The sequence below is a fragment of the Lissotriton helveticus genome, chromosome 1_1, assembly GCF_964261635.1.
Source record: "Lissotriton helveticus chromosome 1_1, aLisHel1.1, whole genome shotgun sequence".
NCBI classification, from domain to species: Eukaryota; Metazoa; Chordata; class Amphibia; order Caudata; family Salamandridae; genus Lissotriton; species Lissotriton helveticus.
In genome coordinates this window covers 37,884,990-37,957,078 of record NC_136057.1, presented here as the reverse complement: position 1 = coordinate 37,957,078, position 72,089 = coordinate 37,884,990, and positions in this window count along the sequence as shown.

Genomic DNA, 72,089 nt, shown 5'->3' with positions numbered 1-72,089 from the left:
GTTTTCCTGGTTGCTTCTTGGTGGCCGGGACGGTGTTCCGCGAAGATTCCACTTGCTCTCCCTGACTGGTATGAGCCCGCTATGTCGTACTGTTTCTTGGCCATGCCGGGGTCTGGCAGTTCTGTTCTTCATAGAAGTGGACAGGGGTGATCGTGCCTGGGTGCCTGCGGGACTTTCGTTTTGTTAATGGCGTCTCCGGGCCTCATTATTTGGACAGTTCCTGTCTCCATCCTCTGTGTGGGCTTTTCTCAGTATCCTCTTTGACCTCGATTATTGAACCTTTGTTGCGGGTGGGGAGGTGTTGTGTATTTCGATCGCCGGCTCCTCTCCTCTTTCTCTTCTTTTTCCTCTCCCTCTCTCCTTTTCTCCTTCTTTCTCCGTTATTTCTCCCTTTCTCTTTTCTCCTATCTTTCGGGTGACTCTGGGGCGACAGACACGCTGTTTAGTGGGGTAGGCCATAGCCATTACAGTGATGTAGGGTGGGGGGGATGTTTGTTATTTTAGCTTGTTTTGTTCTATGGTCCCTTTTGCTTCCTTCCTAGGGGGTGGGCTATGTCCCTTTGTTCTTTCTCCTTCGTTTCGCAAGTGTCTGCACTTTCTCCTTTTTCGGGGCGGGTGGGCTGTCTATGTGGCGTCCTATTCAATTGTTTGCTATGATTTGTCCTTTATTTTTGACCCTTTGGTGGGCATAGGATGTCTTTGGGCCTTGACCCTACTATGGTTACCTGATTGCGTGGGGGGGCTATATCCCTCCCGTCCCCCCCCCTTTTTTCTGTATATGTTGCATGACGCCCTGGTAGATATGGCTGCTGCCTCCCCTATAAATCATAAAATGAAACCTTTATTATCCTGGCGCTTACTGTGTAGCAACTTTATTCCACGTCTATACTGTATTCGTTTTGTCGTACACATCGATGTTGCTCCTTGTTGGCTCTCCTGATTTTGCGGCCGGCCCCTGTGGTTGTAGGCCTGCGCTTGTACTGATACGAGTATTTCAATAAAGGTTTTAAAAAAAAAAAAAAATTCTATCTGATCTTGATTAATACTGGCTAACTAGATTAGACATTGCCCAAATATACAGTAGCTTTGCCTTCCAAATGAGGTGTTGTGAAAGCCAGTATGTGCATATTGTACACCTCTGCTTCACTGGCCGGTAGACAAAGCAAACGTGTCGCGTTCATGGCGAAGAAACCCTTCGATCAAACAGACAGAGTAAGTTCAGTTTCCTATAGCCACAGATAATACTGCTGTTAAAATTTAGAATTAAAAAGCAAATGTACTTTGGCCAAAAAATATCGAAGGATGTTCTGCCGATGAAATGGTCCCACATATTCGAGCGCCACACAAACAACCTGTTCTTGTATGAAAACTCTAAGGTTTAATCATTCAGAAGACACTCCAGGAGCAGCTTTACCCCTATGGTGTACACGACTCCCTTCATTGGTAAATAACTTTGACCGCACCAGATACCTTTGAACTGTCCAGCCTCACAGCAGAGGCAGTGTGGTGGCTGCACGTTGAGGCTCCTCAGCTTTGTAAATGTAAATGTGTTGTGAGCTGCATTTCAGGGCTCCTTGGGAACATCCTGGACATGTACAAATTTGAAAAATAAAACAAGTTCGGCCTCTCTTTGGAATCCTTCAGTTAAGCAATGGTATGAAGTACCTACGTTACTCGGGGGAGCATGAGAAGAAGGCTGACATTCCACCCATGAAGAATATCTTTGCTTCACATCTTTCATAATGTTTGTTGCATAATCAGATTTAGTTGGTGGGCATAACAGTGCACGTATTTTGCATTAGGGTACACATCTTTAATTTTTGTATTTGTTACACTCATTAGTGCAGCACCATTATAGCTTTCTGCAATCAGTTTCTGTTTGCTTTTGTTGCTACTCTGCAGAAATCAACTTTAATTCCTGTAGAATCACCCAAAAAATGCTTTCTGGACAAGAGTGTTTTAAATGGGTAATCTTTATTTTATGAGCCAATCGTCTAGGACACATATCTGTTGTCTTCCGAGATGTGCTGCTACTACTGGTATGGACTTTGTAAACACTTGTGGTGTTGTTTTGAAGCCCAAATAGATTGACTTTGAACTGATAGTCTTCACCATGTATGACAAGTCTTAGATAATTTCAGGGAGCAGGATGTATAGGAATGTCAAAATGGGAGTACTTGTTGTAGAATGATCAGATGAACATGCTCTGACTGTATGTAATAAGTGAGTGGCCTGAGTTCCAAAATTGATGTTAGTGGCCTAAAATGTTTAAGAATTAGGAAGTAACGGAAGTATTCTCCAGTTCCCCTAAAGGAAGTCCTGGAATATCGTCTTTTTGTTTGAGTGGATGAATTTCGAGTTGAAGCAGGTTTAAATGTACTATGTACATTATCCGCTACATGGGTGGTATGTTTGAGGGGGTTGCTGTGACTTCTTTACAGTGGCCGTGTTGGTTAATTAGGTTTAGCCACCTGTCTGTTGGGATTGATGTTCTTCAACATGCAGTTGGCTTGATGTCAGCAGATATTATCCTGTTCTGCTTCCATGTATTCACACTGGACACAATGACAACAATCGGGGGTCTCTTCTTGACCTCAGCGTGAGTCTTTGCGTTCAGTCGACTCTCCTTGTTGACCCCCGTGTGCCTGCAGTATTGCCACAAAAAACAAAAATTGAAGGCGGCACACACTTCATCTTCATGCCTTATCAACCAATCAAACACTGATTTACTCGTGACACAACTGGCTCAGATGGTCCAGATTCCCCTCTTCACCAGTAAGCACTATACCTAGCAGGGGTGGTAGACGTCTGGACACCATTGCCAACAACGTTTCAACCCTAGCACTAAGTACAGTTTTGCAACTTGAATCTTAATAGGTTCACTGTGCTGTGCATTATTACGGGGTCTAGTGGTTTGTTGCAGAATCGTAGCCTAATCAATGGTTGTTTTCCTCTCATCAGATGTGGGTGTCAACGTGACACCTTTTGGTGTCCTTGCAGTCACAACGGCGCTCTTCCTGGGGACGTGCCCACTTTGCTCATTTTGTTCTGTGTTCCCTATTCCTTTGCAATATTCAATGAAGTCTTTTACACGCTTAGTTAGTCAACGTGCCTTTTTTCAGTATTGCCCACGTATGTGCAACAGGTTGTACAGCCTCATCTTTATTGCGGAGGTGGGTGGGTTTGCTAATCAATCCAGCAAGATGTTCAAGTTGCAGAATGAAAATGACTTGGATTACAACAAGAGGGTGACAACAAACAGAATGCCGGTGAGTCCGTCACACCATCACTGCCCACCTGCGCAAAGCCTACTAGGCTGGAGCACAAGAAGAGCGACTGGGTGAAAAGGAAAACAGATTGCAGAATACGCTATTTAAAAACTCCAAAATGAAGGAGCGGTCAATAGCTTTTTACTCTGTATGTAGTATCTAAACTGTATGATGTTGAGTGTACATTGTTGTATGGTTATCTTGTTCCACTCGTGGAAGAAACGAGTTAACCTGCCTCCTACTGAAGTTACATGTTCTGCAATGCCGTCAAGGTGTGTCCCGTTCCGCCAGCTGGGAGTATTTTTGGTACTCTTTGGAGGGGGGGAGAAGGATTGTTGGCCGCTGGATTTTTGATCTTGGTGACTGTCTTATTGGCCAACTTCTTGGAGTCCAGCTCTTTTTTGTTTACCTTGAATGATCTAGAGGCCTGGTTACTCCCGGTTTGCTCCGAGTTTCTTGTGGTGTTGTCTAATGAGGCGCGCTCCCAATCCACTCATGCTATCTGGTTTTGTCGGATGTGGCTCTGACCCTGGGCCAGACTTTTCCAATCCACCTGCCTGCTTGCCTTTTCCATTATAATTAAAAAAAATATTCCATGTTTCCATGTCACCTTTTTGATAAAACTGTGTTATAGTCATTAATGTAATTTGATGATCCTTTGCTGACCTTCTTGGTCGCATCGTATTAATCACCGTTGACGGGAATCCCACTCCCAGTAAACAAAATCATTGAACACTTAACCCACACTCCTCACAAGTACTGACCTGTCCATAACCTAACATAATGATATTGTTTGTTTTGAGGTTAATTCAGATATCTAGGCTGATCGGTTGGTGATCCTTGTCAGACGACCTGTCAGATGTTCCCCTTCTGCTTGAAGGATCCGATAGGCAACAGTACACAATCTGTATGAAATTTTCTGCTGGATGTCGGCCAACCAACTTAAATTAAATGGGGAAAAAACGGAGGTCCTTCTCCTGGGGAACAGTAAAGATCTCTGGAGCGACTCCCATTGGCCGACCTCACTAGGCAAGCTCCCGACCCCAGTCTCCCAGGTCAGAAATCTCGGGGTCATCATTGATGACAACTTATCCATGGCGCAACAAGCAAATAAAGTGGCTGGCACTTGTTTTACTATTCTCAGATGGTTACGCAAGATTGTCTGGATGTTACCACCGACCACCCAGAAGACCGTAGTCAATGCCTTAGTGACATCTCGGCTTGACTACGGTAACATCTTGTACCTGGGTGCAAACAAAGCAGTAATAAGACGCTTACAACTGGTGCAAAATACTGCGGCCAGACTGCTTTGTAGAATCCCGAGATATGCCAGGATCACCAAACATCTTAGGGACCTGCACTGGCTCAGGGTCGAAAATCGGATTCGCTTTAAAACCCTGAGCTACCTTTTCAAAATCAAAGCAGGGACTGCTCCCAAGTACATTCAAGCTCTCGCCAAGCCTTACCTACCCAACCGCAATCTTCGCTCAGTTACATCAGCGAACTTTGCGGTACCAAGGATTAAACGGGCTAGAATGGGCGGAAGATCCTTTTCATTTCTGGGTCCAACTCTTTGGAACACACTGCCCACTGCAATACGCAAAGAAGAAAACTATAGGAGTTTTAGAAAAAGTGTGAAAACCTGGCTGTTTGACAAATAATTTGCTGTCGGACCTGTTTTTCTTTAGTTGTGCTCTGTGTCTATGCTGCTTCGGCGCCGGGAAACCCTTTGTGGGTAGCTGTGCGCCTTATAAATGCTATAAAATAAATAAATAAATAAATATGAAATGTATTTTTAAATGTGTTTTACTTGCACCTTCAGTGTTTATGGTTGTATGCAACAGTGGCTTGCTCTATATATACACAAGGACACTTATCGTACCACTTTACCTGGTAAATATTAAACTGTTTTGTTGTACTGTCTGTCTGTCAACATTTTATTTTATGATCCCTGTGAGATGTTCCGCTTCTTGGCGGCGGGGCCAGCTTTCTTGGCGGCGGGGCCAGCTTTCTTGGCCGCTGGATTCTTGGTCTTGGCAGCTGCCTTAATGCCTGCGTAAAAATACACTAGTATTAATGAACATGCCTGATGTATCAGGTGCGTCAAGCTTGTTCACCTTCACCCCAGCGTGAGCATTTTTGGGGCTTCTTGGCTTGTGGCCCTTGAATGTTCTTCCCATGCAGTGTTTGACAAAGACTTTGGAACTTTTGAATCATCATCTTTGAAGAATGACAACAGTACTACCCATCTATGTGTAGATGATGTCAAGAAATTATATATTTTTTGAAGAATTCCTGAAAAATTTACTGCGTGTAAACAAGAAGTCAACTGCTGCTCTTGCAACAAGATTCAGGGAATGACCAGCTCAGTAACATTTTCCAAACAGATGGCACAAGTGCCCTCTTCCTTGATGCTCATGAGCTGCCAACCATGCCGGTGGTTAAGTTTGCATGTCCTTTTGTGCTGGAGTGATTTCATCCTCGGCGTTAGTGTGTGGCTGAAAAAGTATAACGCTACATCATTGACCGTTTGTGTATCTTTTTGATTATAAACATAGTCGTTATGTTCAAGTATGTAAAAAAAACACACAGGCTCTAACTTTTCTTCAACATTTTAACATTCCTTATAATGGAACTTCGAAAAGCAACGTACATTTAACTCTATTAATGTTAACATATTTTAATCAGAGTTCCTACATAAAGCAAATTTAAATGTGATCTTTTGTAGAAAGCAAACCAAAAGTTACAATTCGATTTTTTTTTTATTTATTCCATTTTGGAGTTTATCATGTAACGAGTTACTGTCTCCTTGACGTCTATTTTTCTATACTTGATGGCGACCTCTTGTCATTTATACTTCTCAACGTCAATCTACTAGACGTCGAATGTCTTGTCCTTGACATCTATGTCAATCTCTTTTATGCTGATCTTGCCACTAACAACCTCCTAGTTCCTCCCTGTTTGTTCAGAGATTGTTGTGGTATTGTCTGATGCTACCTGCTCCATCATTTTAAGCGTACTCAAGAGAGTAGACCCATTGGAAGGCAGTTTCTTAATCTTCATTTGATAATCTTGTATTGTAAAAAAGGTTTCAGACCAGTGTGGCGCACCTGCCCAATCTCGGCGGGCAGACGGGTTGTTGACACCCTCTTTTGTTGTAATCCAAGTCATTTTCATTCTGCATCTTGAACATCTTGCTGGATTCACTAGCAAACCCACCCACCTCCGCAATAAAGATGAGGCTGGAGAAGATGTTGCACATACGTGGGCAATACTGAAAAAAGACACGTTGACGAACTAGAAGGCATATTATCAAGGGATTTATCTCCGCTTTTTTGGCTTTAAAAGCCAAGAAAGCAGAGATAAAACTCCCTCCCTATCAGTAACAGTGTGCTAACATGCAAATTCGCATGTTAGCACCCTTTTTCTCTACGCTTCACCTTGCATCTCTAATGATATGCAAAGAGGGCATTCCAGAGAAAAATAGGAGAAATGTTGATAAGCGACATTTCTCCTATTATCAAGGATTACCTTCTTTTGCCCTGCCCTGAGCTGTTCTTAGCCGTGTTATCCAATGGAAGGTGGATAACATAGCTCGGTAATGCATGAATATCGCTGATTTTTCAAATTTCTCTTAAGGTGCGTGTATAGTATAAAAGGAGGATCATGAAAACAAGAATCATTTCTTTAGAAATAAATAGGTACCCTTGAGTAGATTAACTTTCATGCTCGAGTCATAAGGCATTAACATGTTGAGAAAGCAAATTGAGAGAGATAGCTAACAGTATGAAACTGCATAACACATTAGAAACGCACATGGCTACCTCTGTAGACGCCATTTGGGATTGAAAGGGCACTTGATTTTTGTATTACGGCATGGCTCTTCGCTCCAGGGTCCGATTGTATTTCTACATGACTCATCTAACACTTTCGGCATCAGTGTTTTAGGGCTAGATGGGTGTTTTCAGAGAAAAGTTGACATACAGGACAAATTTATCAAATTCAATTCTATCAGGTTAGAAAACATGTTCAGTTTTTAAAAGTATTCAAAACATCAATCTAACTCAACTTTACACCCCAACATAAATGTAATGAATTATTAATGTAGAATATGGGTTGAAAGCAGTAACTGAGACAAGTCACATACAACATATGAATAGTTACTCAAAAAGCAGAAGAACAATAATTGCCCAGGAATCTAGAGGACAACACTTGCATATATTGCTTAACAGTAAAGTTCAAGGATTTATTTACACGCATTGATGATTAATTATGGCTACATATAAATGTAAGTGATGAAAATATACGTAACTTAAGTGTGCACATACATATTTTTTAAAAGTACGCTTCAGTGCCGTAGTAATTTATCAGTGTCATATATAATGTCATCTGTCACTATTATGTCAGGCCTGCACTGTATAGTTAGGGAAGAGGTGTGGCGCCACGGCTAGGGTGACTGACTCCGGAATTTGGGGATCACGGTTCGATCAGCTGCAGCAGATTAGCCCAGCACCATGTGACTGTGGGCAATAGCTTGCTTTATCTTCCCAACAGCCCCCAGCGCCCCTTACGGGTGATTTTGCTCTTTACAAATGTGGATTATTATTATTATAGTTAGCAAGTTTCCCTGTTGCGTTTACTAACATATACATAGAAGAATATTATAGTCTTGATAATTCCATTGTCACCGTCTTAATACATTGATGCTAACAAGAGAGTCGAGGCCCTGGCACAATATCATCAGAAGGAGACAGCATTACCACATGACTACATAGAGTTCTTCAAAACAATTTGAAGAAATCTAAAAACAAGACAGCAGGATTATGGCAACCATGTTAATGTACAGCCGAACATGCCAAAGAAATACTTACTGTGTAAGTGATTTTTAACATATGCAAGATGTCAGTAGTAAGCTCCCTTTTGACTTATGAGGGACACAATAATCACGGTGAGCAGAAATACTACCTGCTCACCAGTAACGCCAGCCGAACCCTAGCCAACGTACAATAAAAACCTAGAACAGGCCTGTATAAGCTCCCTTTTTAACTTAGGGGGTACAGAAAACCACGGTGAGCAGAAATACTAGCTGCTCCCCATGAACGCCAGCCAAACCCTAGTCCACGTAAAATAAAAACCAGGAACAGGCCTGTATAAGCTCCCCTTTGAATTAGGAGGGACACAATAACCACGGTGAGCAGAAATACTACCTGCTCACCAGTAACGCCAGCCGAACCCTAGCCAACGTACAATAAAAACCTAGAACAGGCCTGTATAACCTCCCTTTTTAACTTAGGGGGTACAGAAAACCACGGTGAGCAGAAATACTAGCTTCTCACAATGAACGCCAGCCAAACCCTAGTGAACACACAGTAAAAACCAGGAACAGGCCTGTATAAGCTCCCTTTTGACTTAGGAGGGACACAATAACCACGGTGAGCAGAAATACTAGCTACTGACAATGAACGCCAGCCGAACCCTATTGAACACACAGTAAAACTCAGGAACAGGCATGTACAAACTCCCTTTTGACTTAGGAGGGACACAATAACGACGGTGAGCAGAGATATTACCTGCTCACCAGTAACGCCAGCCAAACCCTAGCCAACGTACAATAAAAACCAGCTCCCTTTTTGACTTAGGGGTACAGAAAACCACAGTGAGCAGAAATACTAGCTGCTCCCCATAAACGCCAACCGAACGCTATTGAAAACACACTGAAAACCAGGAACAGGCCTGTATAAGCTCCTTTTTGACTTAGGAGGGACACAATAACCACGGTGAGCAGAAATACTACCTGCTCACCAGTAACGCCAGCCAAACCCTAGCCAACGTACAATAAAAACCTAGAACAGGCCTGTATAAGCTCCCTTTTTAACTTAGGGGGTACAGAAAACCACGGTGAGCAAAAATACTACCTGCTCCCCAAACAACGCCACCCGAACCCTAGTGAACACACACTAAAAACCATGAACAGGCCTGTATTAGCTCCCTTTTGACTTAGGGGGTACAAAAACCCACGGTGAGCAGAAATACTACCTGCTCCCCAATCAACGCCGGCCCAACCCCAGTCCACGCACACTAAAAACCTAGAACAGGCCTGTATAAGCTCCCTTTTGACTTGGGGGGGTACACAAAACCACGGTGACCAGAAATACTAGCTGCTGACAATGAACGCCAGCCGAACCCTAGTGAACACACACTAAAAACCAAGAACAGGCCTGTATAAGCTCCCTTTTGACTTGGGGGGGTACACAAAACCACGGTGACCAGAAATACTAGCTGCTGACAATGAACGCCAGCCGAACCCTAGTGAACACACACTAAAAACCAAGAACAGGCCTGTATAAACTCCCTTTTGACTTAGGGGGTACAGAAAACCACAGTGAGCAGAAATACTAGCTGCTCACAATTAACGCCAGCCAAACCCTAGCCAACGCACAATAAAAACATAGAACAGGACTGTTTAAGCTCCCTTTTCACCTAAGGGGTATGCAAAAGCACAGGGAGCACAAATACTACCTGCTCCCCATCAACGCCAGACAAAGCCTAGTAAACACACACAGGCAAACTACAATCGGCCTATATAAGCTCCCTTTTGACAAAAAATTAAAAATCATAAATATTATATTATAAATAATTAATTATTATTATTAATAATTATAATTACTTCTTCATAATTATTATATCATTAGATATAAAATTTATTATATATTGCATAAGAAATTAAAAGATAAATATCAAATTATAAGTTATATATTATAAAATCAATTTCGAAAAAAACATGTTTGTCAAACTTTACATAATTAAAAAGAACGATTAGAACAATATGTGAAAAATAACTTCCTTTCAAACATGCAAATAACATGTTACCAAAATTATTTCCATCAATTTCAAAGAATTGCTTGCGTAATTCCACTTTTAGAAACTAATGGCGGGCGTGGATAAGCACACCGACCGTCTCCCAGAAGCTACAACGTACTATGAACAACTCCTCCCCGTGACGTAGTTTGTCAAAATTTAGATAATTAAAATGAACGATTAAAACAATATGTGAAAAAAAAATCTTTACAAATATGCAAATAACATGTTACCAAAATTATTTCCATCAATTTGAAAGAATTGCTCGCGTAATTCCACTTTTAGAAACTAATGGCGGGCGTGGATAAGCACAGCAACCGTCTCCCAGAAGCTACAACGTACTATGAACAACTCCTCCCCGTGACGTAGTTTGTCAAAATTTAGATAATTAAAATGAACGATTAAAACAATATGTGAAAAAAAAATCTTTACAAATATGCAAATAACATGTTACCAAAATTATTTCCATCAATTTGAAAGAATTGCTCGCGTAATTCCACTTTTAGAAACTAATGGCGGGCGTGGATAAGCACAGCAACCGTCTTACAGAAGCTACAACGAACAATGAACAACTCCTCCCCATGACATAGGGGATACAAAGCTCGATGGGGGAACGATGGCCGATAGCTTGGTTCTGAGAATCGCTGCACCCCCGTGACGTAGGGGTACAGCGCTCCATGGGGTTACAACGCTCCTTAGAATACCGGCAGAGCAAGGGTTCAAAAACTACAGCTAGGCACTCTGACAAAAAAGGGTAATTTTTCACTGCGAAATTGAGGTGGGACCACATTGCGATTTGCACAGTTTCCTGTCGCAGGCACTAGGCTGACCCACACAAGTGGGGTACTGTTTTTCTCGAAAGACGTTGGGGAACGCGGGGTGCAAGGAAATTTGTGGATCCACGCAGATTCCAGAACTTTCCACCACAGAAATTTGGGGGAAATGTGTGTTTTTTGGTCAGTTTTTTAGGTTTGCAAGGTATTCTGGGTAACAGAACCTGGTGGGAGGCAGTCAAGTCACCCCATCCTGGATTCCCTTGGGTGTCTAGTTTTTAAAAATGTATAGGTTTGCTAGGTTTCCCTAGGTGCCGGCAGAGCTAGGGTTCAAAAACTACAGCTAGGCACTTTGCCAAAAAAGGGAACTTTTTCACTGCAAAACTGAGGTGTGACCATGTTGCAATTTGCGCCCTTTCCTGTCCCAGGCACTAGGCCGACCCACACAAGTGGGGTCCAGTTTTTCTCTGAAGACTTTGGGGGACGCGGAATGGGTGGACATTTGAGGATCCACGCACGTTCCAAAACTTTCCACCACAGAAATTTGGAGAAAATTTGTTCATTTTGACATTTTTTTAGGTTTGGAAGGGTTTCTGGGTAACAGAACCTGGTGGGAGGCAGTCAAGTCACCCCACCCTGATTCCCCTCGGTGTTTTGTTTTTTCAAAAATGTATAGGTTTGCCTAGGTGCCGGCAGAGCTAGGGTTTAAAAACTACAGCTAGGCACTTTGCCAAAAAAGGGTCATTTTTCACTGTGAAATTGAGGTGTGACCATGTTGCGTTTTGTGCAGTTTCCTGTTGCAGGCACTACGCCGACCCACACAAGTTAGGTACCATTTTTCTCAAGGGGAACGCGGGGTGCGTGGAAATTTGTGGATCCACGCAGATTACATAACTTTCCATCACAGACATGTGGGGAAAATGTGTATTATTTTGCCAGTGTTTTAGGTTTGCACGGGTTTCTGGGTAACAGAACCTGGTGGGAGGCAGTCAAGTCAGCCCACCCTGATTCCCCTGGGTGTTTTGTTTTTCCAAAAATGTATAGGTTTGCCTAGGTGCCGGCAGAGCTAGGGTTCAAAAACTACAGCTAGGCACTTTGCCAAAAAAGGATCATTTTTCACTGCGATATTGAGGTGTGACCACGTTGCGTTTTGCACCGTTTCCTGTTGCGGGCATTTGGCCGACCCACACAAGTGAGGTACCGTTTTTCTCGTAAGACTATGGGGAACGCAGTGTGGGTAGGAATGTGTGGATCCACGCAGATTCCCAAACTTTCCACCACAGACATGTGGGGAAAATGTGTTTATTGGACTATGTTTTAGGTTTGCAAGGGATTTTTGGATAACAGAACCTAGTGGCAGGTACTCAAATCACCCCATTCTGGATTCCCCTGGGTGTCTAGTTTTCAAAAATGTATGGGTTTGCTAGGTTAGGTACTGGCACAGCTAGGGTTAAAAAATGACAGCTACACACTTCGAAAAAAAAGGTAAATTTTCATTGTGGTGTGTTCACGTTGGGTTTTGAGCCCTTTCCGGTCATGGACACTATGCCTACCCACGCAAGTGAGGTACCATTTTTATCGGAAGACTTAGGGTAATTCAGATTAGTAAAGTAACTGTTATTATTTATTGAGTTTTGATGCATTCTGACTTCCAAATGAAAGACATTGTGTAAAATAAAATTCATTTTGAAAAATGACCAATAATTCCCATGCTACTATGGGTATTCCCAATTTTGAAAATAAGCAAATATATACTTTTTCTAAACTCTATAATTAATTTTTACTTTTTTCAGAAATACATGGGTGTCTTTCATACCGATTTTTCCGTGTATACATTTTCACACAATAATTGCTATAGACCCAGTACATTATAAAAAGCCTTTGCAAATTGCTACTCAGTTTTTTACTCTGGGTTTGTCTGGTTCTTGGTGAACCTACAAATCCTATGTATCTACACAACCAGGAAGGTGCAGCGGATGTAACGGTATATTGCTTTTAAAGAGCTATGAAAATTACAAGAAGTTACAGGTGAAAACGTTGACACAAAAGGCTGTTTTTTTCAACAAATGTTAAATTGTTCCAATATTTAACTGTTAGTTTCTATAAAGAAACCTTCATGGATTTAGACAAATGACCAATTTCTGAATTCATTCATTAATCTTTATTTCGTCTAATTATAACCATGAAAGATACATTTAAAATACAATTTGTACAGTATCAATTAATCCAAGAGATTAGGTACAAAAGGGAAAAGGACAATAATTGTTACACAATTTTTAAGATCGGGTCCAAATATGCCATAAAACCTACCTAATAATATCATAAATACATTCCTAAAAAATACCTTTAAAAGCTAGACATTCTATAACATGTACAAAATCTAAATAAATAAGTTTAGGGTATGATGGAAGTTTAATCACAATAAACAAACCAAATGTATAAAGTGCAAATGCAATAGTTCCTATGCTTAGGATTCGGCATGGTAATATGAGCTTGTGACTCTAGAATTTTAATCCAGCCTTCTTCCTTATTAAATATACATTAAATAGGAATCTGCTTACGCAGAAGACCACAATTTGTGAGGTATCAGTCTTCAATATACGTTCTGCTTCACTACAGACCCTAACACCCAAATTCCTGCACAGAGACCTGATCCATTGTTCCCTGGCTAATTTGTAAGCGGGGCAAAAGAAAAGTATATGTGCGTCGTTTTCTTTAACCTCCTGTGTGCAAAGAAGACACAATTTGTTTACCTTAGCTCCCCTCCATCTAGACGTATTTACATTTGTTTGTAAAACACCATATCTGAATTGTAAAAATAGTGATTTCACTACCTATCTCATCCAAAAAAGGTTCAAACGAAACATCTTTAAAAGATAAAAACTTCAGAGTTAATGACCCCACAGACGAGCTATGTATCATATGGTTATTCATATAGGACCAAAAGGTAGACTTTATACGCTTTTTGCAGAGGGGTGTTAATTTCAGAGGCTCTTCCCAATAATGAGAGAGACCTAATTTATTAGTCCAGGATATGACATGCTTAAGCCAGGGAATATTCTTGGATCAGTCAATCTTCATGATCTCTACCAGGCCTTCTCTATAATTGATCAGCTCTGGGGTAGTCCATATCCTAACCCAGAATAATAAAGGTCTTAACATAGCATGATAATCAATGCGTTTGATCCTAAGGTCCAAGAGTACTGGGATTAGGGGTGTTCTGGTAGGGATTTTTAACAATTTCCAAATAAAATTATTTTCTTCCTGTTCAAAATTCTTTTTACAATATGGCCCCCAAATCTCAGCCCCGTAAAGGACCGCTGATTGGGCTTTGGATTTGAAAACCTCCAGGGCAGGAGAAATAGCCTTAGAGTGACTGTCTTTATGTTTTTTCATTATTGGCAGCAAATTTTGTAGGAACGTTATCCTATTCTTTTCTAAATGTCCCTTCCAAGACAATTTGCTGTCCAAAGTGATTCCTAAGTAATTGAAACTTTCCACATATTCCAGTTTTTGGTTATTTAGAACTAGGTTCTCCTTAAATGATTCATGCGGGCTTATAGACATGTATTTGGTCTTGGTTGAATTAATTTCTAGCCCCTTCATCGTGCAATATTTATAAAAAGAGTTCACTAGGCATTGTAATCCATTGGGGGTCGGCGATATTAAATTAGTATCATCAGCAAATAATAGTGCTGTGATGGCTTTGCCCACAAGTTTTGGGGAATCATGCTTACAATTTTTTTAAGTATTTGGGGATATCGTTTACATACAGCGAGAAGAGTGTGGGTGCCAACACGCATCCTTGTCGTACACCCCTTCTCACTGGTATTGCCTTAGATAATTCCCCCTTTGGCCCCCATCTCACTTTTGCGTAGTTCCCTATGTGGAGCCTAATCAATTGCGCCAGCAATTCTCCTGGTACCCCGAAATCTTTAGCAAATCCTAAAGTAGGGTTTGGGGAACTAGATCGAAGGCAGCCCTCAAAACTATAAAGGCAATGTACAGGCTGCCCTTCCTTAGGGTGATGTATTTCCAACAAATACATGTGAATCTAAACACTTGATCAGTAGTGCTTGTTTTAATCCTAAACCCTGCTTGATATTTTGATATGTGAACCTGTTCCATCCATTCTAAAAGTCTGTTTAAAATATGTCTAGCAAAAACTTTCTGTAAAAAAGTTGTAAAATGTGTGCTGCCGCGAAAGTGCACCTTACCACCTGCCCACTGCTATCTAATGCCAGAATATTATTTGCATTTCTGAATTCAGAATTTTGTCTACTTTTCTAAAATATACATCTTTTCAGGATCCATTATTGCTTTCATACTCATTATTACCATTAACTGGAAGGAGGTTGAAAGCACTTAAAATAGCAAAAAATAGGCTAAGTCCCAGAAAAATGCAAAAACTGTAAACATTTTTGATTTACTGACAAAAGTGTATCGTTCCATAAAAGCTGGGAAAATGGAGATTTCAGCCCCACAAACCCTTTTTTGATACCATATGCAGGGAAAAACCCAGACACATTCATATGCTGGACTTTTTCCCCATTATTCCTAAAAAAAACAAAATGTAGCTGCATTTTGGCTAAAATCTTGGACCCCCTGGAGAATTCACAAACCCTGGGTACCTTTAAAATACCCATGATGTTGGAAGAAAAGGACGCAAATTTGGCATGGATACCTTATGTGGTCAAAAAGGTACAGAGGCCTGATCGCGAACTACTACAAATAGCCAAAAAAGGGCTCAGCACTGGGGGGGGGGGGGGAAAGGCCCAGCAGTTAAGGGGTTAATAAACCCGCAGTGTGTTACATTTCAATAACTCTGATTCAGACATCCAGTTTTCGTAAAATGAATGAAGTTATACGTCAACCCCACAATAATCAATGGCTTGTAAAAATAGAAGGGCGTGTGTGTGCCACGACATTTGTGGCAGAGGGCAGGCTCAGCTTTATGTATTGAAACAGCATCAAAACCAACCCCTACCCTGGGCTTTAAGTGGGCCGGGTCTCACCGGGTCCGAGTGCCGGCAGTGTTTTTAAGGGGGCCGCAAAACGGGTCTCTATCGGGCTCTGTCTTGAGCCCTGGCACAGGTGGTCCGTTTTTTTTCCAGACTCCAGTGAGAGCAGGCACATGGATGCGCGGTGAACACACTGCTCACTTCTTACTAGTGCATGGATGTACACTGCTCACTTCTCACTAGCGTATCAATGTACACTGCTCACTTCTTACTAGTAGATGGATGTGCGCTACTTACACGGCTCACTTCTCACTAGTGCATCAATGTGCGCTGGTCACACTGCTCACTTCTCACTAGTGGAGAAGTTACGGCATGACGTCATGCCAGGTGAGCGTTGTAGGGGAAGAGAAATCCTTTAAAGAGAGTCATTTTCTCTCTGGATTTCCCTTCTCTTTTTGAAACTCAGGAGCAGCAACCTTCTCATGGTGTCACCAGGGCTTTAAGTGAAGTGTTTTCAGAATTATATACAAGCCATAGTTGCTGCTTATTTATCAACTAGCAACCTTTGACAAAGCCAATAGTCCTGACTTGTAAGTCTGATGATCGTCTCCGTCACGTCCTAAGCTCTACCCTAGACTCCATTCAAAACTGGATGTCAACACATCAACTGATTCTGAATACCTCCAAAACTGAATTCCTCCTCCTCTTTCTCCTCCCCCGGTTAAATCATGGATGGACCAGATGAATCTGCTGAACAACAAACCCATCATTGTCGACAGCACAAAATCCCTCGGTGTCATACTCGACAAAACTCAATCTACTCTCCCACATTAATTCAACTGCAAAGTCTGCCCGATACCAACTGCGCCTTCTTTGGGGGATTCGTCGCTTCTTCCCGGAGCATGACCTTAAAACCCTGGTCCAATCGCTGGTCCTCTCCAGACTGGATAACTGCAATTCTCTTCTGACTGGCCTCCCCAAATCCCACCTAGCCCCCCTAAAGTCTGTTCTCCATTCAGCAGCTCGTTTCATTTATGGGGCCAAAAGAGGCGACCACGTCACTCCCATGTTATCCACCCTCCGCTGGCTTCCCATCGATGCTAGAGCTATCTACAAGACTGCCTGCATCACCCACAAAGCCTTGCACTCCTACTCTCGACGCTACCTGGCGAATAAACTGAAACTCTCTGGAGGCTCTAGACCATCACGAAATGCGGAAATCTACTGCTGGAACCTCCCATTTTCAAGAAGGAAAGATCGATGGCCCAATACTTTTCAGGTAGCGCAGTGAGAATCTGGAACTCACTTCCGCCTCAGCTCCGGACCACCACCTCCTCCCAGGCCTTCATAACTGACCTCTAAGTTCTCCTCCTTCAAAGACACTTACAAAGTTAATTCACGCTCTCTCTATTATCTGAAGGAAGCCCTTCAATAATTGAACAATCTACTTTGCATGACTATGGAAGTGTCTTCCCAATGTGTTCCTGTGGTTTGAGAGTCTGCCATTTATTGCAGTATTATCCTTCTACCTGTGTTTGGGACTCGTGTGTAACATGCACCCGTCACTTTCTCTTGCAACACACTGTTTTCTACCTCTTAAATATGTTTGTTTTTGATACCTGCACAAGTGCCACCAGTGCCTATGTAACGTTTGTTCTTGTGCTCGAGTGTCCTCCATATATTACAGTATTATACCTCTATGTTTATTTTGTACGCTTTTGTAACCTGCACCCGTCAATTTTTCCTCCTGTAATGCACCGTTCGGTACCTCTTGTATTTTGTTAGCTCACGATTGTCATTTTTTGCGACATTTAATGTAACGTTTGCTTTTGTATTTTGCTCACTTGTAATGTTCTCATGTATCATTTCTGTTCCTATTGTGAAGCGCTCTGACGCCTTCGGGTAAAGTCCGCGCTATATAAAAACGCATACATAAATAAATAAAAACAAGTCGGGCAACACACTGTTAAACACAGATTTTTAGGTTACGCGTTTTAAGCCACACCCTTACATTGACCACGACCCTTTGAGTGGCCCGCTCTGTTTTTTCATTCCACTTAAAGCCCTGCCCCCCCAACCTGAAAGATTGCAAAGCGTTAACGAGTAAACACATCAGCCCTTGTTTTTGGGAGTGCTGTAAATTACAAAAAATACCCGAATGGGCAGTGCAGTGCGAGTGTGCGTCCCGTGTTTGCATTGCTGCTGCTTTTCGCTCCTGCCTCCTCAGACACGAGCATTGTCTTGAGATTTTGGGCCACGGGGAGCACTGCGTGGCGTGGGGGGGATTGTAAAGAGACCCCAACCGTGCACACTTGTCACTTTTCCTCTTGTGCACTTTTGACTACCTCATGTATTTTTGGTTGCTCACAATTGTCACTATTACCTTTACTACCTCATGTATTTTTGGTTGCTCACAATTTGTACTACCTCAAGTATTTTGTTTGTGCACAATTGTCACTATTAACTTTACTACCTCATGTATTTTTGATTGCTCACAATTTTTAATACCTCATGTATTTTGTTTGCTCACAATTGTCACTATTACCTTATGTAAGTAACGTATGTTTTTGTAATCTGTTCTTTTGTAATGTTTCTCATTATGTTTCATTTCTGTTCCTAATGTGAAGCGCTCTGACGCCTTCGGGTAAAGTCCGCGCTATATACAAAAAAAAAATGCATAAATAAAAAAGCTAAGCACGTCAGTAACACAGAAATGCAAATACCCCCCCCCCCAGGACCCTTTGAAATGCAAATCTCATTCCGCACTCGAAGGAATCCGCAAAGAATGTCCAGATCTCAGAAGAGCGCCTAGAGGCCCAATGGAGCGCTATATGCATCTCAAAATCAAATCAGAAGGGAGGCGAGAGCATGCTGAGGCATGTCTGTGGGGGGAGGGGGGAGCACAGACACGGCTCGAGAGAGAGGCCCGGGACCCCCCACTGCAGACCCCTTCAACTGCAGAACACCCCCATCAGGTGCACGAGACAAGGCTGCACCGGGGCGGGGTGCACGAGAGAAGAGCCCTGCAAAATACAAAAGATAAGGAATGAGAGCGTCGAGAGTGCGCTGCCCCTCGGCCCCGAGCGGAGGGAGCTCTATGCTGCAATGAAGGGCCTATGGAGGGAGCCTATGGAGAGCGCCTATAGAGGGGGCCTATGGAAGGCGAGGGAGAGCGCCTCCAGCCAGCTGCAGCACGCGGCAGTCACGCGCTGGAAGTGAGCTCTGCAGGCTTGAAGACAGACTGCGCATGCGCCGCAGGCTCCACCCACACTAACACGTTCCCGGTGTGTGAAGCCAAGCGGGCATGACGTCTGCTCTTGTGTGTAGGTCACGTGTTCATTCGGCTCCTCCCACCGCCGGGGACCGGAGGTTTGCAACGTGGGGTCTGCAGGCGGAGCACGTCACGCGACCAGAGCTCACACTTTATTATTTATTTATTTATTTTATGTGTTTTGATATAGCGCATGGACTTTACCCGAAGGCGTCAGAGCGCTTCACAATAGGAACAGCAATGATACATGAGGAGGAAGTCACAAAAGCAAACTTTTAAGTTCCATGAGGCAAAAGTGAAAATTGTGAGCAAACAAAATGCATGAGGTTGCAAACAGTGCAATACAGGAGAAAAGAGTGACAAGTGTGCAGGTTACAAGAGAAAACAAGTACAATTAGAGGAATAATACTGCAATATATGCTAGACACTGAGGCACAAGAATAAACGTGGCAATGGTGGCACTTGTGCAAGTATCGAAAGCAAACAAAATGTGAAAGGTAGCCGGTGTGCCCTCTGAGGCCTCTCTGGGTGCACTGGGCCCATGTGCCAACCATGAGTATGTGGCGTAGTCCCGGCCCACGTGGCAAGGGGTGGACACCCTGCACCAAGAAGACAGCAGCATCACACACACATCAGAGGCACAGCAGAGCACATCCCACAACCATCACAGACACAGCACAGACCCGGCAGAGCACATTACACACACATCACAGACACAGTACATCACAGACACGGCAGAGCACATCGCATACACATCACAGACACGGCAGAGCACATTACACACACATTACAGACACGGCAGAGCACATTACACACACATCACAGACATAGTACATCACAGACACGGCAGAGCACATCACACACACAGCACAGACAAGGCAGAGCACATTACACACACATCACAGACACAGCACAGACCCGGCAGAGCACATTACACACACGTCACAGACACGGCACAGCACATCACACACACATCAGAGGCACAGCAGAGCACATCCCACAACCATCACAGACACAGCGCAGACAGTGCAGAGCACATTACACACACATCACAGACACAGCGCAGACAGAGCAGAGCACATTACACACACATCACAGACACAGCGCAGACAGAGCAGAGCACATTACACACACATCACAGACCGGGCAGAGCACATTACACACACATCACAGACCGGGCAGAGCACATTACACACACATCACAGACCGGGCAGAGCACATTACACACACATCACAGCCACAGTAGAGCACATTGCACACACATCACAGACCCGGCAGAGCACATTACACACACATCACAGACACGGCAGAGCACATTACACACACATCAGAGGCACAGCAGAGCACATCCCACAACCATCACAGACACAGCACAGACGGAGCAGAGCGCATTACACACACATCACAGACACGGCAGAGCACATTACACACACATCACAGACACGGCAGAGCACATTACACACACATCACAGACACGGCAGAGCACATTACACACACACACAGACACGGCAGAGCACATTACAAACACATCACAGACACGGCAGAGCACATTACACACACATCACAGACCCGGCAGAGCACTTTACACACACATCACAGACCCGGCAGAGCACATTACACACACAGCCCAGACAAGGCAGAGCACATCACACACACATTACAGACTGAGCAGAGCACATTACACACGCATCACAGACACAGCACATCACAGACACATCACATCACAGACACAGCACATCACAGACATGGCAGAGCACATCACACACACATCACAGACCAAGCAGAGCACATTACTCACACATCACAGGCATGGCAGAGCACATTACACACACAGAACAGACAAGGCAGAACACATCACACACACATTACAGACTGTGCAGAGCACATCACACACACATCACAGACACGGCAGAGCACATTACACACACATCACAGACACAGCGCAGACAGAGCAGAGCACATTACACACACATCACAGACCGGGCAGAGCACATTACACACACATCACAGACCGGGCAGAGCACATTACACACACATCACAGACCGGGCAGAGCACATTACACACACATCACAGCCACAGTAGAGCACATTGCACACACATCACAGACCCGGCAGAGCACATTACACACACATCACAGACACGGCAGAGCACATTACACACACATCAGAGGCACAGCAGAGCACATCCCACAACCATCACAGACACAGCACAGACGGAGCAGAGCGCATTACACACACATCACAGACACGGCAGAGCACATTACACACACATCACAGACACGGCAGAGCACATTACACACACATCACAGACACGGCAGAGCACATTACACACACACACAGACACGGCAGAGCACATTACAAACACATCACAGACACGGCAGAGCACATTACACACACATCACAGACCCGGCAGAGCACTTTACACACACATCACAGACCCGGCAGAGCACATTACACACACAGCCCAGACAAGGCAGAGCACATCACACACACATTACAGACTGAGCAGAGCACATTACACACACATCACAGACACAGCACATCACAGACACATCACATCACAGACACAGCACATCACAGACATGGCAGAGCACATCACACACACATCACAGACCAAGCAGAGCACATTACTCACACATCACAGGCATGGCAGAGCACATTACACACACAGAACAGACAAGGCAGAACACATCACACACACATTACAGACTGTGCAGAGCACATCACACACACATCACAGACACAGCACAGACAGTTCAGAGCACATTACACACACATCACAGACACGGCACAGCACATCACACACACATCAGAGGCACAGCAAAGCACATCCCACAACCATCACAGACACAGCGCAGACAGTGCAGAGCACATTACACACACATCACAGACACAGCGCACATAGAGCAGAGCACATTACACACACATCACAGACACAGCGCAGACAGAGCAGAGCACATTACACACACATCACAGATCGGGCAGAGCACATTACACACACATCACAGATCCGGCAGAGCACATTACACACACATCACAGCCACAGCAGAGCACATTGCACACACATCACAGACACGGCAGAGCACATTACACATAATCACAGACCCGGCAGAGCACATTACACACACATCAGAGCCACAAAAGAGCACACCACACACACATCAGAGGCACAGCAGAGCACATCCCACAACCATCACAGACACAGCACAGATAGAGCAGAGCACATTATACACACATCACAGACACAGCACATCACAGACACAACACATCACAGACACGGCAGAGCACATTACATACACATCGAAGACCGAGCAGAGCACATCACACACACATCACAGACCAAGCAGAGCACATTACTCACACATCACAGGCATGGCAGAGCACATTACACACACAGAACAGACAAGGCAGAACACATCACACACACATTACAGACTGAGCAGAGCACATCACACACACATCGCAGACAGTGCAGAGCACATTACACACATATCACCGACACAGCGCACACAGAGCAGAGCACATTACACACACATCACAGACACAGCGCAGACAGAGCAGAGCACATTACACACACATCACAGATCGGGCAGAGCACATTACACACACATCACAGACCCGGCAGAGCACATTACACACACACATCACAGCCACAGCAGAGCACATTGCACACACATCACAGACACCGCAGAGCACATTACACACACATCACAGACACGGCAGAACACATTACACATACATCACAGACCCGGCAGAGCACATTACACACACATCAGAGCCACAACAGAGCACATCCCACAACCATCACAGACACAGCACAGATAGAGCAGAGCACATTACACACATCACAGACACGGCAGAGCAAATTACACACACATCACAGACCCGGCAGAGCACATTACACACACATCACAGACCCGGCAGAGCACAGTACATACACACATCAGAGCCACAGCAGAGCACATCACACAACCATCACAGACACAGCGCAGACACAGCAGAGCACATTACACACACATCACAGACCCCGCAGAGCACATTGCACACACATCACAGACCCGGCAGAGCACATTACACACACATCACAGACCCGGCAGAGCACAGTACATACACACATCAGAGCCACAGCAGAGCACATCACATAACCATCACAGACACAGCGCAGACAGAGCAGAGTACATTACACACACATCACAGATAGAGCTGAGCACATTACACACACATCACAGACACAGCGCAGACAGAGCAGAGTACATTACACACACATCACAGATAGAGCAGAGCACATTACACACACAGCACAGACAAGGCAGAGCACAGTACATACACACAGTACAGACCCGGCAGAGCACATTACACACACATCACAGACCCGGCAGAGCACATTACACACACAGCACAGACAAGGCAGAGCACAGTACATACACACAGTACAGACCCGGCAGAGCACATTACACACACATTACAGACCGAGCAGAGCACACCACACACATCAGAGCCACAGCACAGCACATTACACACACATCACAGACCCGGCAGAGCACATTACACACATATCACGGACCCGGCAGAGCACATTACACACACATCACAGACACGGCAGAGCACATTACACACACATCAGAGGCACAGCAGAGCACATCCCACAACCATCACAGACACAGCACAGACGGAGCAGAGCGCATTACACACACATCACAGACACAGCAGAGCACATTACACACACATCACAGACACGGCAGAGCACATTACACACACATCACAGACACGGCAGAGCACATTACAAACACATCACAGACACGGCAGGGCACATTACACACACATCACAGACCCAGCAGAGCACTTTACACACACATCACAGACACGGCAGAGCACATTACACACACATCACAGACCCGGCAGAGCACAATACACACACATCACAGACCCGGCAGAGCACATTACACACACAGCACAGACAAGGCAGAGCACATCACACACACATTACAGACTGAGCAGAGCACATCACACACACATCACAGACACGGCAGAGCACATTATACACACATCACAGACACAGCACATCACAGACACATCACATCACAGACACAGCACATCACAGACATGGCAGAGCACATCACACACACATCTCAGACCAAGCAGAGCACATTACTCACACATCACAGGCATGGCAGAGCACATTGCACACACAGAACAGACAAGGCAGAGCACATCACACACACATTACAGACTGAGCAGAGCACATCACACACACATCACAGACATGGCAGAGCACAGTACATACACATATCAGAGCCACAGCAGAGCACATCACATAACCATCACAGACACAGCGCAGATAGAGCAGAGTACATTACACACACATCACAGATAGAGCAGAGCACATTACACACACATCACAGACCCGGCAGAGCACATTACACACACATTACAGACCCGGCAGAGCACATTACACACACATCACAGACCCGGCAGATCACATTACACACACAGCACAGACAAGGCAGAGCACATTACACACACAGCACAGACAAGGCAGAGCACAGTACATACACACATTACAGACCAGGCAGAGCATATTACACACACATCACAGACCCGGCAGAGCACATTACACACACAGCACAGACAAGGCAGAGTACATTACACACACATTACAGACCCGGCAGAGCACATTACACACACATCACAGACCCGGCAGAGCACATTACACACACAGCACAGACAAGGCAGAGCACAGTACATACACACATTACAGACCGAGCAGAGCACACCACACACATCAGAGCCACAGCACAGCACAGCACAGCACATTACACACACATCACAGACCCGGCAGAGCACATTACACACACATCACAGACCCGGCAGAGCACATTACACACACATCACAGACACGGCAGATCACATTACACACACATCAGAGGCACAGCAGAGCACATCCCACAACCATCACAGACACAGCACAGACGGAGCAGAGCGCATTACACACACATCACAGACACGGCAGAGCACATTACAAACACATCACAGACACGGCAGAGCACATTACACACACATCACAGACCCGGCAGAGCACTTTACACACACATCACAGACACGGCAGAGCACATTACACACACATCACAGACCCGGCAGAGCACAATACACACACATCACAGACCCGGCAGAGCACATTACACACACAGCACAGACACAGCACATCACAGACACATCACATCACAGACACAGCACATCACAGACACGGCAGAGCACATTACATACACATCACAGACCGAGCAGAGCACATCACACACACATCACAGACCAAGCAGAGCACATTACTCACACATCACAGGCATGGCAGAGCACATTACACACACAACAGACAAGGCAGAGCACATCACACACACATTACAGACTGAGCAGAGCACATCACACACACATCACAGACATGGCAGAGCACATTACACACACAGCACAGACTGAGCAGAGCACACCACACACACATCACAGACACATCACATCACAGACACAGCACATCACACACACGGCAGAGCACATTACATGCACATCACAGACACAGCACATCACACACACATCACAGACACAGTATATCACAGACACGGCAGAGCACATTACATACACATCACAGACACGGCAGAGCACATTACACACACATTACAGACACGGCAAAGCACATCACACACATCACAGACACAGCACATCACACACACATCACAGACACAGCACATCACAGACACGGCAGAGTACATTACATGCACATCACAGACACAGCACATCACACACACATCACAGACAGTACATCACAGACACGGCAGAGCACATTTGCATACACATCACAGACACGACAGAGCACATTACACACACATTACAGACACGGCAAAGCACATTACACACATCACAGACACAGCACATCACAGACACAGCACATCACAGACACGGCAGAGTACATTACATGCACATCACACACACATCACAGACACAGTACATCACAGACATGGCAGAGCACATTGCATACACATCACAGACACGGCAGAGCACATTACACACACATTACAGACATGGCAAAGCACATCACACACATCACAGACAAAGCACATCACACACACATCACAGACACAGCACATCACAGACACGGCAGAGTACATTACATGCACATCACAGACACAGCACATCACACACACATCACAGACACGGCAGAGCACATTGCATACACATCACAGACACGGCAGAGCACATTACACACACATTACAGACACGGCAAAGCACAACACACACATATCACAGACACGACAGAGCACATTACTCATACATCAGTGGCATGGCAGAGCACATCACACACACAGCACAAACAAGGCAGAGCACATCACACACATCACAGACACAACAGAACACATCACACAAACATCACAGACACGGCAAAGCACATCACACACACAGCAAAGCACATCACAGACACAACAGAACACATCACACACACATCACAGACACGGCAGAGCACATTACTCACACATCAGAGGCATGGCAGAGCACATTCCACACCACAGACACGGCAGAGCAAATTACATACACATCACAGACATGGCAGAGCACATTACACACACATCAAAGACACAGCAGACCACATTACACACACATCACAGAGGCGGCAGAGCACATTACACACACATCAAAGACACATCAGACTACATTTCACACACATCACAGAAACGGCATAGCACATTACACCCACCCACACATCAAAGACACGACAAAGCACATTACATACACATTACAGACAGGGCAGTGCACATTACATACACAACACAGACACGGCAGAGCCCATCCCACACACATCAAAGACACAGCAGACAACTTTACATACACATCACATAAACAGCAGAGCACATTACACATATCAAAGATACGGCAGAGCACATTACACACACATTACAGACACGGCAGAGCACATTAAATACACATCACAGAAACAGCAAAGCACATCGCACACACATCAGAGGCACAGCAGAGCATATCACACACACATCAGAGGCATGGCAGAGCACATCACACACACATCAGAGGCACTACAGAGCACATTACAAACACACACATCACAACACAGCAGAACACATTACAGACATATCACAGAAGACACTACAGACATATCACAGACATTGAAAAGCACATTACACACATGACAGAGAACATTATACACATCACAGACATTGCAGAGCATATCAGACACACATCAGAGCACATCACACACATCACAGTGACGGCGGAGCACATTACACAGACATCAGATATATGGCAGAGCACATTACACAGACAGCACACAGCAGAGCACATCACACACATCACAGACACAGCAAAGTTCATTACACACACATCAGAGACAAGGCAGATCACATAACACACATATCACAGACATTGCAGAGCACATTACACACACATCATAGACACAGCAGAACACATTGCACACACCCACATCAGACACAACAGAGCACATCACACACACATCACAGACAGGGCAGAGCACTCACACACACTTCACAGACAAAGAAGACCACATTACACACACATCAGAGACACGACAGAGCACATCACACACACACATCACAGACACAGAAGAGCACATTACACACATGTTAGAGATGCTTACAACATAGTAGAGGTATGCCTCGTAGGCAAAAAGAGCAGACACAGACACAATGTTGGGCAAGAGGTATTCTACCAACCTAAGACATTGGTAAGCAGTGACGATACCTAACAGACCATGTGTAAACATGTATCCTGCCAACCCAAAAATATACATGGCCCTATTATGTGCCTTCACCTTCATTTTTAATAATTAAGAGTTGGGCAATTAACTTCTGTTAACACCCTCAGTGGAGGACAATAATGCGCGAATGACACCAAGTATAAACATATTTCTTTGTATTAAAATGACTCCTAAGGTACATGTGAAGCACGCCTCACACATTACAGTATGCCTAAGGGCCCGATTCACAGAATGAACTTAAGACTCAATCCTAAACTTACTACTATTTTGGTATTCACAGAATGCACTTACTACTTTTGGTATTCACAGAATGAACGTACTACTTTTGGTATTCACAGAAGTTAGGATTTTGTCTTAAGTTTGTCTTAAGACAAACGTAAGACAGACTTAAGACAAACTTAAGACAGACTTAAGTTAGGATTTTGTCTTAAGTCTGTCTTAAGTCTGTCTTAAGTTTGTCTTAAGTCTGTCTTAAGTCTGTCTTAAGTCTGTCTTAAGTTTGTCTTAAGTCTGTCTTAAGTCTGTCTTAAGTTTGTCTTAAGTCTGTCTTAAGTCTGTCTTAAAATCCTAACTTCTGTGAATACCAAAAGTAGTAAGTTCATTCTGTGAATGCCAAAAGTAGTAAGTGCATTCTGTGAATACCAAAATAGTAGTAAGTTTACGATTGAGTCTTAAGTTCATTCTGTGAATCGGGCCCTAAGAGAGGGAGAAGTTGCACAATGTAACAAGTTGCAATTCATGAAACCATACGTTCAGCTTTCCCTGTATTTTTTAATGCTACCACTGCTGCTTTGGGTTGTCAGTGTGCCACTCATCAGGCACTGGCAGGTACATTCTTTTCTTGCGGTCAGAAGTCTCAGGGCGGGAGTGACAGCAGTGGACATGAGAGGAGCGCATCTGTCAAGAAGTGGCCATTACGCTAGCCAGAGCCGGGGCGAGGGCAGCCATAAGTGACAGCAGGAACCACAGTCAGAGGACCTGCCATGGGAATGACATCCTGCTGTAGGGAGCTGATCAGGCGGAGTGAAACTTCACCTCCGGTGAAGTCAGGTCAACAGGAAAATCAATATGACCACCGGTGTCCCCAGCTTATGCCACCACACCCTCAAGATGCTGAGGAAGATTTCCAAATGTTTCCCCATCAGCACCCAAAAAAGTCAAATATACCGATGCTACAAGCAAGCCAGACTATAGCAACACCCTCGCTGCCAGAATCAACCAAAAACACTCCAGAAAGCTGCAAACTATTCAGAAGTCGGAGGCGAGAATCACTCTCAACCTCCCACACTGCACTCACATCACACCACATCTGAAGGCGATCCACTGGCTCCCCATAGAGAACTAACCCAATTGAAACTTTATACCCATTCTTACAAAACACTGCACAAAACTAGCTCAGTGTACCTCAACAATTGCATCTTTTTTTTTTTCTTTGCAGAGTTTTATATAGCACGAACTTGACCGGAATCTGGTATCAGAGCGCTTTACATAGCACCAGTTATGTTACATGAAGACACACATTCATTTTTGTCAGGCACCGGGAGATTAAGTGATTTTCCCAGAATCACAGGATGGTTGGCGTCGTTACCGAGACTTGAACCCAGTTCCTCGGGTCCGAGGTTGTCCGCATTCCTATTTGCACACATCCCGGCATATGGAAAACCAGATCGGGCATTCACGCCATCTCCTACATTGCTCTTAAGGGTTAGAACGACCTGATGATACACATAAGACCCTCTCCCTCACTTCCTAAATTCTGCAAGAAGCTGAAGACCTAGCTTTGGAGTAGTTCAAGTTCAAGTTCAAGTTCGGGCATTTATATAGCGCACTACTCACCCAGAGGGTCTCAAGGCGCTAGAGGGAGGGGAACATTATTTGTCGAATAGCCAGGTTTTCAGTTCTTTTCTGAAGGAGATGTGGTTCTGAGTAAGGCGGAGGTGGGTGGGGAGTGAGTTCCAGGTCTTGGCAGCCAGGAAGGAGAAGGATCTGCCACCCATGGTGGATTTTCGGATGCGTGGGACTGCGGCGAGGGCTTGATTGGATGATCTTAGTTGGCGGGTGGGTTTGTAGAAGGACAGTCGAGTGTTGAGGCATTCAGGTCCTAGATTATAGAGGGCCTTGTGTGCGTGGGTGAGAAGGTGGAAAGTAATTCTTTTGTTGACGGGAAGCCAGTGGAGGTCTTTTAGGTGTCCGGTGATGTGTTCTTGGCGCGGGATGTCTAATATGAGTCTCGCTGATGCATTTTGGATGCGCTGGAGTTTTTTCTGTAATTTTGTTGTAATTCCGGCGTAAAGTGTGTTGCCATAGTCCAGACGACTCGTGACCAGTGCATGGGTGACAGTCTTTCTTGTCTCGAGGGGGATCCAGCGGAAGATCTTTTTGAGAATGCGAAGGACGTTGAAGCAGGAGGACGAGACTTGTCTGGACATTGAGAGAGAGGAGTCTAGAATGAAGCCAAGGTTACGTGCGTGGTCTGTGGGTGTGGGAGCTGTGCCTAGAGCGGAAGGCCACCAAGAGTCGTCCCAAGCTGAGGGGGAGGATCCTAGGATGAGCACCTCCGTTTTGTCTGAGTTGAGTTTTAGGCGGCTCTGTTTCATCCATTCGGCTACTTCTTTCATGCCTTCGTGAAGATTGGTTTTGGCGGTGTTGGGGGTCTTTGGTGAGGGAAAGGATTAGCTGGGTGTCGTCTGCGTAAGAGATGATGTTGAGGTTGTGTTGACGCGCGATAGAGGCGAGAGGGCTCATGTAGACGTTGAAGAGGGTGGGACTGAGTGAGGATCCTTGGGGTACGCCGCAGATGACTTCGGTGGCCTCTGAGTAGAATGGGGAAAGTCGGACTCTCTGAGTTCTCCCAGCTAGGAACGAGATGATCCAGTCCAAGGCTTTTCCTTGTATGCCGATGTTGTTGAGGCGTTGTATAAGGGTGCTGTGGCAGACTGTGTCGAAAGCGGCGGAGAGGTCGAGTAGGATGAGGGCCACTGTTTCTCCGTTGTCCAGGAGTGCTCGGATGTCGTCGGTCGCTGCAATGAGGGCGGTTTCGGTGCTGTGTTTGGCTCGAAATCCGGATTGAGATGGATCAAGGGAGTTGTTGGATTCAAGGAAGGTGGCGAGCTGGCTGTTGACGGCTTTCTCAATGACTTTGGCCGGGAAAGGGAGGAGGGATATGGGTCGGTAGTTTTTCAGTTCTGAGGGGTCTGCTGTGGGTTTTTTCAGAAGGGCGCTGAGTTCGGCGTGTTTCCAGATTTCTGGGAAGGTGGCAGAGTTGAATGAGCAGTTTATGACATCGCGGAGTTGGGGTGCGATGATGGAGTCAGCTTTGTTGAAGATGTGGTGGGGACAGGGGTCAGAAGGTGAGCCCGAGTGGATTGAGTTCATGAGGCGAATGGTGTCTTCAGTGGTGATTGGGTTCCAGGCACTGAGGTTGTGAGTTGGAGGAATGGGATCTGAAGGGGGTGGGGCGGGTTGATCACTGGGAGTATTCTTGAAGCTGTTGTGGATGTCGGCAATTTTGTTGTAGAAGAAGGCGGATAGCGCATCGCCGAGGTCTTGGGAGGGAGTGATGTCTTTGGATGCTGCGGTGGGGTTAGTGAATTCTTTGACGATATTGAAGATTTCCTTGCTGTTATGAGAATTGTTGTCGAGACGGTCCTTGAATGTTGATTTCTTGGCGGATCGAATCAGTTGGTGGTGTTTGCGGGTGGCTGTCTTGAGGGAGGTCATGTTGTCTGAGGTTGGGTTTTTTCTCCAATTCTTCTCCATGGTGCGGCATAGCTTCTTGGATTTTTTAAGATCATCATTGAACCAGGGAGCCTTTTTGCTGGTTGATTTCAACTGGTGCTTTTTCAGGGGGGCTAATTCGTCCGCACTGTGGGTAATCCATTGCCTGAGGTTGGTGGCCGCTTGGTCTGGGTCCATTGAGAGGGTGGGAGGGTTTTGGTTGAGTGATGTAAGGAGTTGGTCAGTGGTGATTTTGTTCCAGTTTCTCCTGGGAATGGGTTGTGGACGGTTGTGGGTCAGGGTGGTTTTGTAGCTGAAGTGAACACAGCTGTGATCCGTCCAGTAGAGAGCTGTAGTACGATCGAAGGAGATGTGCTTGCTGGAGGTGAAGATAGGGTCGAGCGTGTGTCCGGCTATGTGAGTGGGGGAGTCAACAAGTTGTTTGAGTCCGAGATTGGCCAGGTTGTCCAGAAGGGTGGTGGTGTTGCTGTCGAGTATGTTTTCGAGGTGGTAGTTGAGGTCTCCTAGAAGAATGTAGTTCTCGGAGGCGAGGGCGTGCGCACTGACGAAGTCTGTGATGTCATCGCTGAATTGAGTGCGGGTGCCTGGAGGCCTGTAAATGAGGGTGCCTCTAAGGGTGGTCCTGGGGTCGGCGTGGATCTGGAAGTGGAGGTGTTCGGCGGTAGCTCCACTAGGCCCTGCAGGTGCAAGGATGTCTACGTTGGCGCTAGGCTGCCAAAATGGCCGAAAGGACAGGAATGCACCTTATTCCTTAAATATGGTGAATTCCTGCCCTTTCACAAGGTGCCTTGCTGTGCAGCCCTACGCCATAATGCTGTAAACGAGTCCCAAAGTCTCTTATTTGTGCGTCGCACAGGGATCTACATTATCCCATTTTTAGTTCAGACTTTACCTCCGCCCCTGACTTCACTTCTTCATCAACAGGGACCAGGTTTTAGCGATATGCAGATGGTGCCTATACCATCTTTGGCCTCCCCCATGTGAGACAACATCAGCTGCTCAACCCTCCCATGTCTATGACAGACAGTCTGCAGGTGGAAAGATGTCTGTCGGTCTGAATCCAGTCCAGACAGAATTTCTTTTGCTGCCTCCATCCAAAGTTGGGAACAACATGGAGGATCAAAATCACTGCCCTGCCAGAGACCCTTCAAAGAGCCCCACAGCCTGGGGGTTCTTGGTGACAATGGGCCATATTTAGATCTAGGCAGACAGGTTATTCTGTCATAACAGGGAGGAATATCTCATACGCCAAAATATATATCCGATTATATCCTATGGGATTCATATTCCAGCGGATGGGATATCCGTTTCCATTGTGATCAGGTCTCATGACCTCTTATGTCCAATGCTCTCTCATTAGAGCCACAAGTCTCTGCTGAGCTAAACCTGCTTTGTGCAGTTTATCACTTTACCTCCCCAGTGTCCGCACCGGCGCAATACTAACACGACAAATAGCCGCATGGCTCTCAAAGGGGGACTCTTGGAAAGCTGCAGCTGCCCCCCATTCTAGGTGTACCCTCAGAAAATATAGTGAGTTCCTAAATGCCTCCTAGTGTTATTGATTTATTTTTTTATTAGGTTGTAACTGTTTTGAGTTAAATATATCTTCTGAAGAAGAATTTGTTAGGAGTGAACAAGAATGTGGCCAAAGTATAGTGATGCAAAGTTCACAATTTTCACATGGATGTCACAAAGGATAAAACTTTACAAACTATATGACAGTGCATACTTTCCCATAGATGTTTGTGAATACTATATAAAAGAAACTCTGCACACCTCAAATATAAACTGCTTGACCTGATGAAGAATAAAGTTATTTTTCTGCACTGAGCTTCCCGGCACTGTGGAGTGTACACAAACCCCTGTCACTCAGAGCCAAACGCGCACAGACAAGGCAAATCCTCTAATCCACTGCAAACAGATGCAGGCGGAATGCGGCAAGAAGCACAATGAAAGGATTAGCATTTCACTAACAGATCCAGGGCATCAGCCTCTGCCACAGGTGTGGTGTCCGGCAAGGACTCTGGAGCTCGGCCAGTGAGAAACAAACACTCACAAATAACAGCAACAGATGAAGGGAGAGAAGACTCCACAACAGAGCCATGAGACACATGACGCAACACAACACACACACACACAAATAACAGCAACAGATGGAGGGAGAGAGAACTGCGCAGCAGAGCCAGTGAGAAACACAGCACAACACACACACACAAATAACAGCAACAGATGGAGGCAGAGCAGACTCCACAGCAGATCCATGAGACACGCAATACAACACAACACACAAACACAAATAACAGCAACAAATGGAGGGAGAGAGGACTCCACAGCAGAGCCAGTGAGAAACACAACACAACACACACACACACAAATAACAGCAACAGGTGGAGGGAGAGAGGACTTCGCAGCTGAGCCAGTTAGAAACACAGCACAATACACACATACACACACCTGACGTTAAAAGATGGAGCGATAGATGACTCTGGAGCTGAGCCAGTGAGAAACACAACACAAAACACACACACACCAATACCAGCAACAGGTGGTGGCAGAGACGACTCCGCAGCAGAGCCAGTGAGAAACACAAAACAACACACTCACAACTGACAACAAGAGATGAAGAGAGAGAGGACCCTAGAGCTGAGCCAGTTAGAAACACAACACAATACACACACGCACACACACACCTAGCGTTAAAAGATGGAGTGAAAGATGACTCTGGAGATGAGTCAGTGAGAAACACAACACACACAAACACACACACACACACAAATAGCAGCAACAAGTGCAGGGACAGAGGACTCTGCAGCTGAGCCAGTGAGAAACACAACACAACACAGACACAAATAACAGCTACTGGTGGAGGGAGAGATCACTCCACAAGCTGAGCCAATGAGAAACACAACACACATGCAAATTACAGCAACAGGTGGTGGCAGAGAGAACTCCGCAGCAGAGCAAGTGAGAAAAACAAAACAACACACTCACAACTGACAACAAAAGATGAAGAGAGAGAGGACCCTAGAGCTGAGCCAGTTAGAAACACAACACAATACACACACACACACACACACTTAACGTTAAAAGATGGAGTTAAAGATGACTCTGGAGATGAGTCAGTGAGAAACACAACACACACACACACACACACAAATAGTAGCAACAAGTGCAGGGACAGAGGACTCTGCAGCTGAGCCAGTGAGAAACACAACACACACACAAATAACAGCAACCGGTGAAGGGAGAGATCACTCCACAAGATGAGCCAGTGAGAAACACAACACACATGCAAATTACAGCAACAGGTGGAGGGAGAGAGGACTCCACTGCTGAGCCAGTGAGAAACACAACGCAACACACTCACAACTGAAAACAAGAGATGAAGAGAGAGAGGACCCTAGAGCTGAGCCAGTTAGAAACACAGCACAATACACACACACAAACACACACACACACACACCTAACGTTAAAAGATGGAGTCAAAGATGACTCTGGAACTGAACCAGTGAGAAACAGAACACACACACAAATAATAGCAACAAGTGCAGGGACAGAGGACTCCGCAGCTGAGCCAGTGAGAAACACAACACGCACACACACAAATAATAGCAACAGATGGAGGGAGAGAGGACTGTGCAGCAGAGCCAGCGAGAAACACAACACACACTTACACAAATAACAGCAACAGGTGGAGGAAGAGAGGACTCTGCAGCCGAGCCAGTGAGCAACATAACACAATACAACACACACATCTGACAGCAAGAGATGAATACAGAGAGGACACCAGAGCTCAGCCAGTGAGTAACACAGCACAATACACACACAATCCTAACGTTAAAAGATGAGGTAAGAGAAGACTCTGAAGCTGAGCCAGTGAGATACCTAACACACACACCTGACATTAAAAGATGGAGTGAGAGAGTAGGGGAAAGGTGTCCCAAGAAACCAAAAGGGAAAGGGAAGGAACAAGTACTGATAAAACTCAGTAGGTCTGGGGTATTTGGAGTCACAATGTTTATGTTTATCTTTTTATGGGCCTTTCTGGCAGGTGGGTGGAGATATGGATGGTCAGTTTGGATGGACAGACTGGTGGTTTAATACTTATTAAAGAGCACTGGGGATACTAACATTGAGCATTGCATTGTGGGACTGAAAGAGCACTCTTCTGGACAATGAGGCATTCTCCTCCAAGAACATTTTCAATAACATAGTGATGAGTGGTGCATTTTAAGGCATGTTACTTGCACTCTATTCCATTGCACTAAGAAGGCAAATACAGTATTTTTTAGTTTGAAAGGGGTTCTGTTTTCCAATGAAATACACTGGGAGGTCTGAAGCAACTGAGAGGGTGAAAAGAAGAGAGAACAGTAAAACCCGGCCCTTCTGAGGATGCAGCTGTGCAAAACGGATGCTGGGCGGCTAGAAGACCTCCCATTCATTCATCGTTAGACATTTATGGCCACAGATGGACATCCCTGATTATGAGATTATGCAAAGGTCGCAAACTCCATTGAAACCTTTCAGCCTCTGACTGCTGCCAGGACTTTTGCAGGTGAAGTACACAGCGGAGGCAGCATGTAATCCAAACAAAGTTTATTGAAGGTACATCTTCAATGTCCCAACTACATGCACTGCCAGAGGCAGGTCCACCTTGTCCAGACTCCACAAACTGTCTCATTACGCCCACATCCCAAAGCCCCTTACATTCCAGGTCATGCTGATGTCAGGTTTCAGACCCTCACATCATCTCCTGGATACAGAACACCACATCACTTCCCTGAGCCAATGTAAACCCACAACATATTAAAAAATAAAAACAAGCTAAGTATATACAAGCAAAAAAACATGGCGATAAGGCAATAAATGATGTGCTGTTTCACCAAAAACAACCTTATGATCACATGAATAAAAAACATGCACAAGACTTTTTTCAAACATAGTCTTAGACACACAAGCTTCCTCACATTTTGGTTCCCTAATGGAGCCTGCTAGGAGCCAATGTTAAGCCTCACTCATAGGATCCAATGATGAGCTACCTGAATCCTTAGCCACAGGGCAGAACTTGGCTACCCTGTTAAGTTCCATATCCTGTGATCACTTGCTTTTACTGTATTTTTAAACAATTTGGTACCTTGAATGATTGGCTGAATTTAAAAGGCTTCCCTTCTTTGCATGGTAATTTGCTTTTTATCCAGTCCCTCGCCTGTACTGAAGTCTCCTTCACGGCTTTCCTCGCACCATCAAGACTTTTCCTCCGCTAGCTCTTCTCACACTCTCTCTCTCTCCACCCATCCACATTACCAACCTGATCATCCACTTTTCTCCTGTTTCAATCACCCACCCTGGAATAAACTCACAGCTGGGAACCCTCCTCTTAAACAACTGAAAGGGTGAGACCCCGTACTAGAGTGAGGTGTTAAGCGACATTCGCCACCTTTATTCTCATTTCATTCTACCGGAGCGCTTTATCAAGGTGCTTAAGGAAACCTTTTAATCAATCAATCAATCAATCAATCAATCAATCAATCAGAGTACTTGTAAAGCGCGCTACTTACCCGTGAGGGTCTCAAGGTGCTGAGGGGAGGGGGTCAATCAATCAATCAATCAATCAAAGCATTTATATAGCGCACTACTCACCCGGAGGGTCTCAAGGCGCTGGGGGGGTCCGCTACTGCTCGAACAGCCAGGTCTTGAGTTGCTTCCTGAAGGCGAGGTGGTCTTGGGTCAGGTGTAGGTGGGTCAGAAGGGAGTTCCAAGTCTTGGCGGCCAGGTAGGAGAAGGACCTTCCCCCTGTGGTGGCTCTTCGGATGCGAGGGACGGCGGTGAGGGCGTGGCTGGTCGATCGAAGCTGGCGTTTGGGAGCGTAGAAGTTGAGGCGGCTGTTGAGGTATCCTGGGCCTTGGTTGTGTAGGGCTTTGTGTGCGTGGGTGAGGAGCCGGAAGGTGATTCTCTTGTTGACCGGGAGCCAGTGCAGGTCTCTCAGGTGTCCGGAGATGTGGCTGCGGCGGGGGATGTCCAGGATGAGTCGTGCTGAGGTGTTCTGGATCCGCTGGAGTCTCTTCTGGAGTTTGGCGGTGGTTCCGGCGTAGAGGGAGTTGCCGTAGTCCAGACGGCTGGTGACGAGGGCCTGGGTGACCGTCTTCCTGGTCTCGGTGGGGATCCATCGGAAGATCTTACGTAGCATGCGCAGGGTGTTGAAGCACGACGAGGAGACGGCGTTGACTTGTCTGGTCATGGAGAGGGAGGAGTCCAGGATGAAGCCCAGGTTGCATGCGTGGTCTGTGGGTTTGGGTGCGCTGCCCAGGGCGGGGGGCCACCAGGAGTCGTCCCAGGCGGAGGGTGAAGATCCCAGGATGAGGACTTCCGTCTTGTCCGAGTTCAGTTTCAGGCGACTGTTCATCATCCACTTGGCAACGTCTGTCATCCCTTCGTGTAGGTTGGCTCTGGCGGTGGCGGGGTCGTTGGTGAGGGAGAGGATCAGCTGGGTGTCGTCGGCGTAGGAGATGATGTTGAGGTTGTGCTGGCGTGCGATGGCTGCGAGGGGGCTCATGTAGACGTTGAAGAGTGTTGGGCTGAGCGAGGAGCCTTGAGGGACGCCGCAGATGACTTCGGTGGCCTCCGATCTGAACGGGGGGAGGCGGACTCTCTGTGTCCTTCCGGCGAGGAAGGAGATGATCCACTCCAGTGCCTTCTCCTGGATTCCGACGTTGCTGAGGCGCTGTACTAGGGTACGGTGACAGACAGTGTCGAAGGCCGCGGAGAGGTCCAGGAGGATGAGGGCCGCTGTTTCTCCGTTGTCGAGCAGGGCTCGGATGTCATCGGTAGCTGCGATCAGGGCGGTCTCGGTGCTGTGGTTGGCCAGGAAGCCAGACTGCGAGAGGTCGAGGGAGCCGTTCGTCTCGAGGAAGGCGGCCAGTTGCTTGTTGACGGTCTTCTCGATGACTTTTGCCGGAAACGGGAGCAGCTAGATGGGGCGGTAGTTCTTGAGGTCGGTGGGGTCGGCTGAGGGCTTCTTAAGTAGGGCACTGAGTTTGGCGTGCTTCCAGCTCTCCGGGAAGGTAGCGGTGATGAAGGAGGTGTTGATGATGTCCCGCAGGTGGGGTGCGATGACAGCGTCGGCCTTGTTGAAGACGTGGTGAGGGCAGGGTCTGTCGGAGATCCGGAGTGGATAGAGTTCATCGTGTTGACGGTGTCTTTGGTGCTGATCGGGGTCCAGGCGCGGAGGGTGGTTGTGGGGGGCGGTGGTACGGTCGTGGCGTGCGTCGGTTGAGTGCTGAAGCTGTTGTGTATGTCCGCGATCTTGTTGTGGAAGTAGGAGGCGAGGGAGTTGCAGAGGTCTTGCGAAGGGGTGATGTCGTTGTTTCCGGCGTTGGGGTTGGAGAGCTCTTTCACGATGTTGAAGAGTTCTTTGCTGTTGTGTGCGTTGTTGTCTAGTCGTTCCTTGAATGCGGTTTTCTTGGTGGCGTGGATAAGTTGGTGGTGTTTTCGGGTGGCGAGCTTGAGGGCAGTCATGTTGTCCGGTGTTGGGTCTCTGCGCCAGGTTTTCTCAAGTGCTCTGCAGTTCTTCTTGGAGCTCTTGAGTTCGTCGTTAAACCATGGTGCTTTCTTGCTGCCGGGTCTGCTCGGCGGGGTCTTCAGAGGGGCGAGGTCGTCTGCGCAGTCGCTGATCCATTTCGTGAGGTTGGTGGCCGCTTGGCTGGGGTTCGTTGTGCTGGTGGGAGGGTTCTTGCTCAGTGAGGTAGCGAGCTGGTCTGCAGTGATCTTGTTCCAGCTTCTGCGGGGAACCTGTTGCTGGTGATGGTGGACCGTGGTCCTCCTGAAGCTGAAGTGGACGCAGCTGTGGTTGGTCCAGTGGAGTCCGGTGGCGTGGCTGAAGGCGATGTCCTTGCTGGAGGAGAAGACGGGGTCGAGCGTGTGTCCGGCGTAGTGGGTGGGGGTGGTCACCAGCTGCTTGAGTCCGAGGTTGGCGAGGTTGTCCAGCAGGGTGGTGGTGTTGCGGTCGTTGTTGTTCTCCAGGTGGAAGTTGAGGTCCCCGAGGAGGATGTAGTCAGCGGAGGGGAGGGCGTGCGGGCTGATGAAGTCGGCGATGTCTTCGCTGAATTGTGTGCGTGGTCCCGGGGGTCTGTAGATGAGGGTGCCTCTGAGGGTGGTCTTGGGGTTGACGTGGATCTGGAAGTGCAGGTGTTCGGCGGGTGCGAGGGTGTCGTCGGTGTCGGTCGTGATGCGGATGGTGTTCCTGTGGATGATGGCGATGCCTCCTCCTGTCTGGTTGACGCGGTCCCTCCGGATGATCTTGTAGCCGTCCGGAATGGCGATGGCGATGGCGATGTCGGGCGCTGAGGAGGCGTTCATCCAGGTTTCCGTGAGGAAGGCGACGTCTGGGGCTGAGGTGTCGAGCAGGTTCCAGAGCTCGACGGCGTGTCTGTGGACGGAGGGGGTGCCGCTGCTGCTCGTAGAGCCAGGTCTTGCGGAGTCTTCTGAAGGTGAGTAGGTCTTCGGTTTGCCATAGATGGGTAGGGAGGGTGTTCCAGGTCTTGGCGGCGAAGTAGGAGAAGGATCTGCCGCCGGAGGTCGTTCGTTGGATGCAGGGGACAGCGGCGAGGGCGAAGCTGGCAGAGCGCAGCTGGTGGGTGGGGGTGTAGAAGCTGAGTCTGCTGTTCAGGTAGGCTGGTCTGGCGTTGTGGAGTGCTTTGTGTGCCTGGGTGAGGAGCTTGAAGGTGATCCTCTTGTCGACGGGGAGCCAGTGCAGGTCTTTCAGGTGGGGGGTAATGTGGCTGCGGCGGGGGACGTTGACGATCAGTCGGGCGGATGCCCGACTGATCGTCAACGTCCCCCGCTGCAGTCGGGCAGAGACCCGACTTTGTGTGTGGTACAGTTAGTGTTCTGTGTGACCGCTGTCAGTCTTATGTCCTCATGGACTGTTAATCAACTGGTGAGGCTTGTGAGGCATCATAACCTGAAAACCTTTCTGGCTGAGCATGGGGACGTCTTCAGACTTCAACGATAGAAGGTGTCTCATGGGTGACCTTGCCAAGCTGCACATTGTTAATACTGTCAAGTGTGACCAATTAGCACACATTAAAGAATTATTATCCTGCAATGCACTATAAGTCCAACAATCGTGAAGTTATGATGTACACCTTCTTCTATATAAACCATATATAACCACAGTTAGTCCAGCAATTGGGCTGTCGCAGAGTAAACAGGTATCTGCCCATATCTATGTTTATGTTTATGTTTGGGTGATTTGTATTGCGCACAACTACCCAAGGGTGTCTCGGCGCATAGGACTGTGGTTCCTGACAAAGAAGCGCTGGGAAGGGCTTATTGATTAAAAAGCCAGGTATTTTGATTAAAAAGCCAGGTCTTAAGTTGTTTCCTAAAAATTACGAGGGTGGGGCTGATTTTGATGGAGAGGGGAAGGGTGTTCCAGAGTCTGGCCGTGGCTACTAGGAAGCGTCTGTCCCCCCCCCAAGAGGAAGTTTTTGTGCGTGGGACTGGTAGGTGGAAGGCAGTAGAAGAGCGGAGGGACCTGGTAGGGGCGTAAATACAGAAAGCGTCTATGAGGAACCAGACAAAACTTGACGCACACCCTTCACGCTAGCAGGAAAAATCATTGAGCCATATATTCAAAGAGGTGAGGGGTTGATGTATCTCCTCCAAACATATTCACATACTAGTCCAATGCAGGGCCAGACTGAAAATCAAAACAGGTCCTGCTAAACATTCTCAAACTAGCCAAATTACTTTGGTGCTGTATGACAAAATCTGCAGTAAACTGCAAATGTGTGTTACCATTTTAATTCTCAAGGGATAGTTTGCTGTCAGATACAGAAAAACATGGCTGAACAGAATTCAAGCATTTAGAGAGAACCTGGGTTAGGAAAGAAAGGTTTAACCCTCAGAAAAAGATGAAGATATCTGGACCGTTGAGTACTGTGCTACTTTTATTATGTGAAAATTCTAAACAAATCAATTTTGATTGGCTGCAGGAGCTTTCATTCCTGTCGACCGTTTGAGTACCGCAGAACATAAAACTGTACTGGAGCAATCTGATTGGCAGGCCACAACAGAAGGGAAAATGCTGCGGCCATCATCGCAGGACTCAGGCACTCAGGGGCAGCTGTATCATTTGTATTTTTTTTATTTTTTTTTTATTGAATTTTTTGTCAGCACACAGAATACACAAAATACAATTTAAATACATCAACTGCAATAAATAAAAAGGTGTGTAAACATACCAGAACAGAGCAGCCAACACAAATATAAATATAAATATAAAGTCCTAAATCATTCAAACTAATACGGTCACTAGATCTTGTTGTGTATTTATACAAATAGTCACATTAGCTAATACTAAGATCCTAACCAGGTAGCAATCGGTTCCCATAACTGGCTTCCTTGACTTTTTTTCCGAATACCCTTTGTTCTATAGAGCGCCATCTCCAAACGATATGTCGAAAGCAGCCTGGTTTGCCAATTGACAAAGGTTGGAGGATTAGTATCTAGCCATTGTGATGTAATGCACAAGCGATACAAGGCCATACATATAAATATCAAACCCTCCTCGACAGCCGACAACACATTTCCTTGCCATCCAAAGATTACCATTGTCGCAGTAAGCTGCACTGAAATACCCAGACTGCCCGAGATAAAGGTCTGAATTTCCCTTATAAAGTTGCTAAGTTTAGGGCAGTTAAAAAACATGTGAGAAGCGTCAGCAGCGTACTGTCCACAATGATTGCAGCTAGTTCCCCGGCCAGTATTCCATTTTGCCAGTTTCCCCGGAGTGTAATAGAGCTCAAAGATTGCCATATAATGCTGGCTCTTCAGAGGGCCATTGAACAATACATTAATTGCAATTTCAATGCTTCTAGTCAAATTGACCCCTTCTATACCGAGTTTATTAACCCATTTTGTCTCCTGGAATTCTAGATCGTCTTTAACCTTATTCAAGAATAAATGATAAAGGGGGCGCATTTTACATCTGGACTTAAGTAACTCAATGATCTTGATTTTCTGTAAAATAATTGCCTTTTGATTTTTTTTCTGCTCACAATAGCTACGCAGCTGCAAGTATTTGAAAAAGTCCCCTCGAGGTACGTTATATTTACTTTGTAGACTTTCAAAAGAAATAAATTGTGATCCCAAAAATAAATCCCCTAGAGAGCAAATTCCCAAGCTGTACCATCTTTTCATAACGGGGTCAATAAAAATTGTAGGTAACAGAGTACAATTCTGAAGCGGGGTATAAATATTCAAATTCGGGCCGATGCCCAACCTCTGTTTTGTTTTCCTCCATATTACGTATGCGGCTAGCACCGTCTTAAACATAGTTTTTTTTAAATAGCTGGGCTCGATAATGCGATTTATAAACTGCTTAGATTCTTGCCCCAAGAGCATCTCATAAATTGAGGGAGCCGCAAAATCAGGAGTTGGGTCTATAGGTAACAGTAACACCCCCATATGTTGTAAAAAATTGAGATCCAATGATATAATTGGAAATCAGGAATTCCCCAACCTCCTCTTTCTCGGGGCAGAATACATCTGTTCATGGCACGCCGTGCGCGATGGTAACTCCAAAGGAACCTTGAACACATTCTCTCTATGCGAGAAAAGAAGGCCGCAGGTATTAAAAAAGGGATAGCCCGGAAAACATATAAAAATTTCGGGAAAATAAGCATTTTAATAACATTACTACGGCCAAACAAGGAGAGATGAAGATTATTAATTCTTTGCAGTGTTTTATTAGATGAGGAAATAATCGGGTCGAGATTTTTAGCAACTATATCCTCAACGTTTGATGTAATCTTTATGCCTAAGTATGTTACCTCTGAATCAAAAACAATATTCGCTGGTCGGCCAACAGGTGAATGAATCACCTGAGTTCTTGCAATGTTTAATTTATACCCAGAACAGAGCCCAAAGGCTTCGGCCGCCTGAATAATTCGAGGAAGCGCCTCTGCAATGTTAGCAGTAACCACGGCAATATCGTCCGCATAGGCATATACTTTATGACATTGTGTTTTGATCTGAACCGGGTCAATGATGCTATCTGCCTCCATCGCAGTAATAAAGGGGTCAATATATAGCGCAAACAAGAGCGGGGAGCAGGGACACCCTTGTCTTGTCCCCCTTGCTATCACAACCTGCTTAGAAACCTCGCCCCCTACCCGGATTACCGCTGTTGGATGACTATACAGCGTTTGTATTGCTTTTATAAACTCAGAGGTAAACCCCTTCCAGGCCAACACTGCCCATAAAAACTGCCGTGTGACCCTGTCGAATGCCTTTTCGGCATCCAACAGGGCCACTCCGACAAATTACTACTCTGAGCCCAATCCAGGATAGATATTATTCTGTGAATATGGTCCGTAGTATCTCTGCGTTGAATAAACCCGTGTTGGCGGGGTGACACTAGTCCAGAAATCAAATCATTAAGCCTATTAGCAAGAATGTTTGAGTAGATCTTATTGTCTGCATTCAATAATTAGATAGGCCGATATGAGCCCATTTCCATTGCATTCTTCCCTTTCTTTTTAAAAATAACTATTGTGGCCTGAGACCATGAATCTGGTGCCCGACCGAGAAAAGCCTGTTGGCAGACTTCTAACAATTCCTTCTGAATTGCGTTCCCGAACGTCCTATAGAATTCTAAAGGGATACTATCAGGACCCATCGCTTTCCCCTGTGCTAATCCCAGAAGTGCAGTTTCTACTTCAACCCAGTCCGGTAGTGTAGATAAAATTGCCTGATGGTATTCTGTATTGGTTACTAGAGGGCAAAGATATTCTGACTCCTCCTCCCCAGTCCTACCCACTTCCGACTCGCTATATAGTGATTGATACAATTGATGAAATGCATAAAGTATCCCTGGTTTCAACTCTTGTATCCTCCCGTTCATATCTATGATTTTTTCTTTGTCGTTATATACGGCCTTCTCCCTCAGCCTCTTTGCCAGAAATCTCCCAGTATTTTCACTATACTCATAAGCCTCTTCCTTGTGTTGTGTGTATTTCTCCGCAATCTGTTCTGCAATTATAGCATAGGCCAAAGTCCTCGTAATTGTAAGGTCTTGCTGAGCCTTTTGAATTAATTCTGTATCTCCACCCTGAGATATTACATCAGCTAGATTATGTTCTTTCAAGACAACCTCAGCAAAATCATGTTGACATTTAATTATCCATTTCTTGTGTTTGAATTTAGAGAAACTAAGGGTTTCCCCACGGACAACAGATTTAAATGTATCCCATACTACCTCCTGGGAAGCCGTACCTTTATTTAAATCAAAAAATTCATGTATATGTTTGAGCATTAATTGACAATAGTCCTCATCGCCCAATAGCTTCCTATCAAAAGTCCACGTCCGTGGGGGAGCCCTCTGGACCGTCTCCATGGTTAATTCTAAAATCACTGGATTGTGATCAGAGACCACTTTTGGATGTATGGCTATGTTAGCCTTAGTTAACAAAACAGAAGAAATAAGAAAATAATCTAAACGGACATACTTAGTGTGTGGGGCAGAAAAAAAGTATATCCGGGACTTTCAGAATATAAAACATTCCATACATCAAAAAGACCTTGTTCTACCATTAAGCCCCGTAGGGCACCATACATTTATTTATTTATTTATTTATGGGTTTATAGCGCGCCGGCATCACACCCGAAGGTGTATCTCCGCGCGGAGCTGTGAAGTAAACAGGTCGAGCAAGCTCCACCTAGAACAGTACTGTCTTTAGGCATTTCCTGAAAGCTGAGTGACTCGAGCATTCTCTAAGGGAGAGGGGGAGGTTGTTCCATAGACGTGGGCCCATGATGGAGAGGGTGCGGCCTCCCTGTCTGGTCTTGTAATGTCTGGGAACCTGAAGTAACAGTTGGTTACTGGACCTAAGATTGCGGGGTGGACGGTGGTACCCAAATTTATCTGCCAGGTAGTGGGGTCCCAGATTGTGAAGACTCTTGTGTATCACACAGCAGATCTTGAATTCCACCCGTTTCCGGATGGGAAGCCAGTGAAGGGCCCTGAGGAGGGGGAGGGACGGTGTTCTGGGGGGGGTATTAGTTACCAGCCGTGCCGCGGTGTTCTGCACCACCTGCAGTTTATTGAGCACTCCTTCATTGGCTGCTAGGAATAGGCCATTGCAGTAGTCCAGGCGACTCAGAACGAGGGCCTGGACCAGGGTCTTCCGTGTGTTATCTGGTAGAAGGGGGAACACTTTCCGCAGGAGGCTAATGATGTGGAAGCAGGACCCTGCCGTGGTGCTAGCATGATGGAAAAGGGTAAGGTCATGGTCTAAACGAACCCCAAGATTTTTTACTACCTGTTTCGGGAGAGGGGCCTGACCCAGGCTGGAGGGCCACCAGTCGGGGGTCCACAGGATTCTTGCCTCTCCGATTAGTGTCTTTCTTCCTATATACCTATGATTCGATCTAATATTTAAGTCTGCAGGAATATTTATATTCAGATCTCCGCATAGTACCACGGGTTGCGGCCATTGGGCCAATTCCACATTGATAAAGTTGAACAATTCCGCATCATCCGAATTTGGCCCATAAATATTACACAAAGTAAACGTGCTGAGATCGATCTTTACCATTCCTATTGCCCAGCTGCCCCATTTGTCTGCAGCAGAATTACTACAAATACCTAATCCACGTTTCATCAATATAGCAACCCCTCTTTTTTCCCCGGTTTGCCTAGAGCAAACTACCAATTGCATACCCAAATTCTTAAAAATATCCCTTTTTAGCCATGGTACATGAGTCTCTTGCAGACATAGTATATCGATTTGCAATATTTGTACGATTTTTGCCAACACTTGTTGCTTTTTAACATTATTCAAGCCAGATATATTCAACGTGCATATTTTGATATTCTTATCCATCATAACAATTCACCCCTAACTTCACAGCCTTAAATGATACATCCTCCACTCTCCAGACTACAAAAATTTCAAAATAAACATGACTCTTATTCATCTTAATCTTCACAAACTGCTTGCATTCTGATGCTGACTTTTCACCCTCCCACCACCACAGCCCCTCCCCCCGTCCCCCCCTCCAACTCCCTTCCTGAGATCCCCATCCCCCCCACCCTTGAATTTGAATTTTGAGATGTTTGTAAAGCGCACGTTCACTAGTCAGTTTCTTGGCGCTATAGGATTTCAGATGAGTGAGGGGGGAGAGTTATAGACTGAATGCTTGTTGAAACAGAAAAGTTTTAAGATGACTACGGAATTCTGTGTAAGAGGACAGGGATCTGATGGAGGGTGGAAGGGAGTTCCAAAAGATAGGGGCAAGCACCGAGAACTTCTGGCCGCCGGAGCGCTTCTTTCTGAATCGAGGAATAACTAAGAGGGATTTAGAGGAGGAGCGCAAATCTCTGACAGGGAGATAGCTGGTGATGGTTGTATTAATGAAGGCAGGGGCGGTGCGGGCCCTGGCCTGGAAGCTAAGGCAGCCAAGTTTGAAGAGGGCTCTTTGCTTTATTGGGAGTCAATGAAGGGCGAGGAGCAGAGGGGAGGAGTGATGGAATTTTGGTAGGCCATGTACCAGGCGGGCAGCCTGGTTCTGCACCAGCTGGAGACGATGGAGTGCATAGGCCGGTGCGCCGTTATAGATGATGTTACCATAATCGATTTTGGATAAAATCATGGCCATGACAATCAGTTTCAAAGCAGAGGGAGAAAAGAAGCGGGAAACCTTCCTAATGATACGTAAAGTGAAAAAGGAAGAAGAAACAACAGAGCTAATGTGGGTGTGGAGTGTCAACTGGGGATTGAGCCAAATCCCTAAGGTTTTAACCGAGAGAGAGGGGGTTGGGGGGGGACCAAAGGAGATAGGCCAAAAAGAGGGTGACCAAGGGTTACCGCTGCCCCCAGTCAAGATCAGTTCTGTCTTATCCGGGTTGAGTTTTAGATGGTTTGCATTCATCCAACCGCGGATAAACAGAAGGACCGACTGGAAGCTAGACGGGGCAAATGAAGAAGAGGAAAAATTAAAAATAAGCTGGAGGTCATCAGCATAATTATAGACTGTGACCTCCATTTGTTGGAGTGCAGAAATAAGAGGAAAAATATATAAGTTGAACAGGAGGGGGGAGAGGGAAGAGCCCTGGGGAACCCCACAGTTCACTTTGCTAGGTGAGGCAGAAAATTCACCCAAGTGGACCGCCTGTGTGCGTCCCTCCAGAAAAGAGCCTATCCAGGCAAGGGCTTGGCCACCAATGCCCGCCGCCTTGACACGGGACAAGAGGATGGTATGGTCTACCGTGTCAAAGGCGGCCGATAAGTCCAGAAGGACCAGGGCTTGAGGGTTGTTAGTATCTAGGCCCTCCCTGAGTTGGTCCATTACTGAGATGACTACCTTCTCTGTGGAGTGCCGGGGGCGAAAGCCCGCCTGGCTGGGTGCAAGATAGCTAGTACTTTCAATGAAGGAGCTAAGCACCTGGGTGGCATGGGACTCTGCAATTTTTCCTAGGTAGGGAAGGAGGGATATGGGGCGATAATTTGCAGGAGAGGAAGGGTCCGCTCCGGGTTTCTTCAGTATTGGAAGAATAGTAGCTGCCTTGAACGAGGCCGGGACCGAGCCATAAGCAAAGCAATTGTTCAGGAGAGCCAGAACAGGGGATGGGACCGCCTGAAAAAGCTGGCTTAAAATGCGTGCTGGGGCAATGTCAGCCGGGGAGCCCGATTTGACTCGATTAAGTAGGGGGGGCAGTGACTCTCTTGTAAGTGGGGGAATGGAAGTGATGGTACAAGGGTTATCAGATGGTTGGGGAGATATGAAAGAGGTGGGAGGGGGGGGAATATTGGATTTGATGAGGGTTATTTTGTCGATGAAGTAATCATTGAGAGAGTCACATAGTGCCTGGGAGGGAGGAATTTTGGGTGAGGTTCTGTCCGAAGCGGCTAGCTCGTGTACAGTGGAAAAAATCACGCGGGCTTGACATTCTGCCGCAAGAATGCGTCCGGAGAAGTAGTCAGTTTTAGCTGTCAATAAGGAGGTTTTGTAATCCTTGAGTACCGTGACAAAGTGTTCCCGGCTAATGGGTGAGTAGGTGCGGCGCCAGGCACGTTCGGCCTGTCTAACCTCCAATTTCTTGGCTTTGAGGTCCAGAGTGAACCATTTATTGGCCTGATGGGAGCGATTTATAACCATACGCTTCAGAGGAGCCACTGGATCGCAGGCAGAAATAAGCCATTGGTCCAGGGTAGCAATCTGAGAGCGAGGATCTAATTCCATGGTATCAGGGCAGGTAGCTGTAAGTGAATTGCAGAGAGACATTATGTCCACTTTGTTCCAGTTCCTTGCCCAGGTGATTTTGGGAGCGGACGAGGGAGTTTTAAGGTTCAGGTCCATGGAAAAAGCAAGGAGAAAATGATCCGACCAAAGACAGGGCGAGGGGATCGGAGGAGAGATAGGAATATTGAGCGTCCATATCTGATCCAAGATGTGGCCACCGATGTGAGTGGGGCTTTGAACATGTTGGATGAAATTGAGACTGGAAAGAGCTTGAGTGAAATCTTTAGAAGGGGAGTCTTCGGCGAGATCCGTGGGCCAATAGTTAAAATCGCCCAGGACTAAAACTGAGGCGTTATTGATTACCAAAGTGGCTAGAAGGTTCTGAAAAGCAAGGAGGAAGTTAGGAGACGACTGAGGGGGTCGGTACGTTATAACACACGTGATCGGTGTCTTAAGGTGAATAGAGCGTACCACAAGGCAGTCAGCAGCTGGTAGAGTGGGCGTAGCAAGAGTCTAAAAAGTTGAATTCCTTGCGAGCAATCAAAGCTACCCCGCCTCCTGCTCTGCTGTCCGGCCGATCAGCACGGTGTATAGAATATCCAGGAGGGAGGGCAGCTAGGACGCACGGTAGGGAGTCAGATTTGTACCAAGTTTCCGTGAGAAACAAGAGGTCAGGAGAGTTTGAATCCAGGAGATCGTAAATTTCGATCTGGTGCTTAACAGCCGACCTAGTATTAAGGAGAAGGGCAGAGGTAGTTGTGATAGGGGGGGGAGGGGGGTGTATAATAGAGCCTGGTGTAGCAATACCCAATTTATGGGTGTATGCCTTTGTGGCTTGATTCAGTTGCCAATCAGCATTAAGCGAGCGCAGCTGGTCAGCAGTGTATGATGTGGTTAGGGCAGAGCTTTGTGTCCCGTGGCCCGGTCTGGCGCGGACGGGCGCAGACGGGCTCGCCTTAGGCGCGCCTTCGGCGCGCAGTCGGCGCGCCCGCTGCGCCCGTCCGCTGCGCGGACGGGGGTTACACATTTATGGGAAACTGAAAACGGTAGTTGGAGGCGTGGCCTCTCGGGCGGGGGGCGGGGCCTATGCGGGCGTCGATGCTGGCGGTAGTTTCCTAATCCCGCGACAGCGATAAACTCCGCTGCGCGGTGATTTTGGAAGCTAGGGTGTGCCCAAATCAGGAGAGTAAGCAATATAAAATACAGCAGATTAGTGACACTCAAATATTTAAAAACAAACAAACAGGCCTACTCCCCGCTTTTCGCCTCAGGAGGAAGCCAATCAACTGGACGCTAGCAGTCAGCGCCAGATATAGAGCAGGTTGGGGGCGTGGCCTGTCGGGCGGGGGGCGTGGCCTCTTGGGCGGGGGGCGGGGCCTATGCGGGCGTCGATGCTGGCGGTAGTTTCCTAATCCCGCGACAGCGATAAACTCCGCTGCGCGGTGATTTTGGAAGCTAGGGTGTGCCCAAATCAGGAGAGTAAGCAATATAAAATACAGCAGATTAGTGACACTCAAATATTTAAAAACAAACAAACAGGCCTACTCCCCGCTTTTCGCCTCAGGAGGAAGCCAAACAACTGGACGCTAGCAGTCAGCGCCAGATATAGAGCAGGTTGGGGGCGTGGCCTGTCGGGCGGGGGGCGTGGCCTCTCGGGCGGGGGGCGGGGCCTATGCGGGCGTCGATGCTGGCGGTAGTTTCCTAATCCCGCGACAGCGATAAACTCCGCTGCGCGGTGATTTTGGAAGCTAGGGTGTGCCCAAATCAGGAGAGTAAGCAATATAAAATACAGCAGATTAGTGACACTCAAATATTTAAAAACAAACAAACAGGCCTACTCCCCGCTTTTCGCCTCAGGAGGAAGCCAATCAACTGGACGCTAGCAGTCAGCGCCAGATATAGAGCAGGTTGGGGGCGTGGCCTGTCGGGCGGGGGGCGTGGCCTCTCGGGCGGGGGGCGTGGCCTATGCGGGCGTCGATGCTGGCGGTAGTTTCCTAATCCCGCGACAGCGATAAACTCCGCTGCGCGGTGATTTTGGAAGCTAGAGTGTGCCCAAATCAGGAGAGTAAGCAATATAAAATACAGCAGATTAGTGACACTCAAATATTTAAAAACAAACAAACAGGCCTACTCCCCGCTTTTCGCCTCAGGAGGAAGCCAATCCACCCTTGAACCCCCCCCCCCCACACATGAGGCCCAGGGACCAACAATCCCTGCATAATATGGGGTACTGTGCCCCCCTCCATCCGAGTCCGTCCGGAAATACTATATCCATGTCCGACAAAGTGGTCTCTACTAAAAAAAGATAAGGTAGAAAGATAAAGAAGAAATGTGTTATGGGAGATGTAGTCTCGACAGAAGCAATTTCTATCCCAGTAACTGTTCAGACCCAGCCTCAGACCCAGGCAAACTGTAATGACAACAGGCTGGAAAAGTTTGAGTTAGAAAACGGGATGTCTGACGTAGCCGGCCAGGTAATGAGCAAAAGCCAAGAAGTTGGAGAACATTTTTATTCCATGTCGGATTACTCATCAGACGAGAGCACAAATGTTAGCAGAGACCGGGTGGATTCTTGTGAGGGAAGCTCTTCACAGGAGGACTTGAGGATAAGTTTGACCTCTCCGAATTCAAGTAACGTGACAGTCAAGAAACGTATGAAGAGAGGATGTGATTCTGTCATCAAGCTTAAAGATAAGAGTAAGGAAAGGGTAACAGAGCCTCTGGATTCAAATGGGAATGACACAGACAGAAATATTTCACAAAAGATAACATTAGCAACCATAAAAATGTAAATGTCGGAATTTGTAAAGCGCACAGCTACCTCCACCGGAGGTGTCCCGGCGCTGTCCGTATACCGCTTAGGAACCCTTCCTGGCTTTCGTGGGAAATGTCCACTCCTAGGCACCCCCCAGGTGCAGCCAGGCATCCCAGCGCTTTTGGGGCCGTTGTGGAGACTAAGCAAGCTATTGCCCAGAGTTGCAGCGTGGGACCCATGATCAGAACAGGCACTGTGGCGAGAATATCCAGTCAGGGGAATTAATGAGCCAGAGTCCCGCCAAGGCGGGAATCGAACCCTGGTCCTTGGCCAGAGCTCTGCATCAAGGTTTGCCTGCTCTAACCATTGAGCCACACTTCTCCATATATGAAACTATGATGAAACACAGGGAAGAAAGTAAGGCTGAGAATTTACGAACACAGGCTACTTGTTGTAAAGTGAAAAATGCCGTAAGGAAGGTGATTAAGAACGTTAAGGCGCACAGGGATGATCTCAGCCATAAACTTATGGAATTGGAAAATCATAGCCGTCGTAACAATTTGCGGTTTTTGGGGGTTCCAGAGGAGAAAGAGGGCTCTGATACACGGAAATTTGTGGCCGAACTGCTACAGGAGGCTTTTCCCGAATTAACAACATGGGACTGGGCAAAAGAAATCCAAAGGGCGCATCGCTTCCCGTTCATAAAGAAACAACCTCGACAGGCAGAAGAAATCCTTCCACGCGCTATTCTAGTTTGCTTTAATAACTTTTTGGCCCGGGAAGATATCTTTGTTCGTGCTCGCCCAGATAAGAAAGCCTTGGCTAAAGGCTGCAGCTTCTTTGTAAGACCTGACTTTTGTGCAGCAACGGTGTCTAAACGTTGGCACCTTCGTCAATTGATGCCAGAATTTCAGAGCAAAGAGGCTGCGGCATATCTGCAGAATCCGGCCAAGCTCAAGGTGTTGTACAAAGGGCAAACAACATTTTTTGTCTCTGAGGTCAAGGCCAAAGAAAACTTGGAAACTATTTAGTAGTAGGTTAAGAGGGTAATGATTAATGAGCTACATTTTAGGGATGAACCAGGGGCAGCTGTATCAATCGTTATTTTAGTCACAAGCGCTGCGATTCACAAAAAAGCAGCATTTGCGACTAAAAAATAGGAAAAAGGTATGTATGACACAAATCGCATTGCAAAATAAGAACGTTGCGAGAACATGAAATCTGCTAATTATATAAATTTGCGATGTTCAATGTTTGCAAAATTCGCAAACTTGATATCGCAAATTAAGAAATCGCAATGATATGTAAGAAAAATTTGCAAATTGCGAATTTGGGAAAATCGCAAATTAAGAAATCGCTATTACCACCAAGTGCATGCAGGTGGTAACCAGGTGGAAGGTATAAAAAGCAGCCCACAATGCAACTGAATCTCCCACAATGGCAGGACTATATGTGATAGCGAGGAGGCTGCGTATCCGTGCCCTTGCACAGAGGAGACTGAGACAGGAGCGTATATTCAGACTGCGCATCACGCTGTTCCAGCAGACTGAAGAGGACATTCATGATAAGTACAGGCTGCACCCACACACCATCTTGGACCTTACGGATGAGCTGAAACCCTTTTTGGAACACCCAACAGTCAGGACACAATCAATTCCCACCCATGTGCAGGTATTGTGCTCACTGCACCTTCTGGCCTCAGGGAGTTTTCAAGGAGTGACAGCAGAGGTTGGTGGGGTGTCACAGAGTGCTCTTTCTCGCTTTTTTCTTGCCTTTTTGGAAGCAATGCTGAACAGGCTAGCACATCATATATACTTCCTGTTAGAACTGGGACTTCTGGTTGGCTAAGGCTGACGCCAAAGCCAGGCAGAAACCACCATTCTAGTCAGGGCAAGGGAGTCACACGCCAAGATAACCCCTGCTCACCCCCTTGGTAGCTTGGCACGAGCAGACAGGCTTTTCCCAGAGGCAATGTGTAAAGCATTTGCGCACGCACACAACAGCAACAACATCCTAGGCACACCACAAAAGGAACTCCACACAAGGTTATATAAAAATAACTTCTGTATTGTCAAAACACATCAGATAGAAATCACACATGTACATTGTGCCAATTGGCACAGGCAATATTCACAAGGGATTATTTACAAGACAGGGCCACCTGGACCACTGTCAGGAATCAGCACTTTTAGAACTAGAAATACTATTAGAAATAGCAAGTTGTAGATCATAGAATAATAATCACTTTAGTACACAACCAGTAACTACTGGTAACAGGTAGGTACACACTACGCAAAACTAATAACCATAGGCCTAGATCACGCATGGACACATAACCTGTCTAGTATAAACTATACTAGGAAAAACACAACCACCTAAGAATAAAAATACATTTAGGAGTATAAGTAAGAACACATTACACATGATGCATCACAACATTCAGCGGTGTAAGAACAAGGCACATGATGCATCAAAATACATTCAGAGGTGCAGCACAGGAAAACACATGAGGCATAAAAACATTCAGAGGTGTAGGTAAGACACATAATGCATAACTCACATTTGGCCAATCTCTCACTAGTCTAAACACACATAGGTAAGCACACAGCAAAAACACATGATGTATAACCAACACATTCAGAGGTGTAAGAACAAGGCACATGACGCATAAAAACACATTCGCATAAAAACACATTCAGAGGTGCAGGAAAACACAATTGCGCAAAACTTACATAAGCCACCACCTGTGGCAGTCCCTAGGCCAACTGGCCTTGTTGGGGCTAGGACGCCCTGTGTCCAAAAGTCAGGGGCCTAAACGTGGCAGCTGCCCACTAATTGCTGGGCAGCTGGGAAATAACAAAACTGCGGCATGGGCTCTCAGTAGCCCTTCAAGCAAATTGCGCCACATGTTGGAGCCATACAGGCTCTCTAGCCAACAATGCCCCCGTGGTCGTGGGAGCCTGGAGGCTCTAAACACATATGTGCCCTCTAGAGCCTTTCTGGGCTCGCAAACAAATTGCCCCCACGAGCTTCTCGGGACTCGCAAAACAAATTGCCCCCACGAGCCTCTCGAGACTCGCAAAACAAAGGTGCAGCTTCAGCCTCTCGGGGCTCTCAGCAAGAATGCGGCCACCGTTGGAGTACCTCACAGGGGACTCGAACACAAGCAATGCCCCTGAGCCAAGGCGCCTGCACTCACCAGCTTCCCTGTGCGGCGGCGGCTCCTGGGGCGACACTCCTCCGTGCGGCTCTTCGGCGAGGGCGGCGCCCTCCTGTTCATCCGGTCCCGCTCCCTCGGCGAGGACGGGTCTTCCTTTCGTTGCGGCTCCGGCGTCTTCCGACGAGGCTTCCCTGGGATGGACCAATGAGGTCGCGGCTCCACAGACGAGCCTTTGCAGATACCCGGGAGTCAGCCAATGGCAGTGCGGCTCCCGGGACGAGCCCCTGGTGACACGGAGACCTTAGCCACTCACGGCGCGGCTCCGATGATGACGCGGCGGCACTGGGCCAATCCCAGCGCGGCATTCACTGAGGAGGCTCGTTTCTTCCAGCCAATGGAAGCGCGGAGGCTTCGATCTCCGTCTCCGCGGCCCCGGCAAGGGACATCGAGGTCATCGGGCGCTTTCAGGCCCTGGGCAAGAGCGATGCTCGGTGGCACAGTGATTTCAGGGGCACAGGTCACGATAGACTGCCCTCACAGCCACAAGATCTCTTTTGGGGCAAAACTCACGAGGAGAGACACCACGATCCTCCGGACCTCGTAGAATGCGTGCAGATGAGCACACCGATCTCAGCCCCAGGCCAGCAGTTGAAAATGCACGCACCAGGAAAACTGCAGCACGATCTTCACAGCGTCTTTTAGTTTCTATGGAACCTTTTGACCCTGGGTTCCAGGACAGGAGGCCAGCTCTTCTCAGGCCCTTGGAGATTCTGTTAAAGGCACAGCACATAGCAAAGTCTTGTTGGTCAGGCAGGCAGGGGTCACAGCACACATCAAAGTCCCCTTCTTCTCTCCTTCAGATGAACAGCAAAACAGGTCAGCCCCAGAGCACACAGCAAGGGCAGTCTTCCTCAGTTTCTTCAGCAGTCCTTCTTCTGGCAGAGGTTCCTCTTGATTGTAGAATCTGAAAATCTGTTGTCAGGGGTCCTTCTCTTATACCCCTAAAAGTCTTTGAAGTCTTTGTGCAAGTGGGCCCTGAGCTCAGTCTAAACCAGTTCTGGGTGTTGCTGGAGCATTTGGGCTTCCTGGCTTCTTCCTTCCTTTCAGTGTGAGGGGCAGAGGCGACACCTGCCCAGCAGGAGGTGGAGCCGGCATTGTGTCAGGCAGGCACAGCCCTATTCACTCCCAGGTGCTATCTTCTCCCACTTTCCTAGTTGCAGATGCAGTCATTCAACCAAGGGCTGACTCAGACAACCTCCTGGGGGCTCCCCAGCCCCTGTCACCCTCAAACCAGACAGTCAATCCACAAGCAGGCCCAGGTACACTCCTCGAGCCAGGCTCCAGCCAATCACATGCCAGCAGACTCACTACACACGCACACCCATGTCTAGAAGTGGCACATCCACACTAGACACATTCATGCCACATACATCATTACGCAGCATTCAATCTCACGAGTTCGCACATACCAAACTCGACCCTGCACTCCCCACACATCAGGAACTGCCATGGTCACACATATTCCCCATGCATTTCTATGGGAGGGCAGGTCACTCACCACACATACACAGAGAGCACACGCACTTTACACTGTACCACAGTGAAAAAGTGCGCAGAGGCCTAAAATCACAAACACCAGGTTACAGAAACAGGCTGGGAAAAAGCAAAATGTGTCGGGGTGAACCTGCCAAAAAGGGCCAGGTCCAACACTTCTCAAGCACCCAACAGGCATTACAAGAAACCAAACTTGACTTCTATCAAATTGCACGTTTCGCCCATGTCATTGGCTGCATTGATGGGACCCATATGGTCATCACCCTGCCAGCAGCTACAGAATATGTGTTCAGGAACCGAAAATGCTACCATTCCCTGAATATCCAGATTGTGTGCAATGCCAAATACATCATCAATGACATTGTGGCAAAATACCCTGGCAATAGTGAAAACAGGGACGAATCTCTGCGTTGGGTAGCACTGTTTCTATGGCACAAATGCCTTGATTATTAAAGCACTATATCAAAAGAAACCTTGATAAGCAAAGATAGACCAGTACATTTTCTTTACTTGTAGTTGCATTAACCTTGTAGCATTAAACAAAACACATAAACATAAGCTTGAAATATAAGTAATTAGTTCATACACATTTTAAGTGGATATAATCTCCACCTATATTTTCAAAATTTGCAAAAAACACTTTACAATAAATGTTGTGAACATAAAATCTATTTTGAAAGCGTTCAGCAGATTTGTAGGGAATCAGCACAATGCATTTCGGGACCTCGTGGTCCCTTCGTCAGGGGAACATCTGTAAACAACAAATAAAGTCACTCTTATGTAATGAACTCATGGAGGAGTTTTATCTCGACAACACTGCGATTGAAACATGATAATGATGGTGCCCCAATGTGCCAAAAAATTAAACATGGTGTTCTGTGCATGCAGGAAGTGAAAAACAGTCAAAACAAATCGTATCTAGGTTTATAAATGGCTTCGTGCACTGTGATTAATGTAAAAAAGATGTCAAATACCACCATAGTGCTGTAAGATAGTAGTAGTGCATTTAAATTGAAAATGTGAAAGTGCAAAAACTAAAGAACCACACCCTTAGTGGTTCTTTAGTTTTTACAGGCACTTGATAACATTCGGCCTTTTTGAATTGCAAATATTGTTTGTTTGTTTGCCATCACCCTGTGGACTCCATTTAGATGGACAGTTTCGTTATTCTTATCAGCAGGTGAGCCTTTCTCATTCACTCTTATCCATCTTGCACTTTCACATTTTCAATTTAAACGCACTACTACTATCTTACAGCACGACGTTAACGTCTATGGAGGCATTTTGTTTAATAGAAGAGTGTATAACATGAAAAAGAGGATAACATCCACCAAATGTGGTGAGTTCACAGATGTGTTATATGTCTTACATGTTGCCAGAGGTTAGGTCCATTATCATTTGATTGGTGAAGGAAAAATTGGCATAGGTCTAGATTGTTTATTTACTTTAAATCCACAAAGCCAATAGAGCACTGTCACAATCCTTGGATATCAGTGATGTCATTTGCGATGTCATTAGTGATGTAGTCAGTGATGTCATTTAACATGTCATGATGTAATATGTGATATCATAACCAGTTTGTGATGGGTAGCGGAGGTTATAGGTAGTTCAATGAACGATAACTGGCAAATGTCTGTTTTTTCAGTTTTTAAACATTAGTTCTTATCTCATTTCAACAATGGCCAATATTGTCACTATACTGTGTTAGCATAATGTTTTTAATTTGATATTCTGTAGTACACCTAATGTGACACTAGAAGGTCATAAAAGGTACTTCAGTATGGCAAAGCCAAGTCCCTCTGTCTGCAGTCAGTTTGGCGTTCAATATTTTTGATAAAACTACAAGTCTTTAATGGAAGGAGAACCACCTAATTGCAGACTGAATTCATGCTCATACAATATTTCATCAGCTCTCCTTCAACTTGTAGGCTGCTTCTGCTCTTTCTTTTACAGAGCTACATTTGGGGGTAGTGCCCTCGCTCATCTCTGGTTTTCACTTAAAATGGGCGCCAGAGCCAGTTTTGGCTTAAAAACCTTTTGCACTGGATGCAGATGCATATTCTAAACTGGTATGAAGAAATGTTCACCTGCACATTCGAACCGGTAATTAATATCTATTGATTCAGTTGTTTTTGTAACCACTAGCATGTGTCTGGTTTTTATACTGCTAGACATACACAGTTCATTGTCCGAAAATGTGCATACCTCACCGAGAACAGCACAAACAGTTTACAACCTATTAACTTGCACTTCTTATAGGAGTTAACAACCCACCATGTACCACTGTCTTATTCGTCTCTAATCCCAATTACCCCATTTACTTGAAGTGTTTTAAGGTCAAAAAGTCGCAGAAATCTGGTGCCCTATAGATATTTATTTAGCAGTACTGAGCACTGTGGTTCTGGTCTACTTCTCTTGAGTTAATTGAAACAAGACCTAAAAACAGTGGTGGGTAAAAATAAATAAAACACCAGCAAATTGTCATTGTGTCCTTGGTGATAGGGAGTCACCTGGGAACCTTAGATTTCCACACACAGAAATAATAATAATTCTGAGGAAGGTTTCACTTCTGGTGCAAATCCTTCACATCTTACCACCAGGCCGTTTAAAGCCCTGGTCAAATGCACCAATTGCTCAAACCCTTACCCTCCGAAGGGTACCCTGGGAAAGTGATCAGGGCAATTAAAAATCCCTCAGTAATTAAAGATGTTATTTTAATTTGACATCTGAACATTCAAGCTTCACAGAACCTTAGTTTGTATACCCAGCCTGCCCACCCTGAACACTCGCACTCTCAGGCAATTGGTGGACGTTACATTCAAAAGCAAGGGCAAAACCAACAGATCTTGCTGTGACCCCTCTGGGCTCTACCGAGGTGTATTTTTCTTCCCCAGGTGGTCACTGTACATGTAGACATGGTGGTCATCATGGAGTGACTGTTCTGGATCAAACACAATTTTTCCAGGCAAAAGTAAATTCTGAAATGGCCACCGTGTTTGCAAGCATGCCTGCTGCCATTTTGGAATACTTTCCTTATATTTTAAGAAAAATAATTCCAAGATGGCCAAGGATAGGTGACGGCCATCTTTGAATGATTTCTGGGAATCATTTTTCTTAATGCAAAACATTATTATTCCAAGGTGGCTGCCATGCATCTGCATGTACACATGGGGTCCATCTTTTAATTATTTCACTTGCAGCAAAACATATTTTATTCCAAAATGGCTACTATGCATGGTTGCCTTCTGGATTTTGTTTTTTATTTTTATCTTAATTTACCCATTTGAAACAGTATTTTTTTTTTTAAAAAGGCATGGCTTGCCATGCAAATGCAGACAAGCAAATAGCCCAGTAGTAGTGTGCAGATTTTGGAACCTCGCCTCACATTGAAACAATCAAAAGAATAAAAAAAGAGCAGAAAGTGTGGTATGAGTTGATAATGCAGGAGCAAATGGGCAAAAGTGAGTGAAATAGTAGCCGTGCGCAACTGTCTGGCCCTAACAAAAATAAAATGTAATGAATAATTAAATAAATTAATAAACAAAAAACTGAACAAGGGTAGGCTAGAACAGGAATTAGAAGAGGAAACAGATGCACTTCCTTGGAGAGCTAAAATAAAGATAAAAAATTGCCCTTTAACATCTGTAGTGGAAAGATACAGGTCATTCAATAAAAAATGATGTACATAATCAATGCTCCAGGGGCGTGACAAACAAAACAATAGGCAGAAAATCCATCAAATAAGGAGTAGGGAACTGAGGAAACATCTAGTCATGAGCAAAGGGACTGACCCGAAGCCCATTCTTTGTATTACATTGCAGGCAAAACCTAAAAAGAACCTTTTTATCTTTTGTATGTCTGTCTTCAAACACACAAAAGGTGATGGGTGGATGCTTGCATGTTCAAGATGGATTTGCATATGGCTGGGTTCAATCTGATGTGGCATGGTGGGCAAACGTAGGTAATCAGTAAGGAGAGAAAGGGTATTCGCCTAAAGGCAGGAGAGGGACTCCCTGTCCCCTTGGATATATCAATAAACAACAAAAAGGGAGTTACACCTGGGAAGGTATACTCAGCCTCAATGGAGGCGAGTCTGTGTGTTAGCCACAATCCAAAATGAGGACATCCTTTGTCCTTAAGAAGACCCCTCACTCACCAACCTAGTTGGTGACATGCTTCATCATCGGGGTCCCACCCGGACAGCCGAATGCCATCCAGGTGTGCTGCGACACCTGATTACAGTGGAGCTGGTTTGGTTTTTTATATGTGAAAAGGAAGAACTAAGTGTTATTAAAAATATCCGGAACTGCCCACTTACGTGATTTATTCTGGGGTGTTGCGGATATAATTAAAAAGTAGAGCACCTGTTGCCCAATTAGGAGAGCTGTCGGTGAAAAACTAATGGTCGTGTGGGATAAAAAGATATGGTCTACATGTTTCTACCTATGTGTCAGATTTAACAGGTATTCGTCAGGACCTTGATATACTTACGGGACGGTATGCGCACGCTAAGGCGCACCCTATCCTCGTAAGTGTCAGTGGGAGAAACAAAATGAATCTCCGGGTAAAAAGTTTCTTCTTTAGTTTGTGGAAAAAACTAGGAGCTTTTGTATTCAATGCTCCATGAGCCACTCCGAAATCGGTTTGTATTCCCGTTACGATTTGTACCAGGAGGATGAGGCGCCGTTCACACCTAAACCGTCACCGCGAGTGCTCCGAGGATGGGTGGATGCTTGCATGTTCAAGATGGATTTGCATATGGCTGGGTTCAATCTGATGTGGCATGGTGGGCAAACGAACATTGGGTTGGAATGCTACCCCAAGTGAGTTCCAGTGGTTAAACCTATTGCAAGCATTTCTTCCATCACCTTCTGTGCTTTTAATGTAATGTCCCTATTGGGGAAGGGTATGCCCTGACGCTGGTCCCATGCTCATTGTGCCTCCGAAACCAAGCTGAATAGCATGACTGAAGAGCCCCAGACAGGGCGAAACCGTTCTTGGGTTGCTTGTGTTCCAGTTCAAGAAGTACTTGGCCTGGCAGTTCAAGCTGAATTTTTCTGCTGGAGATGAGTGTGGCCTTATTTGCATATGGCTGGGTCCAAACTGAGGTATCATGGCGGTCCAAACTGAGGTATTATGGTGGGCAAAAGAGGGCTGGGTTGGAATGCTACCCCGAGTGATTGCCAGCATTCTTCATTTCCCCTTTTGGGTGTTTGCATGTCTCTCTTCGCCTTACTTTTAATGTGTCCTATTCTTAACTCTCATCTACCTATTTATACATCTATTTGTACCTACTTCCTCTATCTCAACTCTCTATTCATCTCTACCTCAATCTTGCAACCTCACCTCTTACCCTACTATTGTGTGACTATATCAACGTCTCTCTCTTCTCTTGCGCATGGCCATAACTGCTCTGTGTCCATCTCACCGCCAGTTATCTCTCCTCCATCTATTTTACCTTTCTGATTCATTGCTCTCTTTATCTTACCTCCTATGCCCCTCAGCCCTGTCTCTGCCTTATCACTCTATCTCACTCATTTCACGCTCATTTCTCTCTACCTTACATGTATCTTATCTCTGTCTCACTTCTCTTTCTGTCTACAAAACCTCACCATTTTTGGCTACCTCACATCTCCATCTCTCTTCTTTTTCTTTCTACTTCAGTATCTCTATCTCAGCTTTCTCACCACCTTATTCCTTTTTCACTGCCTCCCTTTATATCAAACCCTTTTTTCTTTATCATTACCTTCTCGCTCTGCAGCACCTTCTCTGTTTCAACTCACCCTTTCAGCTTCATCTCTTTCAGTCTTTGTCTCTTTATATAGCAATCTACCTCTCCTCTCTACATCTCTACCTCACATCTCTAAATAAACAAATAAAAGAGAAAGGTCATCATAGTTGCTATACTATAAAATTCTGTAAATGTGAATGTTTCTTACTGAACCACAAAATTCTGCAAATACAAGGCCTTCTTGCTGATTCTCTGACTCTTTCTTCTGTAGTAACTTGATGCGGGCGAATTATGAATGCCCACTACCTATGGGCCATTTTCCCTCCCTTCCTTGTCAACATCACAAAGTTAATTTATTTGTTTACCCTTCTCTTGAGATTCATCTAAAACAGCCACTCTATTCGTGTTCCAAATTCTGTTGTTGTGTGTCTTAACTGCATTTTCTTACTGCACTCAATTTCCAATTTTCTTGTGAATTTGGATCAATCTGCACAACCATTTTCGTGCTCTCATTCTCACTTAGGGGCTCATTAGGATGGCGGGCGCACCCTAACGGAGAACGGGACCACCCGCCAGGGAGCCTTCGGCAGGGAGCGGGGGCTCTAGAGTTAAGGGGGTCCACAGCATGGGGGAATGAGGGGTGGAGGGGGTAGGAAGGGGGGAAAGGGTCACCTGGAAAGGGGAGAGGGGAAAACAAAAAGTAGCAGAAGTATGGTAACCCAAGGGAGTAAAAAAGCTTATTCAGTCTCAATCCTCTTACAAAGATGTCTTCAGATTACTAAAGGTAGAATTGTGTAATGTAAACAGCTTTAATAAAAGAGTGAAGATCTGTGCTGGCGTGGTTTAAGGCCCTACAAGCTAATGTAATTTTTCTTCAAGAGACGCACTATAAGGAGTGTTTGTTAATGTACAAAACTCCTGGCTTTATTCAACATGAATTTTATGCTTCTTCGGATGCGACTATTAGGGTGGTAGTGATCTTGGTAGCTAAAACATACACAGTGGAATCACAATGGTGCAAAGAGACCAGAGTTGAGATGGCTGTGGATGCAGATGAGGATGTCTGAACAACCTTTTATTTCATAAGCTACTATGGTCCCATTGAGGACTCTCCTGAGGAGTTTCAATCTCTGTATGATTTTACTATGACTCAATCTGGGTTCCTTGTGCTCGGTGGTGATTTCATGTTACTGTTAGACCCTGCTAAGGACTCCTCACAGGCACAAAAAACCCAGACAAAACCTAAGTCGAGAAGACTTTGTCAGGACTAAATACGGGATTTGTGTTGGTCGATTGTTGGAGAGAGGAATTTCCAAGTGAGAGGATGTATACATGTCATTTTGCAGTATGGCATGCTCTTAAAGCCTTCTTTAGAGGGGAAGTAATCTCCTATAAAGCTTATAAGAGGAAAAAACAGAACGAAGAGAGATTACAGTTAGAAAATGAACTCTCCATAGTTATGGTAAGCTATCTAGCCATACCATCCAAGTAAGGTAAACACAAGCTCAGTCAAGCAAAATATAAGTTACACGACTTTTTTATGTCCAAAGAGATTCTAACCCATGACTGAGTCTTGCAAAAAAGATATGAAGAAAATGATATCGGTAGGTACTTGGCTTGGTCAATTAAGCATAGGGCCAATGCTTATTGAATTAAAAAAATAAACTATCCAGTCCCTATGAGGCTTGATGAGCCAATCCCAATGGATCACCTCCCTCATGTGACACATAGACTTTCCCATTTGTGGATTTGTTTCCCACTTCAATGTTAGTTTCTAAACACCCCATGTTAATAAAAAAACCTCCATATCCACCATGTTTCACATCCGTACTACACTGTTATTTATCCTCTGGAAATTTTTCCCTCAAGGTATCCTTTGAAATAGCCGGAATATTTGAGCAAGAGTCAAATTTCATTGGTACTCTTGCTCCATCAATCACCATGACTTCTGTTGGATGCCCCATAGCTAGACCCTTTACTTGTAACACTACTTCCGGGCATACTTTGGACACCTTATTTCTATCTTATATTTGCTCCAGCAATATTTACTAAAATGGCCTGTGAACCCACAGGTATAGCATGCTTGAAACCAAGCTGGGTCATTTGCTCTGAGCCCTTTCAACCCACATCTAAAGCATGTTCCCTTTTAAACTGTCTCATTTTTCTTTTGACCAACTTTTGTTTTAACAATACATATATCAGACCGTGTCTTTCAAAACATCACTAGAAGTTTCCCTTTTTTCTCAACACTGAGTTCTTCTACACATTTCAACCTGTTTCCACTCGTTTCACCACTATGAGCACCTCCTCCAAGTGTGGTTCATCATTCATCCAAAATTCTTTCAAGACTATGTCGCTGTTACATCTCAGTGCAAACTGATCTCGACTTCTTTCCTCTAAGATTCCACCAATTTTACAAGTTGAAACAGCACTTGGAACCAGCTCGAGGCCGTGCAGAAAGCCACACAACTGTCCGTCTGTGAGCACTCTCCTTCGTCTGCAAGTGCACGTGGCACCAGCTCGAGACCACTCTGAAAACTGCACAACTGTTCGAAACAGCTCTATTTGTACATACAGTTTCCGATGTACATGCCTACCACAAACACTCCTTACTTGTGAAGCAAAGTCATTTTCAAACGCTGTGGCCCCAACAGAAAGAAAACAGATGCCAATTGAGCAATTGCTTCCGTTACAGCTCTGCACAAAGATTATCCTGGAATTTACATCATTCCTTACAAGAAGTGTACCTGCATGTGTTGAGGTGCTTGGGGGGATCAAGTAGCTCGTTTGCAAAATATGTTCTCTTCATAAAGAAGGCTCAGAAGTCCAGGAATGAACCGGTAGGTCTTTATTCAAGCACCTCAGCCACCAAATCTCAGTTCCCTCAATCGTCCTTCCTCAACATTCTCTACACCCACCTCATCGCATTCTATCACATCATACCATTCCAAGGTGAGAGTCCTGGACTCTCCTTGCACAATATGCCACACTTGCCCTCTCTCTCTTTGTATCGACTTCATGTTTCCTCTTTCTCACCTTTGCCTCTACTACGCCTCCTTTTTCAATATATATTATCTTTATTTCTACTCCAACCATATCTCTGACCTTTCTCTCTGCATCACTGCTATCTTTACCTGACCTGTTTTTTTTTATTTTGCCTCTTTTTACCTAGGCCTTTCTCTTTACCTTTCACCTTTTAATACCTATTTCACTACCTCAGCTGTCTACCTCTCTTTGACTCACTTTTCTTTCCAACTTACCTCTCTTTCTACCTCATTCCTCGGTGCACTCTCACGGATATTGGTTTCTTTACAACTAAGGACAAGAACATGGAGAAAAATTTGGGCTACATCAGTTTTAAACCCTATAACTAGATACACATGGAGTTCAAAAGCACATATATTCCACCCCTCTTTCTCATTCAACATTTCCTTCCTTTATCTCTGGCTCTCTTGTTCCTCTCTGCCTTTCTCTAAAACCTCACCCAACACTCCATTGCTTTTTCACTCCCTACTTCTTCCTCTTTCTACTACTCTGTATCTTGCTTTCTGTTTTACCTTTCTCTCTTTACCTTTTGTAAAGAGAGAAAAGGGGGTCTATTTGTGATTACGAATGCCCAGTAATTAAAGGGACATTTGAAGTGAGAGTTGGGTTAGGTATTTTTTAATATGCACTGCACTGGCTCCCGGTTAGGAAGCGTATCCTCTTCAAGGTCCTGTGTCTGACCTTTAAAATCCTTAGAGGCATAGGTCCTGAGATCTTGGCCAACTCTATTTCCTTCTATGTCCCTACCCGTAACCTTCGATCACAAGGTCAGGCCCTTGCTGTTGTCCCCAGATTTAGGCTCAGCCGGATGGGAGGCCGTTCGTTCAGGGTGAGAGCTGCGTCAATCTGGAACACCCTCCCTGTTGAAATTCGGCTGATAGAGGACTTGCTGTCGTTTCGTAGAGCTATAAAAACTTTCCTATTTTAGCCCCTCTGTTTTAGCACTTTTTGTAGCATTTTAGCCTTGTTGTGTTATGACTGCTCTGTGTCTCTGCGCCGGGATGCTCCTTCGCTGGAGTCGCTGCGCGCATAACAAATTGTTATAACATAACATAACATAACATAACATATTATGCACCCCTCCCCTAAAACACCCACTAAGCCACGGTTTTAGGGCCCGATTCACAGAATGAACTTAAGACAAAATCCTAAACTTACTACTATTTGGTATTCACAGAATGCACTTACTACTATTTGTTATTCACAGAATGCACTTACTACTTTCGGGATTCACAAAATGAACTTACTACTTTCGGGATTCACAGAATGAACTTACTACTTTCGGGATTCACAGAATAGACTTACGACTAATTACTTTACGTCCGCCGCCGGGGAGTAATTTACGGCCCGTAATCGTAATTTACAGCACTTTGCCGTAAATTACGATTACGGGCCGTGAATTACGATCACGGGCCGTAAATTACGATTACGGGCCGTAAATTACTCCCCGGCGGCGGACGTAAAGTTAGTAGTCGTAAGTCTATTCTGTGAATCCCGAAAGTAGTAAGTTCATTCTGTGAATCCCGAAAGTAGTAAGTTCATTCTGTGAATCCCGAAAGTAGTAAGTGCATTCTGTGAGTACCAAATAGTAGTAATTTTAGGATTTTGTCTTAAGTTCATTCTGTGAATCGGGCCCATTGTGTCTTTCCTACAGGCAATTATTGCCTAGTTAGACACTCAGTTACATGTAAAATATTTTATTGCGGAGCTAACAAAACCTAGATCAAATCTCAACAACAAACCGCATTATCAGTGTTTTTTAAAGCTTTCTCCGGGTACTAATGGGCTGGCAGGTACTGAGCAGCCACAGCTTTCAGATATTTTTCTGTGCTCCTGTTTCAGAGTACTTAAAATATAATTCTAAATCATTTGGGGTCATTGTTTTATTAATTTATTTGTTAACGGTATTAATGCCTAGCCACAAGGGCAAGTAACAGACAATACTTCTCTCATTTAAGGCATAAACATTGGAACTGCCGCCCTCACCCAAGGTGCAGCCTGCCCCTGATATTTGCTGCAGACAGGGTAGCTGCCTTCTTTCCTTCTAAAATGAGGCAGGGAAGCGAAGGGTAATGGGGGACAGAGCATCCATCAGTTTTCTTGTACTTGTCTGTTACCGTCATCAGATACTCCAGCCCCAAAGGTATTAGTGCTTTTTAATACCATGATATAGCAAAGTGTCTAACTGATATGAATCCATTGCTTGTGAAATGCAGATACGAAAAATTCAGAGATCCCTCTCAAAAAGAGGATGCCTTTTTTAATATTGATTTCTTTTTCACATGATATTTGAAAAGAAAACGTGTGCATTGTACTATATTTTTAGTAAAACCCTGATTGAAATGATCACTTTAGCCTTAATTGATCCGGGATGACCTTACTGAAGGTGGTATAAGGTTCCTTCGTCCTTTTTAAAACTCCCCAGAGTGGATATACTGGGAGGGTGAACTTCTGTTCCTGGTCCTTGGACCATCTCTCGACCCTGTGACACCTCCCACGATGGTGAGCTGCCCATGGGTTGTGGGGCGCTCTGCTCGCCACCTGTACTCCAAGCCTGTCTCCATGTCCAGCCTTCCTTCCATGAAGGCCTGGGCAGCAGCGATCATGTCTTCCTCCCTCACCCCTGGCACTGGCACCGTTGGTATGCCAGCAATCATCATGGCCAGTGCCAGGATGCAGATGTTGGGGGTCGCACTCCTGTTGGTGGGCCTCAACCTTGGCTTGCTCACATCAGTGTGCATTACGTAGTTAGGGCCCTGTGGCAGTCCCCATACAAGCAACGGGAAGTCACCCATGGGGCTACCAATATCTCCAAGATATGTCCCGGTCACAGGTCGACCCAATGCACTTGGTGTGAAAGGAGAACTGTGATAAAACCCGCTGGACAGGCCCGGCGGCAGGGAATTGTCCGTTGCTGGATAATCCCAGCCTGAATCCTCGTATTGGTTACTTTGTTGAAACTCTTCTGGGTGTCTTCTAGGGTGGTCATTGCGCCGCAGATCCCAACTATTCCCTAAGGGGCCCACACCTCTTTGAAAGGGGTGGGTGGCCAGTAGCTGAGAGGTCCCGCCTCCAGGAGGCCTCATTGGTTTCTCATAATATAGTTTCATTCCGCCCATCGGCATAACCGATGTAGTAGGAGGAGCCTTGCATGTTCTGTTGGCATATCCTTGAAGGTAGAGGTCAGGCGTGGTAGGTCGCTCCACTGGCTGTTGGCCACCTCCAGAGTTGTTTGGTGAGTCTTGTATTCGACTGGTTGGATTTCCTGTGGAAACAAGAACATATGTTTAACTGGATTCAGACTCACAGGAAGGACTTTCTGTTGGTAGCATTAGCTTACCATCGTACACATTTCTGTTTCCCGTGCATTCCTGAAGAAGGTGCTAGGCCTTCCAGTTCCCACGCGCTTTGAGCACTGGAATTCCGTATGGCTAATCAATATCTGGGGTTTACTTCAATTAAAGAAGTCTGAGTATATGCTGGGCTTACAGAGGCTTAGTCTGAATGTCGATTGAACTTCTATAGGGGAAGTCACAGTATGTGCTGGAACTTCACATGGGAGGTTAGAATGTGGGCTGGACTTCTAAAGGGCAAGTCTGGAGTAGGTGCTGGACTTCTACAGAAACAGTAAAGAGTGAGATAGACTAATACAGAGGTCATCTGCGGGTGTGTTGGGTTTATACATATTTATCGGAGCGTGTCGACTAAGAGGAGTGATACAGTTCTCAATTGTAGAATAATAGGAGTATTTTAAATTGTGTAGAGAGATTTATTCTAACTTGTGCCAGAGTCATTCGTCAATTTGTCGTTCTCGTTGGGATGTTTTTTGCGTATGTGTGCAGTGTAGTTTAGTCCAGTTCTAGTGCTAAGCATAGTGTATTTGGATCTAATATCAATATGATTCAGTCCAATCAAATTTTAGCCGTCGAGTTTCACCTGGCTATTACAGCTTGTGACAGAACTCCGCAACTCAGCACAAAGCAACTCATTGGTATTCATGTTCCAGCGCAAGAGGTACTTTGTTCTGAAAAGGTGCCTTTTATTCAGCGCTAAGTGCTGTGTGCATTGTATTGCACGCCGGCTGAAGCTAATAGTACACATCCTTCTGTCTTTATCTAGACTTAGGAATTTGCCCTGGAAGTCTATGCTAGACGGAGCACACTCCCCTCTGCGACAAAGTGCATCGTGTAAGATAGTATTTAAGAGCACCAGGTGAATATAGCACTAGCAGCAGGCCAATTTTTAAGATATGGATCTGTGCTAGGGTTCTCCTCTGTGCAAATCACTCTGAAGATTTGGTGAATAAATCTGTTGCTTGGACCACAACCAAGTTGCAGACCGTACCACTAAAAGGTGCTTGATGTTAATTATAAGCAGAGAATCAGATTTACTAACATTTAATGTAAAGAAACAACCAAAGTTACTGCACTGCATTGCGTGAAAGGGAAATAGCTGGACAGAATCGTATCTCCTGAGACGTGGAGCTGCTGCTAGCCCCAAGAGCCGGCGCACTGTCTTGCATCATGCACACACTTTTGCACCCGAGGTGCCGCAGGTGTGTGCATGATGTCTAGCGTAGGTTTTGTACTGGAAGTATATCCTTCGAGTACTAAATACTATGCTACGGCATACTTGAAAACTTCTTTCACTTTGTAAGTGTGCTTTACAGTGCCTCACACATGAAAAGTATTAAAAGTTTAGAGGGAAAAAAAAAACTTTCCGCTACTTTAGCCTGGGTTTAGGGGGCCAATTTGTTGGTGCAAATGTTAGTAAAAAAGGCTTTGCACATAAAAAAAAACAACTTTAGTGGTTGCATGTTAATACCCATGGAACCCATATAACGCCCCGTTGACACAAAGCAACGCAAAGTAGCACAAAACGATGTGTGCGTTACTTTTAGACAAATTTCTAGCGCAAAAAAGTTTTTCACTGGAAAGTAAATAGTTCATGGCGACTTTGCACTAGTTTGCCTCACTTTTTGTGACGTTGCACCAGTGAAAAGCCTTGATAACGCTTCCCCCGACTGTCAGGACCTTTGTCACTGACCCTTCTGAAAGGAAATGGATATATTTGTGTTAGGCAGATCTGTCTGAATACTTGATGCCTGGTTAATACAACAGCTTTAATAGCTGGGAAACAAGTGCCAGATACAGTTTGGTTGGAGACTCTAATTAGATTTGATCGTACTTGTATCATATTGACTATCGATGGAAATAAACTTTTATTGCCATGAGACTGGACGCATCTGTACTGTACACATGTGAGCAGGATGTCACGGTGAGTCATAAATTGGTTAGATGAATCTGGCACAGGGAGAATGAATCTTTATGTACATTACAAAACTTTACTCAAAATGCTCAACAATTGAGTGCTGTATTGCTCCTCTTATCCTTCAATCACCAAATTCTCAGTAGCAGGGTTTAAACTCAGTAGGGACCAGCACGTCTGGAGAACTTCCATGAGAACTGCAGAGCTGCTTATCTATGGACCCCTTCTTTTCTTAAGTACTCAGAGTGAGTGGTTTATGCAGGAATGTGCGCTTGGCATATACAGGGGCAGACAGAGTGTACTAGACGCAGGGACCGGTAGATGATGTAAATGATGATTCTATAGAGAGGCACCCAGATTATGTGCTGGACTTCTGCAGGGGCTGTTAGTGTGTGCTCTGTTTATAGGGACATTCTGAAGGTATGTAGGGTGCTGTAATGTACCATTTACTCAATGCACTCTCCCTACAGAAGTTCTCTCCCTTGCTGCTCAGCCTATGATGAGGTCAGATAGAATGTTGAGTGTGTTTGGATTGGAAGGGAGAATCAGTTGGTGTGGATGGGCTGAGCATTGAGGAGGCTGCTCCTGGTGGGGCCCTTTAAAGGATCTGACTTATAACATCTTATACCGGTAACCAAGAAGTGATCTTGTGAATAAAGCTGGGATCGTGTTCTACATCACATGGTCTACGCATCTTTCATCTTTGTAACACTGGCGACGATCTAAAAGAACCCTACGTCTGGACATTAAAGGAACTAAAGACATTAAGGACTCTAAGGTATGAAAGTTTCTTTATGACTGAAGCAAACTGGCACCCACCCAAGCCCCACCAGTGACCCTATCATCGGTCGCCCACAACGCAAGGTGCCAGTTCCTTCCCTGTATTGGCCTGTGTGACTGCTTTGGGAAATCATTTTTGGCCTGGATATCAATTCTCATTGATGGTGTCCCCTGTGTATGAACAGTTTAACTTGGACTTTCCAGTTCCTATTGGACTCATACTTTGTCTGTTTTTTGTTGCTACAGTTGTGGAACACACTATTAATTTAGTTTAGCAAAGTGACTGCTGTTTGGGAACTGGCAGCAGCAGTAACATACCGGCACCCCTTTGAGATTTACTGATCAAGAATGCAAGCAGACGTTATATGTTCTTTGCCTGTTGCCCTTGCGGAGTCAGAAGTGTCAGTGTGTCCCGACATGCTTGGGAAGTGTGTTCCCCTTCGTGGGTCTCTACTCAAGAAGGTACTTTCAGTGCAGTGTCACAAATCATGTATTTCATCATACAGTGGCCAAAGTGTTCTGGTAAATACTGACACCCCTGAGAACTCTTATGCTGATTTTATTAACCTGCAGCCTGTGTGAAGCTGGAAGTGAATTTTGTCTGCCACCATTTGAGTACAGTGTGCTAAATTTTGTCTTTTGGCATACTCTACATTTTTTTTTGGACCGCACTACAGTGGACTTCAACTGTCATGTTGTTTTTGTTTAAAGCAGTGCGCGAGCTGCATAATACGCTTACCTGCTTACTTTAATGGTCGCGAGGAGCAGCTCTGTCCCCATTCTGACGTCTTTTGGAGTTTAGCTGCTTCTACAGCGATCACAGCACTGACGTGCCGAGAGCCATCCGGTGCAGCGTACGCTGCGTCCCGACATGTTAGGATTGACAGATCATAGTGTATTCCTCTCATTTTT